Source organism: Electrona antarctica (assembly GCF_951216825.1).
Source record: "Electrona antarctica genome assembly, contig: scaffold_41, whole genome shotgun sequence".
Classification (NCBI taxonomy): Eukaryota; Metazoa; Chordata; class Actinopteri; order Myctophiformes; family Myctophidae; genus Electrona; species Electrona antarctica.
In genome coordinates, this window is record NW_027638439.1 from 428,464 (window position 1) to 489,411 (window position 60,948).

Below are 60,948 nucleotides of genomic sequence, written 5' to 3' on the forward strand. Positions count from 1 at the left end.
CATTTTAGGCTTACTGTAAATTATGGTCTGTTTTGGTCTATGTGACAATTGTCCAAAGTAAAATATATTAGTCAATGTATTTTTTTTTTCAACTTACAAAGGTAAATCAGCAAAGAGCACAATTCCATGACCGCTTTGCCTTTTGAAACATTGCTGTGGTCATGTTAAGGCAGCGTTTATGGAACCACCTTTCGCAGCTCTCGCACTCGATCTGAAAAGTAATTAACAAATTCCACAATGACATAATATAATTACTATTTTAAGGTCCTTCAAAATAATCTAATCTGACAGGAGCCACATTGTTAATTTCAGACAGTATTACATTTTGTATAATGCAACCATACCATCACCAATTCTGTGATTCACTTGTGAACCTACTTTCTGATTTCTGTCTTTAAATGCATGCTTGTGTGAGTGTGAAGGGGGATCTTAAATTGCTGATGTGTTGGTAACATCACCAAGGGAGTGAGACATCCCATAATCACTATCTTTTGACAAGATAGTGATACAAGATTTAAATGTATGGCATGTCATCAATATGACATACGGACATCATGTACTAAGGTCCACACAGTGTGCTCTGACAATGTGTACAACGAGTATGCGGAAATAAGTACAGTGGGTAATGCATGACCAGGTGGGTCATGCATTCACAACATTAATTGTTCCCAAGTAAATTTCTCAATTCATTTTAATTTATTGTTACATTCTTAACACTGACCCAGTCTACCCAGAATGTTCCATCTCCAGGGGGTTTGTCCTGTGCACATGTGGCGAGGTGGAAATAGTAAAATATGGAGAATGTAGCCAACTACGCCACCTGGAGGCCAATAGAGCCCAGGAACTCTAATAAACACTTTTAGTTGCAACAGGTTCGTTTACCAAGGTTGAGCAGAGTAAAACTGGAGAGACAGGGTGCAATAATAGATTTATTGCTATGAAAATAATTAAACATATAAATAGTACTGTATCCGGTTATGGGAGACAATGTTCATTTCGTTTTCTCCTGGGGTAGGGAACAGTCCATTCAGTCCATATATTCCTTAATAGTAGCCTTCTGTCCTTCGTTCTTCTGGGGGGGTCCTTATAAGGGTCAAACAACAAACAACCTGCGTCAGTGGGTTTGGTCTAATATTGCCTATAGGTCTCAGTGCAAAACACAGTGCAAAACACAGCACACCAAACAATAAGAACTAAATAAAAGTTAAAATATAAAAACATGCAAACGACCAGGCCAATAAAATAATCCAAACAGTGAGTAGTTGTCTCAGTGGCTGACAAACAGGAGATAAAACTATAACTAAAATCGTCCGTTTAAAACAATACTCCAGTAGCACATTACACACGCTGTCAGGTCATAGAGGGGGTACTTAACTCGAAGAGGGGCTAGTCGAGACTCGGCCCCTCTGTTGCGTTGAACTGGCGTCCCCTCTTTCACAGCCTGCCGCCTCGGTGGAGAAAACGTGCACGCCGACACCGCCGATCCACAACCTGGACGTCCAAACTTGCTGCTCCGTGGCACGTAATGGTTGTTCGGCTGTCTGCTGTTTCTCCGTAATTCCCCGGCGTTCCAATCCGTATACTGTAGCTGTAGCCTGTAGCGTTCTCGTGTTGCGTCTCTCCGCTTGTTTGACGTTTGTCTTACTCGGGCACCTCTCTCCACAGCCGCCGCTGGTTTGTAATAATGTCTCCGTGATTGTATGATCCGCCCTCGTTGCCATGGGAACTGTTCTTGGGGCAGTAACAGAGCATACATTGCACACGCAACTACTGTCACACCAATACAAACAAATAACACATCTAACTTGTAAAATAAATGATAACACATACAGTGGCAAAACTGACCCCACCACACACACATGGAGCATTGGTGTTTCTTATCAAAGGCTACAAAAAAAAATCTAAAACTAAATAATGTAATTAGTTTGATATTATTGTTGATTGTTGATAATATTTAAACCTATACTGTAGTCTACCCACTTGAGCTTTCCATAATTGTGCAAGCAATTTCCTTTCGCTTTAGTGCCATTGCTTTCTTCGATGGGTCTATGTCCATGGTTTGGGGGACATTGGGGTGGTTTGCCAACACCAGAACTGCCATCTGAACCATCAGACAAAACATTTCAGTATTGCATTAAAACTGTATTATGAAATAACAAGGAAATGACATTTGACACTACAAACATGTTATTATGTACTCACCTGCATAACAAATACACCACAGCTGAAAGAGTCCTTCTGTTTGGTGTGTTTTATCACCCCTCCTCTCCATTTCTGGTCAACCCAGTCTGTTTTGCCATGCCTTGTCCTTCTCATCTTGAAGAACTCCCTTTAAGCATAACATAAGTTAACATTAAAAGGCTTTAATTTTGCGTTTTCAAACCATTTAAATTGTATTTGCTGTGTATAGTTGGGGGGAAGGGAGGCTGCATATTGTTGTTTTAAATATTATGACTTATTATACCTATGAATCACATTAGCATTAGTTTAAGTGTGTTACAAATAAAATCGATGATTAATAAGTTATGATGTTTGTGTGAGATTCCAACAAATACTAGACAGATAATCTACTTGAATAAAATTATTATTTCACCGTGTTTCTGGCAACTACTAATTACTGCAATCAATTACTTTATTTATAGTGCTTTTGATTGAATGTAATTGTAAGGCAGTAAAATGTAATAATTCATTAGGGCATTACAAAGGTAACCACACGATTAGTTGATAGCCCGGTATTGCTTATACCTTTTTTTATTATCAGTCACATGTTGCCTCATAAACCTAAACCTAAATTTTAAAATATAACCTTAACAAAATTCCATAATCTTTCAGGCACTTTGAAAAACACAAAAATGCTAAAACACCACAATATTTATTTTCACCTGAATCTGGCTGCAGCACTGTCAAGAGTCCGATTTGTCTTTGTTTCCAGCTGCAAGATCCACAAGAAATACCTGCTCTGTTGCTTTGTGCATAAACTGTTTGGGCGAAAGATGTTGCTTAATACACAAAAACTGTCATTGAATCATTAGATTGTCTCACCTATTGATATTTTCCTCAAAAACATAATTCAATACTTACCAGAAATGTCCAGTGGTTGTTGTTGCAGTTTACAAAAGTAATCACTGCACTGTAGTCCTCGAAGTTGACCTAAAAATGGATTATTACTTAGTAATAAATCTAAATAAACTATCACATTCTTAAGCCTAAGCAACACTTTAATTTAAACTTACCCTTGAAAGACTGTGTTTATGAAATGATGACCTTTCACCATGCAAAATCACACTAGCTATAAAGTGGTTTAGCATGTAGACACTCTGTCCATGTCCACTGTTAGCCAGAGCTGTGTGGAAGAAGCATTCAATAGCCTAAAAGAAGAGCATACAACATCACAAACGATGGTTACAATTGTGACACATTGTATGCATGAGCCTAAGATGCAATAGAACATTGTAGGAAAAATGAAAATAGTAATTAATGAATTGCACACACACACACACACACACAAAATTGGTGGATATTATATTTACCTCTCCGACAAGCCACTAGTGTGGCTGGATTGATTGTAACTCAGAATGGTGTAAAATGTAGTTGTTGCCCTTTTTGTTAGCTGAATTAATGACAGCAACCACCACCTCTGTCATCTTCCTTTTTTTCCACAGCGCTTGTATCTGCAAAGATATGTGCAAATTATTACATTTACAGTATGTCCCCAACCACAAAGCATATTTACACTCAACAGAATGATCATGATCAACATAAAATGCAGTACCTCTGCTATATCCGCAGAAGGGTTGTGATCCATAGGACCTGCTGCTTTAGAGGCGCCACTCTCTTCCACAGCCACAGGTTCTCTTGTCTGCCCTTCAGAAAGACCTGCTCCTTCTGTAGGAGGACCTACTACTTCTGTAGGAGGACCTGCTCCTTCTGTAGGATCTTCTCCTTCCACAGCCACTGCCACAGGCTCTGTCACATGCTCTGTCTCACTCTCTCTTTCCTGTCCTTTACATATTTGTTCTGCAGGACACTCTCTTACTCTCTTTGTGGGACTGGCCTTTTTTTCCCCTTTTAGACTGCTTTGCCTTGGGAATCTTTTCTGGGGGTGGGGGATCAAAGTATTTGGTTTTCTTTTTGGCTTTATTTTGGTGTTTCTCTCTCTTTGCCCATTGTTCTTCGGCCTGGTCCAAATCATTTAGAATTGGGAGAGGATCTGTTAGCAGATCATGTGACAATTTGTGTTTCATGATATGCTCTTTGTACCGGCCCAGCTGCAAAGAGCCATACATCTGCCGAATGAAATGGGCAGGCCGGAGGAATTTCTGTTTGAGGAGTATAGTTTGTTTTACAATCCAGAACCACAGCTCCATGTGGCAGTTGGTCTCACGGGTCTTTGTAATTGCACTTTCATTGCTGTCATGCAGGTCTCTGGCATATCTTGACAGATTGCCAAGCAGTACCCCACTCCAAAGTGGAAATATCCCCAGGTAATTATGAAACAGCATGTCAAGAAGTTCTGGACATGAGTAGATGTTCTCCACACCAGTGCCTTCCTCCATCCGGATGTCAGACTGTGCCTGGTGACGAACTGCCAAGAAGTCGGCTGTGAATGGAGATTGCCCCATCACAGTTGAAGTTTGAGTTGTTTGGAGGTGTTCCTCGTTCCTGGTTTGTTGAACATCCTCAAATTCGATGTCTTTGACAGACGTTATGAGCAGGTCCAGGGTGTGCTTGGCGTCTGTGACCAGAGGGCTTTCTTCTCGCGATGTGCTTCTGCCATGCTGGTGCAGTTGAGAAGTGCAGCAAAGCAAAATGTGGCATATTCTCTGAGGCCTTTGTCCTTGGTTTTTTTTGGCAAATCCTTTGGAGACTGCTTTCAGGATGTGGGCTGAACAGAGATGCAGCACTTTGAAGGCGAGAAGCTCTGACTTGCTCATCTGTTTTTGCATTGCAGTGTGGGCTCTAATTAAATATGTAGGAATACTCTCCTTATTGAAAGCGAGTAATACACTGTTCATTAGAGCCCAACTGTAATCTGTCTCCACCTGCCTGACTCTGCGTGAGGTACATTTGGATATCTTTCTGACTGTTTCCATCAACCAAAATGAAAGGGTTGGTATGGAGTGCTCATTGGACCGCAGCTCAGAGTTGGAAGAGGTGGTTTGTCCTTTCCACTTCCTGGCAGTACAAGGGCATAGTAGAGGACTCTTTTGGGTTGGTTTGGTATTTTGGATACAACCCCACCAGTAGCATCTATGTAACCGGTGGACCTTTTCTTAGGTGCTCTACCAAAATCCGAAGACCAGCGTCCATGTACATATGGACTCCGAATGGGTCCACCTGCAGGTGCTGGATGTAACCCCCATTCGTGATGTTGGTACTGATACCCAACTCCCTCATGATGTTCTGGGTTAGCATCAGCTCCAGCATGATATCATCATGGAATCGTGTGCTTTTCTTCACTTCAGAGGAGATCTTCTTTAGCACATCTTTGGTAAGACTCCTGGTGATATTTCCTGCGATCAGCTCTAATTTTGGCGTTTCCCCAAGCAGCTGATAATGGATGTTGCTCACTCCTTTTTGAATAGATCTGGAAATTTGTCCCCTTCTTCTGTAGCTTGCTTGCCGAAATTTCTGTTATTTTTTGCTATGGGTGACATCTCCATACCGGACCACTTTGATGGTTATTTATTTGTGTGTGTTTTGAGGTCTTTGTCTTACTGTGAACATGTACTGTGCTTTGCATGTTTTAAATGTACACACCGCACAAGCACGTAGGAAGGGGGAGAAGGTTTTTTGGCTGTGATCTTGCTTCACATGCTGGTATTTAAATGCAAGCGTGCAGCAAGGGTTCGTTTGGATAAACTGTTTGTACAGTACCTGTGTCCTTGGTGTCTTAAGTCTCGTTTCTGCTGACACTGGCATAATTTTTTCCCAGTCCTTCATTTTTATTGCAATGTTAAAAACGTTAGGACCAGGTTCTGTAGCTCTAAGCGCCTCCTCTTCCTCATCATCACCAGAGGGTTTTTCTTTCTCTCCCTCCTCTTCCTCATCATCTTCAGAGGGTTTTTCTTTCTCTCCCTCCTCTTCCTCATCATCTTCAGAGGGTTTTTCTTTCTCTCCCTCCTCTCCCTCATCATCATCTTCATCAGAGGGCTTTTCTTCCTCCTCTCCCTCATTGTCATCTTCATCAGAGGGCTTTTCTTCCTCCTCTCCCTCATTATCAGGATGTTCTCTCTCTTCCTCATCTTCCTCCTCTAGGACATTATCAACATCATCACGATTTTCTCCCTCTTCCTCCTCTAGGACATTATCAACATCATCACGATTTTCTCCCTCTTCCTCCTCTAGGACATTATCAACATCATCACGATTTTCTCCCTCTTCCTCCTCTAGGACATTATTATCATCATCATCATCATCATCATCATCATCATCATCAGGATTTTCTCCCTCTTCCTCATCTTCCTCCTCTAGGACATTATCATCATCATCAGGATTTTCTCCCTCTTCCTCCTCTAGGACATTATTATCATCATCATCATCATCATCATCATCATCATCATCATCATCAGGATTTTCTCCCTCTTCCTCATCTTCCTCCTCTAGGACATTATCATCATCATCACGATTTTCTCCCTCTTCCTCCCCTAGGACATTATCATCATCATCATCATCATCAGGATTTCTCTCTCTTCCTCATCTTCCTCCTCTAGGACATTATCATCATCATCACGATTTTCTCCCTCTTCCTCCTCTAGGACATTATCATCATCATCATCATCATCATCAGGATTTCTCTCTCTTCCTCATCTTCCTCCTCTAGGACATTATCAGCATCATCATCATCAGGATTTTCTCTCTTCCTCATCTTCCTCCTCTAGGACATTATCATCATCATCATCATCAGGATTTTCTCTCTCTTCCTCATCTTCCTCCTCTAGGACATTATCATCATCATCATCAGGATTTTCTCTCTCTTCCTCATCTTCCTCCTCTAGGACATTATCATCATCATCAGGATTTTCTCTCTCTTCCTCATCTTCCTCCTCTAGGACATCATCATCATCATCAGGATTTTCTCTCTCTTCCTCATCTTCCTCCTCTAGGACATCATCATCATCATCAGGATTTTCTCTCTCTTCCTCATCTTCCTTCTCTAGGACATTATCATCATCATGATTTTCTCTCTCTTCCTCGTCTACCTCCTCTAGGGCATTATCATCATCAGGATTTTCTCTCTCTTCCTCCTCTTCCCTTTCTCTCTCATATTTATTAAATACCTTTTCTCTGATCTGTCTCCTGTAACCATTTACACAATTTTGGTGAATCGTTGTTAAAAATGTGGAGAGCTAAAGTGGTCCATGTTCCTGGGTTTTTTGGTTTTTGTCTTTCTCCAAAGCCGTTTTCAAAAAAGGCCAGAATAACTAGATCAATCCCACCAGCTTCGTCCCAGAGAGATGGGTTTGGTTTCCCTTTCTTTTTTCCCATGATCTGTAGAAGAAATAACCCTAAATCCATTTAGCATCATCATCATCATCGTATTCTTCTATTAACTAATGCACTTTTAAATATATGTGCCTAAACAACATTTTAATATTAATGGATAAGACATATGTTTGACATGGTTTAGATATGTCAAAATAAATAAAGACTTTTGATAGGTTAAAAAGAAAACAGTGAAAATAGCACATCTACAAGGTCACAACACATAACCAAAGAAATGACGACAATGTAAACAAGCCACCAGGACCTTTTGGTGTTATCCTTTTAGCCTTAATGTGTTACTGTTCCACATGCCGTTTACATTTCTGACTAATTATCAAACAAGCAATCACGATGTGAAGTGTTGTGAGATTTTTGAAATATTTCTACAATTGAAGTGGACTCCAAAGTACAATATTTCACTTTGAAATGTAGTGGAGTGTATCCACAAATTACAAATAACCATGTAAAGTACAGAATCTCACAAAATACTTCAGTTTCAAACATGCTTGGGGTCATTTTAACATCTACTCAGGTTTGTGTGAACACCCCAGACAGTTTTTAAGTTCCTTGATTCTGTATTTAGATAATAGATATTCATGTTACCTTCTACCTTTATACAAACCCATTGTAAAGTCAAACTCAATTTAAACATGCTAGATTTATCAAAAACACATCTCCTTGTTTCTGGTGACTGATGTGTCCTTCTAATATGTGAGGGTGTAGTGTAATACAATTTATTTTAAGTTTTCTTTTCCCCACCAAAAAGTATAAAAACTAAATGGAAAAAAGTAGGCCTGTAAGAAATATGTTTGAAGATAAAATGGGTTTGGATAGAAAGGAGGCGTTTCTGATTAATTTGTGAATAAAGCAATTTAATAACTGGGGTGCTCACAAGAGCTAGATGAGACTTAAAATGACACCAAACATTGGTGAATCGTTGTTAAAAATGTGGAGAGCTAAAGTGGTCCATGTTCCTGGGTTTTTTGGTTTTTGTCTTTCTCCAAAGCCGTTTTCAAAAAAGGCCAGAATAACTAGATCAATCCCACCAGCTTCGTCCCAGAGAGATGGGTTTGGTTTCCCTTTCTTTTTTCCCATGATCTGTAGAAGAAATAACCCTAAATCCATTTAGCATCATCATCATCATCGTATTCTTCTATTAACTAATGCACTTTTAAATATATGTGCCTAAACAACATTTTAATATTAATGGATAAGACATATGTTTGACATGGTTTAGATATATGTCAAAATAAATAAAGACTTTTGATAGGTTAAAAAGAAAACAGTGAAAATAGCACATCTACAAGGTCACAACACATAACCAAAGAAATGGCGACAATGTAAACAAGCCACCAGGACCTTTTGGTGTTATCCTTTTAGCCTTAATGTGTTACTGTTCCACATGCCGTTTACATTTCTGACTAATTATCAAACAAGCAATCACGATGTGAAGTGTTGTGAGCTTTTTGAAATATTTCTACAATTGAAGTGGACTCCAAAGTACAATATTTCACTTTGAAATGTAGTGGAGTGTATCCACAAATTACAAATAACCATGTAAAGTACAGAATCCCACAAAATACTTCAGTTTCAAACATGCTTGGGGTCATTTTAACATCTACTCAGGTTTGTGTGAACACCCCAGACAGTTTTTAAGTTCCTTGATTCTGTATTTAGATAATAGATATTCATGTTACCTTCTACCTTTATACAAACCCATTGTAAAGTCAAACTCAATTTAAACATGCTAGATTTATCAAAAACACATCTCCTTGTTTCTGGTGACTGATGTGTCCTTCTAATATGTGAGGGTGTAGTGTAATACAATTTATTTTAAGTTTTCTTTTCCCCACCAAAAAGTATAAAAACTAAATGGAAAAAAGTAGGCCTGTAAGAAATATGTTTGAAGATAAAATGGGTTTGGATAGAAAGGAGGCGTTTCTAATTAATTTGTGAATAAAGCAATTTAATAACTGGGGTGCTCACAAGAGCCAGATGAGACTTAAAATGACACCAAACATTGGTGAATCGTTGTTAAAAATGTGGGGAGCTAAAGTGGTCCATGTTCCTGGGTTTTTTGGTTTTTGTCTTTCTCCAAAGCCGTTTTCAAAAAAGGCCAGAATAACTAGATCAATCCCACCAGCTTCGTCCCAGAGAGATGGGTTTGGTTTCCCTTTCTTTTTTCCCATGATCTGTAGAAGAAATAACCCTAAATCCATTTAGCATCATCATCATCATCGTATTCTTCTATTAACTAATGCACTTTTAAATATATGTGCCTAAACAACATTTTAATATTAATGGATAAGACATATGTTTGACATGGTTTAGATATATGTCAAAATAAATAAAGACTTTTGATAGGTTAAAAAGAAAACAGTGAAAATAGCACATCTACAAGGTCACAACACATAACCAAAGAAATGACGACAATGTAAACAAGCCACCAGGACCTTTTGGTGTTATCCTTTTAGCCTTAATGTGTTACTGTTCCACATGCCGTTTACATTTCTGACTAATTATCAAACAAGCAATCACGATGTGAAGTGTTGTGAGCTTTTTGAAATATTTCTACAATTGAAGTGGACTCCAAAGTACAATATTTCACTTTGAAATGTAGTGGAGTGTATCCACAAATTACAAATAACCATGTAAAGTACAGAATCCCACAAAATACTTCAGTTTCAAACATGCTTGGGGTCATTTTAACATCTACTCAGGTTTGTGTGAACACCCCAGACAGTTTTTAAGTTCCTTGATTCTGTATTTAGATAATAGATATTCATGTTACCTTCTACCTTTATACAAACCCATTGTAAAGTCAAACTCAATTTAAACATGCTAGATTTATCAAAAACACATCTCCTTGTTTCTGGTGACTGATGTGTCCTTCTAATATGTGAGGGTGTAGTGTAATACAATTTATTTTAAGTTTTCTTTTCCCCACCAAAAAGTATAAAAACTAAATGGAAAAAAGTAGGCCTGTAAGAAATATGTTTGAAGATAAAATGCGTTTGGATAGAAAGGAGGCGTTTCTGATTAATTTGTGAATAAAGCAATTTAATAACTGGGGTGCTCACAAGAGCCAGATGAGACTTAAAATGACACCAAACATGTTTAAAGTGAAATATCCCTGTACTCAAGTAAATGTACAGTAGGTTTACATTCCACCACTGGAGGAACAATAATACATCTGAAAACCTAATCAGCAATATGAACAGCACATGTGGAATAATGAATACAATGGTGTCTGTGGTGCTGATTCACCAGCAACATGGGCAGTAGTAATATGCTGTCCGTGGTGCTGATTCACCGATTTTGCATGAAGCCATTTTCAGCCTTTCTATTAATGTAACATTGATTAATGTAAAACAACAGTAGGTACCAACGCGGGTACCAACTAGCAACATACCAACATGTACCAAACGGAAGACGTGTGACACACTTAAAAATAACTACCCATAGCCTTTCTTTGAGCAGTGGAATCTATGGTAAATAGATATTAACAAAAGCATTACACTTGTTTTGCAAACTGTCAATCAATCAATCAATCAATCAATCAATCAATCAATCAATCAATCAATCAAGCCTGGCAACAAGTATACCTCTACATTTCTAAAGAGCTTTACTTAATTTCAGAAGTGACAAAAAAATGCCCAGAATCACAGCCCATATATTAAATACATTCAATGATTATCTCAGTACTAAACAGTTATATTTACGAGTTTAATTTATTAATAGTTGCGTAGCGTGGATCAAATGATTGACTAGGCAAATTAGCAGGGGGGGGGGGGGGGGGGGGGGGGGGTAGCGCATCTCCGGCCGATAGGTGTGAACGATTTTGCCAACGTGCTAATGTCGGGGACCATTTAAAACATGCTGTAGTTTGCTACTAAACAGACATTTGCATGCACAAGGGCTGCCAGAGTACTAAAGTAGGCTATCTTTTGTTGTTTTTGATAGACTGGGCCAGCTCTAAACTGACTGGCCCACGTGGCCCAATGGACCCTAGAAAACTGTCTGTCTAAGATTCTATTAAGCTCCACAACTCCTATTTTGCACTTATTGACACCTTTCGACCACGCACAATACATATTGCATCAAAACTCTCAACCCCTGAGAGATTATTTTGTTGTTACATCTGCCACAGAAAACCGTATCTCTAAGATTCTATTAATCTCCACAACTCCTCTAGTTTGCACTAATTGACACTTTTCGACCACGCACTGACGCACAATACATATTGTATCAAAAGGAAAAGCAAACTCGACCCCTGGTAGATTATTTTGTTGTTACATCTCATGTGAGAGACCTTAATAAAATGATTGGATGGATGAATGCATATCACGATATTAACAAAGTATACTTACTGTGTATAAGATGCTTGTATAATTATTATCACGATAAAATAATATGGCGACGTTAGAATGAAACACCAATGATCGATCGCGGGTAATGTAGCTGCCCAGGGTATATCCAGCACCATTGCGTCGCCATCATCCTACATTTAGTACATTACCCATTCTAACGTCGCCATATTATTTTATCGTGATACTAATTATACAAGCATCTATTTGTAGCGATCATGCCACGACTCGGCCCACAAAGACACGGCACAATAAATTAATTTGATCAGATGTCCTCAGGACGGTGGGGAGACAAAGAAAAAACCTTGGCAGTTGGCACACGTGTAATCCGCAAGGGTGGATGTTGCAGGAGACAGCAGCCGGCTGGGGAGCGACAGGCTGGGAGATCTGGCTCACGGTGGTCCCCCGTGGCCAGTGGCCGGGCTGGTGCCCCCACCACTGGACACGGATGGATCATTACTATTACTCGCTACTCACTAAAACTCACTCAAATATATTATTGTTTTTGCTGAGGCGCGGGGACTGCAAAACTGGCTGAACAGACCCTTCCTCCGGCTAGGAGGGGGGTGGGCGTGTGTCACGTGTGTCACGTGACACGGGAATTCTGGGTAATGGAGTTCGAAATAAAGGTCAGGAATATAAACAGCGCTACGGAGCATATTAATGTAAACATATTAATAAAAAACGAGAAACACGCCACAGGTCGTCGTTGGCATCACTCAGAATTTAATTACATGACGATGATTGGCGTGGTTGCTCTTCTAAGGGTTAAGGGACCAAGAAGTCCCGAAGTCCAGAACTCAAATTCACTTAACTCAAATCAGGCAGCAGAGCAAACTAAATCATATTAATCGTTTGCCCGCCAGGAACATAGGAATATTAACACGTAGAATCTTGTAGCCTGCCACAAACGGAAAAGCCGTTTTAACAGCGATGTATTCATTAATGCATGTTTTAATACGATCGTATCGAAATCTACCGTCCGTTAGCTTTGTTATGCTTCTGACCCAATGGGCGCGGCCATTTTGAAAATGCACGCGCATCCACTTACATTGCCGGCTCTGTTTTCAGACGGCTTTATCTCACAGAAGCGACATTGCAGGGGTCGCTTTGTCCCAGACAAGCGTTTTCAACGGCCTGTAGCAGGCGCTGTGATACTCGCGGTCCACTTTTTCCACCACCGACCGAGAGAACAAGCACCAGCTTCGTCAACACTCATAGTAAAATGCGATTACGGATATTTGGCTCTTCAAAGTAAATGTCACGCGCGATAAAACCCTGGCAGGAGGCAACGGAGGGATTAAATAATGGTAGCGGTAAATGGGTTTAACTGAACATAACAAAATGCGGCCGGTTGGGAGCTGAGGAGGACAGGTCTGTCTCCCTGCTCCTCTCTTATATAGAGAATGGCCAACATCATTAGCCACTCTGAATGGCTGTGGGACTCAGGACCGTTCCCCACCAATCGCTGGCTGCCCGTAAGTCTCCCCTCCAATGGATGGCTGGCCGGAAGTCTCCCCTCCAATGGATGGCTGGCCACCTGTTCTGCATCCATTCCCAGTCACACCCATGCTCACGGTGTCATCTGGCACGTTGCACACGCACACCACTTCCTTCCAGGACCCAAAATCATATCACAGAATACGACCCCAGTCGTAACAGTTCCTTATTGTTTTTGTCTTTTTTTCTTCTTCTTCTTCTGCCAAAAATAGCAGTTCTGCAGGCTGAACCGTTCAGTCGGTTTTCGCGGGAATCTGGTAGAGGGCCATGCCAAACGGTGACTATGTGAAGCCCATGACCATTGGCCAAAGGGTGGCGCTATAGCACTCAATTGAAAAGGAGCACTCAATTTGAACGTGCATAGCTCAGCAATGAAACTTTGATACACATATGTCTCCTCATGCCGAAAAACTTTCGTGCTCTGACTTTTGACCTCTGACCTTTAGATCACTCACCATTTTGAATTATAATGAAAAACAGTAAAAATCTATCTCTCCCGGGATTTTTGATCAAAATACACAAAATGTTCTACACAAAAACTTTGGACCTATGCGGACCAAAAATCAGTCAGTCTTCTTTTTCTCAAGTGCAGTCTTTTTTCTATGGCTTATTCTTTGGCTTATTGTGCATATTGTTATTTTATTTTTTATTTTTTTATGATTTTGTAACCCATGTTTCACCCCTGTGTCAATTATCTAATGTGATCCTGGGCTCTACACACCCTCCGCCAACCTAGTCCCCATATAGGGACATGGGGAGAGCAACGGACTTGAACTCATGCTTCCTTCATGCCTGAGTGTCCAAGTTGCTCCTTTAAACCTGCATATTGTTCTTAATGCTTATTGTCTCCACCAGGCCGAAGGCATGGGGAGAGAGTATGTTTTGCACTCCGTCCGTCCGTCCGTGTGTCCGTCCGTGTGTCCGTCCGTCCGTGTGTCTGTCTGTCTGTGAACAGCTAATCTCCGGCACCGTTAACCCGGTCAATGCCAAATTTTGCACACACACTCCCTGGATGCCAACGATGAACCTCTGCCCCAAAAGTTCCAGAACGGCCTGTTATAGCGCCACCAGGAGGCCGCTGTGTGCAAAACAAGTTTTTGGACAGTACACCTACAGATTTTGTCCAAACATCACGCAAATTGGTACACAGTCTCTCTAGAGCCATTCAACAAAACGTGTATTTCAGATTTCTCAGACTCCATCCTGATTGGCTAAGATTGGCTTCCAAAGTTTGCAGAAGTGCTCAGTTTCAAACAAAATGCTGCAAATCATGAACACATCGTGTGATTTCCGTGAAATTGTGCACGCACATTCCCACTAGGCCGAGGAAGAAATGCCACACAACATTTTCAACTCAGCCTCATGGTGGCGCTATAACTGGCCGAAAAGTGTTTTTACCTCTAACTGCACGGATCTGTGGATAACTTTGTATGCCAACTCCCTAGAGGCCAAGGAAAAACCTTTGCCTGGAATTTTTCACATCTGCTCTTTATAGCGCCACCAGGAGGCCGACATATGTAAAACCCATTTTCGAATATTACTCCTTCAGATTTTATCCAAATTTCACGCAAAACGGTAGACATGCTCTTCATAGTCATGTGATCAAGACGGGTTTGTTTGATTTTTCATAATTGGCCAAGATTGGCTTCTAAACTTTTCAGGAGTAGCCCGCTTTGTACCCGTTTTGTACAAATCGCCACAACTACTCAACGCAGCGTCCGATTGTGGTGAAACTGTGCATGCATATTCCCACTAGGCTTTGGAAGAAATGCCACTTGACCGTTTTCAAATCAGCCTCATGGTGGCGCTACTACAGGCCAAGCCGCGACACACACACACACACACACACACACACACACACACACACACACACACACACACACACACACACACACACACACACGTTTATATTGCTCCTAAACATTTTGCCAAACATCACACACACACACTCCTATCCTCCTGGTGGAGACCTGTGCCCAGAAGGGCACTTTTTCTAGTTGCCTACTGTTTTGGTCCCGCCATATTTTCAAAATAAAGGGTGTAGGAATTGTGACCAAAAGGTTATCAATTTATATCATTCAATTTCTTAGATAAATAATACCTTTTGAGGAAAGATTTCAAAATAAAGGGTGTGCATCATGTAGGCATAACTGACAGACAATATGAACAATGATTTTATTGAAACGGTCATGTGAGCAAAAAGTTATTCAATTTCATGTTTTTCATATATCCAGTTGCTTGGAAAGTGCAAACTTGGCAACCTGGCTGAGTGGCCCTATTGTTTGTTTTGCTTCTAAAAGCAAGCATGGCAATATACCAAGTTGCTTGGATGTCGTAAATGTGGCAACCTAGCGGGAATAGTATACTGTACTCCTCTGTACTGTACTGTAGTCCTCTGCACTGTCCTGTGCTGCGCTGTACTACACTGTACTGTGCTGTGCTCCACTGTACTGTCCTGTACTCCACTGTACTGCACTCCACTGTGCTGTACTCCTCTGTTCTGCTCTCCTCTTCTCTACTGTACTGTACTGTACTGTACTGTACTGTACTGTACTGTACTGTACTGTACTTTTTTCTGCTCTCTTCTCGTCTGTACTGTACTGTACTACACTGTGCTGTACTCCACTGTACTGTACTGTACTCCACTGTACTGTGCTGTACTCCACTGTACTGAACTCCACTGTACTTTACTGTACTGTACTCTGTTCTGCTCTCTTCTCTTCTGTACTGTACTCCACTGTACTGCACTCCACTGTACTCCACTGTACTGTACTGTACTGTACTGTACTGTACTGCACTGTACTGTACTGTACTGTACTGTACTGTACTGTACTGTACTGTGTTCTGCTCTCTTCTTACTGTACTGTACTGTACTGTATATATATAAATACATATTTATTTATTTATTTTTTAAGAGTAAAGAGAGCCTACTGTCAGCTGTCCAGCAGTCCAATGTGCATACAATACAATAACTTTTTGCTCACATGACCGTTTCAATATTGTTTTTTGGCTTTTCTGCCTTCATTGATAGTATCAAGTGGAGATTGACAGGAAAGAGGGAGAGAGAAGGGGAGAGACATGCAGCAAGGGTCTCGAACACGCGGCTTTGGACCACTTGGCCAGCTTGATTTGACTTTTGAGTACACAATTGTAATCAGTCCAGTCATTAATATTGGATTAATTTACCTCATTTACTGGGATTTTTTTTAATGCAACATTCTTGTATTTCAAGATGTGTATTAAAAGCTCATTGCGTAAAAATTTAAGTCAAGAATGATTTACTGGCAAGTCTGTGAAGATATATTGTTCCATGTAGACATTTAGGGTGATATCTAAAAAAAATAATGCTTATTGTACTAACGATACAATAAGAAGAATCATAGAAGTGCATTATACTAATACATACGTTACTTATATTTGTTTCAGATCATGTGGCAAAATCTCATATTCATACTTTGTCAACTGCCATCATTTGTGGGAGCAAGGATTCCCATCTTTTTCCCTTGTGATGGTGATGTTAACTTGACTACAGTAGACTGCTCGCACCGTCCTCTCATTTACATTCCTCACATAAGGTCTAACACTGTCGTGTCATTGGACTTAAGTCAGGCCATGATCACGAAAGTTGGTCAGAATGCTTTCACAGGTGTCCCAAACCTTGAAACCCTGAAAATAATGTGGAACTGCTTGCCAGTGCAAGCTTCGGACAGAAGACCTTGCACAATGGACATCCACCGCGATGCCTTCAAGGGCCTGGACAAGCTTGAGTCTCTCAACCTGTCAGGAAACAGCCTCAAATCTCTACCCTGGCTGCCTGAAAGCCTCAGAACTTTGGATCTGGAGAAGAACCACATCTTCAATATAGAACTCCCTTTAAACACTCCACATCTGCAGCATCTCTTTCTTACCATGAACTGCTTTTATGGAAACCCTTGCAATCAGTCTTTTCACATCCACGAGGATGTTTTTCGGGAGCTTACTGAACTCCAAACTCTTACTCTAGGGTACAACAATTTGACATCGGTCCCTAAAGGGCTACCACCATCACTGGAGAGACTGGATTTACGAGAGAATACCATCACTGAGATCGTGGAATATGCGTTTGCCAACCTCACCCGTCTCGAAAGTCTAATTTTAGAATGGAATTGCCAGCGTTGTGACCATGCAGCTAGGAGGTGCATTCCCTGCCCGAACAATGCCGCCCTCAAACTCAACAGAAACTCTCTCAATATTCCACAGCATATTAACGGCTCTATTGAATTCCTAAGTTTGAGAGGAAACTCACTGAAAACATTTCCAGAGGGCCTCTTCGAACCTTTGAAAAGGTTAAACAGATTAGACCTCTCTGACAACTTCCTAAGTGATGCCATCGGAAATGGCACATTCTTCTCTGAGCTCAAGAACCTGACTTGGATTAGCCTTATCTACAACTACAAACCATTTAAAACACTACCAGAACTAACATTATCACAACATCTTGGAAACGTCTCTAAGCTTAGAACTCTCCTCCTCAGTGGGAACTTTTTCCTCACACTTTCAAGTCAAAGCCTGGAAGTTCTGTCCAAGCTTCAACACCTAAAGTCACTGGAGTTGCGAATGAACTTCATCAAGTCCATTAACACGGCTGCCTGCCCTTACCAAAGTTGATGTCTCCCAGAACATACTGACCTTCCTCCCGCGTAATTCCTGTCCATCCTCTAAATGTCCGTCACAGCAGAGCTCTCAAAATCAGAATCTGCATACGTTCCATGACTTCACTGACCCTCCCCTAATTGTTTTAGATAGAAAGGACGCCTCAAGTGACATGTGGGAACTGACTGAAACTAATGCACAGTGTAACAGTGACAGTGTGTTAAATAAAACAATATGGGACTTCAAATATTGTTTCTGCTATAATGTGACATATTATGACCTCTCTCAAAATGACATTATGTCCCTTAACAAAGCTGTATTTGTGGGTATGGAAAATGCTGTTTGTTTAGATCTGTCCTACAATTACATGAGCCAAGCGTTGCGGAACGGATCATTTAGTAACATGAAAAACTTGGTGTATCTTAATATGGCCTATAATAGAATCGACCTTTACTACCCTGATGCTTTCACTGAGCTTCAAAGTACTCTGAAAGTACTGGACCTCAGTAACAATGACTTCCATTTCCAATTGAAGGGCATGGGTCACAGCTTTGAGTTCCTCAAAAATCTCTCTCACTTGGAAGTCCTAAGCCTGGCAAACAATGGCATTGGAATAAGAATAAGTCCACATTTAAGCAGCGACTCTCTTAAGTACCTCTACTTCTCCGGTAATCAGCTCAACCTCATGTTTCTCCCTGACAACAAGGATTACATTCATTTTTTCCAAAACCTTGTTAGCTTAATCTACCTGGACATCTCTCAGAATGAGATTAGCTCCATCTCAGAGGTGTTCTGTAACCTACCGAAAAGCATTCAGACACTCAGCATTAGTGACAACAAATTGAGCAATTTCCCCTGGCGGCACAAATGCCTGAGATTACTGAGCAACCTGCGCCACCTCAACCTCAGTGGAAACGACCTTGGTTATTTGCCAAATACGGCCATAGAATTTGGTAATCTTACTCTCCTGGACCTCAGTCACAATTATATTACCACTCTCCCCGATGACTTCTTCAGCCAGGCCAAAGCCCTGGATTCTCTCTACATCAGCCACAACCGTATCAAACAGCTGGACCAGCAGGTGCTTCCCACCTTGCTGAGGAACGGCAGTGCCCTTCACAAACTGGCCCTGCACGCCAACCCGTTTGTATGTAACTGTGACGCTTCCAGGTTGGCAGAATTCTTGTGGTCCAGTCCCGTGGACATTCCCTATCTCACTACGAAAGTCCTCTGCGAGTTCCCAGAATCCCTGCAGGGAAGCAGCATCCTGTCCACCGACCACCGCTCCTGCCAAGAGATATACGGCAGCATCGCCTTCCTCTTCACTTCCTTCTTGGCCACGGCATGTACGGTTTTCCCCCTGCTGAAGCACCTCTACGGCTGGGATCTGTGGTATAGCCTGCAGGTGCTGTGGGCGGGATATAAAGGCTACTCCCAGCTGCCCGGAAGTGACCTCCAGAAACAATACGACGCCTTCGTTGTGTTTGACATAGAGAACGCAGCTGTGAGGGACTGGGTTTATAACGAGCTAATCGTCCAAATGGAGACTGCAGGTCATAGGAGATTCTGCTTGTGTCTGGAAGAGAGGGACTGGATACCCGGGGTTTCCCGTATTGAGAACCTTCACAGTGCCGTGCATAGCAGCGCGAAGACGGTGTTTGTGCTTTCCAGAGGAGGGAGTAATGCGCATGGTGGCGGTGAAGCAGTTAATGGTGTGATACGCCAGGCTTTCTTCATGGTCCAGCAGAGGCTTCTGGACGAGAAGGTTTGTAAGAAAGGAACTTTGCCATTATTGTATTTCCGGTGGCTCTCAAAGTGTGGTCCCAGGGAACCCCATGGGCCATTGAAGGGCTTCCAGGGGGTCCCCCCAGCAAAATTATTTAAAGGGGCATTTCACTTTAAAACACTTCTGGATTCATTGTGATGTATATTATGGCTTTTGTGTGCACTCCATACAGTTTTTAAATTTCTTCATTCAATATTTAGATTTAGTTTATATTAAATAAACCCATTGAAAACCCTGCTTCTGGTGACTGACATTGTCCTTCTAATACGTGATATCATCCTCTTTATTTTATTTTTTTCATTAAATTCCAAAAAAATAAAAAAAATAAAAAAAAAAGTAATTTAAGACACACATTACAAGGATATCGGTCACCAGAACCAGGGACATGTGTTTTCAATTGATTCATATAGATGGAGGGCGTGGCTGATAAAATTGCTATTATTGTCTACACAAGTAGACATTAAAGTGATCCCAGAAGTTTTAAAGTGAAATAGGCCTACCCATTTTAATATAGCATTAAAATCACTTTAACCATTTATAGCCTATCTATAAGCTTACTTCATTGTGAGCTTGTTTCTTCTTGTCCCTAGCACAACATATGTTTTGAGGGTGCACACCGCGCCAATCACATGGCCGTGTCTGTCCCTATGTATGTTTGGGGTATGAACCCAGCTGCAATACTGCTGGGTGACCTAAAGTGGCACTGTTGAGCAGCCTAAAACACACACACACACACACACACACACACACACACACACACACACACACACACACACACACACACACACACACACACACACACACACACACGCACGCACGCACACACACACACACACACACACACACACACACACTCTGCACCGCCTAGTTAGCATGGGTGCAATTTTTTGAGTGGTGCAACCACTCCAAGGAACAGCATTGTCCCAACCTATGTCCCTATGTCTGTCCCTATGTCTGTCCCCATGTCCGTCCCACTCCGTTGCTTGGGACGGACACTTCAGACTGGTCTTATTTTATATATATATATATATATATATATATATATATATATATATATATAGTGACCAGATTTGACTGAGAGACTGCCATCGCGCAAATTCCAGCTTTTCACCAGAGGAGAAAAACTTTTTTTTTAAACTTTTTTTTTCCAAAATGACTTTATAGCACAGGCAGACTCTTCACATACTAGAGCATGTCTGAAATAAGTGTCAGAGCTGAAATCGACATGTAAATATGAAATAGATGCTTAAACATGTAGCTAGGTGTAATGTTAGAGTCCACAGAAGTGATCCTTTCAAGCCTGTTTTCTCAACTCGCTGTTTTCTGCAAGACATTACTCTATAAGCCATATCTCCAAAACTGGAGGGTCAAACTGAACACCAAATATGCCCAGGTATATGCCCAGGTACCCCCTGGGCAATATCTCACAACGGGTAAGTAAATATAAATATAAGGTCTGCAGCCAATTGCTAAATGCATATCAATTTAGGGGTCCTTAAGATGAAAATGGTTGAGAACCAGTGCTTTATTCATTAAATATTTCAGTAAATTCACCTTTGCTCAGTAAATTGACGGCCGCATATACTTCCCCACCCCCCTTGTTTTTTTTTAAACAAGATGGACGTGGCAGTGCTGGTTCTGCTGGACGAGACCTTTCCCAAGATGAAGTACCTTCAACTGAGGAAGCGGCTGTGCAGAAAGTCTGTGCTGTCCTGGCCCAGAAACCCCATGGCCCATCCTCTGTTCTGGACCAGGTTGAGAATGGCCCTGTCGCTAGATAACTGATTCTATGACAGCAAGATGAGTGAAAGTTTCATACATCCCTGACATCCAAAAGTGGACAATTTCCATTTATAGCGTCAAGCATCGGTGGATAGATGATTTTAAGATGAATCTAATTGTACTGTCTCTTTATGACAAATTTGGAATTCTGTCAAATATTTAATTTTAGTTTATTTTTTTTCCTTTTATATACCTGATTGTTTATGAGATTTCTATCTGGTTGTTTATGCCAAACTGTTACTTACAGTTACACAATATTCCCTGAATCCCTGTTTGTGACATCACAATATCATATCCTGTCCCCTAACCCCTCCTTTATCATACAACAACAGCTGTGGGTGCGGCTTCAGTTCAGCACCCACCAGGCAAACCAGGCATACTTAATGAACTATGTGGCCACATAAAAAACATAATTTTAACACTTTCTGTACACGTTTTTGAATAAAGTCTTTCTCCTAGTGTAATCAAAGTAGCTGATGATCATGTTTTAGTGTGGGGAGGGGGGGGGGGGGGTAATCACGGCAACCCATCTTTAATAAATAGATTAATACATTGACCCAAAAGTAACAACAAAACAAAGCATTTCCTTGCTTGTGATAATGAAAGTGTTCCATAAGCATTGCGCTGGCCATCCGCCCAACATGGTCACATCGGAAAGCAAGGAATTGTTGATGAAATAGAATCGATTTCCGTTCAGAAACGGCGCATGTTTCCACAAGGAACGATTCTTACCCTTTTCTAAACAATTAAATCAAAACGTGAACGGGCAGAAGAGGTTTACACTAATTCAAATTTAGCAACGTCCAAGAAAATCCAACTTTAAACAGTTACACGAGCGTCTAGCGGTTGTTTAGCATGTTTTTCAAGGAAGTTGAAAAGCTTTAGCGCATCCCCGGCGCTAACCTGACTCCGCCAGATGGGCCACAAAACGGCCTGGCCAATCAGCAGCAGCTAGAGGTGGGATAGCTGCTGCTGATTGGCCAGGCCGTTTGTCTGCCTGAGAGTTCCCAGATGGGAGCAGGAGGGGGGAACCCAGTGTACTCTCTGCTGCCCCATCTGGCGGAGTCAGGTTACCCCGGCGCCTCCCCTGGTCGAAAATGTCCAACTGACTTCAGTTCACTCGACATGCACGCGCACACGCACACGCACACGCACGAATCCCTTGATAAACATGGAAGCGGCTGACTAAACCAACCGCTGTAACGCTCGTAACCGTTTAAACTTGGATTTACTTGGACGTTGCTAAATTTGAATTAGTGTAAACCTCTTCTGCCCCTTCACGTTTTGATTTAATTGTTTAGAAAAGGGTAAGAATCGTTCCTTGTGGAAACATGTGCCGTTTCTGAACGGGGTGGGAGGGGCCCTGTGTGTGACCTCATCTCGGAGCTACAGAATGAGCGTAGGGAGAGGGCACATACAGGGCTAAGCTCAGAGGCTCATAGGACGGCGTTCTTTTCGCCTGGGTTGTAGTGATTGTCAAGAACTCTGTGACAAGTGATCACATTAGATAACTGACACAGGGGTCAAAAATGGGTTACAAAATCGTGGGATAAAAAAAAAGACTAATATTGACATTGTGGAAATCATTTTGCACATTTGTCTTTTTCCTATTATTATTTATTTAACTATACCTTTTCTTTTTCATTCCATCCATTCTTTGTTGAGGCCCAAAACCAAAATGCACAGGTTTTTTTTCTCCTATTTAAGTATTTTATTTTCATATTTATATTTTGATAATCTTAGTGAATGGTGTTTCACAAAAACCTTAATCGTAATAATTTGTGTATATGCAAATAAATACAATTTGTGAATTTACAGTAGGCCTATTGTGAGCCAGTGTTGTGAGTGAAATGGTCAATAAAGACAATCCTTCATGAAGAATAGTTAAATATTCATGAAGCCTCATTTCACTGGTAAGAATGGATTTGCTGGTACTGTACATATCCCAAAGGGAAACGTTGATATCTATTCTTAAGCGTTTTACCATATAAAAGAATCATAAAGGTCCACCAGTCATAATTAACTGATATCTACATTTCCAGTGGTCATAACATCATGGTGACGAGTGGTCATTGCATTTTAGATATCGTTGCTGTCGGACAGAAACCTATTATCTCCATATTCTAACTTTTTTAGTTTTTTCGTAAATTAACTACTTAATTAAAGGGGCATTCCACTCATTTTCAACATTTTACTATGTCATTAATATACCTTAGAGCTGCTGTGTGGAAATAATAAAAAAGTCCCCCCATTCTGTGTTTCCTAGAACTGTAAGTATGAAAAAAATCACACCCGTGTGAACTGAGTGGTGTAAGGTTGATTCAGCTGGAGTTTTTGTCCGATGTGAGGTATTATATAAGGTAAGGTATTATATAGCCTGATCAGCTCTGATCTGACGTAATGAAATCACACCCGGATGTGATTTCACAACTGGCTTTTTTTGTGCAGAAGAAATGACCACGGTTGCTACGGTCATCCAGTTCACCCGGGTGTGATTTAATTACGTCAGAAATTATTTTGAACATAGCAACCATGCTCATTTTTTTATGCACACAAAAGCCAGTTGTAGGAGTGGTTTACACCACTCAAAAAATCATTAACATGGTGAAACACATCTTGATGATGTCATCAAGATGCGTTTCACCATGTTAATGATTTTTTTCAGATCTCCAGTTCTAGGAAACACAGAATGGGGGGGACGTTTTTTATTATTTTCACACAACAGCTCTAAGGTATATTAATGACATTGTAAAATGTTGAAAATTAGTGGAATGCCCCAAGCATCAAAGATAGCAGATGTGCAAGCTCGAAACGAGGCTTGAATTTCGAAAGCGACCCATTTTGAGCTTGCAGATCTGCTACTTTTGATACTTTTGAATTTGAATCCAGAGATGAGGTTTCCACCCGACAGGTGAAAAAATACAGTTTTCTGAAAAGCTTCTGTTGCTATATCAGTGCTAACCCTCATGTTCATGTCAAGGACGCGTTATTATTTATCCCACCGCAGTTCTAGGAAAGCCCTGCTGTGATTGGCCAGTAGTCGTTGTGATTGACAGTTCTCGTTTTTGCGACCAGTCATTACTCCTACAACTACAATCTCAAACCCTCACCCTAAACCTAACCCCCCACGGGGCAGCACACCTAAACCTAACCTTAACCCATGTCTAACCAATGACTAGTCTAAACTAAGTATGCACCCCCCTAAACCTAACCCGAACGGCCTAACCTCAGTAAAACTATGCCTTCCCGGGAGCCAATCAGACACATGGTGAGGCGGGTCTACCCTAGAACGTTGGTGGGATTCATAATCACGCGTCAAGGACCCCCAAAAAAGCTTTTGGCTGTGCAGACAGATGCTCTCCCGGTTAAAGGTCACGGGACACAACTAGGATTCAGGATTTATCATCAACAAGAATTCCACTCATACACCTGCTAAACAATATGCTTAGCCAATTCTCTCCCAAGAGTATACTTGGCGGAGATGGGACATAATAAAATCCGTGGTCATGTTTCTCAGACTCTCAGTTTCACTACGTATGCAGTACGTTGTGCTTAGCGAGGCAGATGGAATGTACACTGTGTGATGATGCTGACCTCTGTTTTCGAGCGGGACTGCACAGAATGTACGCAGTGTGTCAATGTGTGACGATGACACTAACCTATCTGCTACTATAGGGCACAGCTTTTGTGGCCATTTTGTAGTCCCTCAGATAGAAAACCCCATTCATTTTTCATAGAGATTTCCAAAAATATTTATATGAATTATTTTAAGCATGGTGATTTTTGTAAAATATTAAATTGTATACTAAAATACCCTTTTTTGCGGTTTTCAAATATTTTTCGACACGGAATAAAATGATCATGATTTCCAAGGCTCGCCCTGGATGGCTTGTTTCCAGGCTTGAAACAATTAATAGCCTATGAATATTTTTGGACAAATGGGCTTTCGGTCTGTGGCACTTTACCACCACTGCTGTAGGTCCATCGAGACATGAGTGTGTGTTACAGAGAAACTGAGTCACACAACACATACAAACAGAATGTGCATTCCAAGCGATCAGCGATGACATCAGTACCATGATCTTATCAGTTCCAAATGAGGATGTTGTTTTCACAGTCAGAGACTCAGAGAAACCTTTGTATGTCACAACAGTAACACAACACAACGGTATGCTGACCCAAAACAATTCACTTTACAACGATGAATGATGCACAGTGCATGGGAAATCTATTGTGGTCAGACATTACAGTTGACAGCTGTCCAGTGAATATGAAACACTGAAGTGGTTAAGCCTGATTTACGTCATCCTACGGCAAAGCATAAATGAAGCATTATTGTTCCAAATTCATTGCATCCCTGTTCTTACCTTCTACCTTCGATCACAGCTGATAACTGGCCAAACCTCAGTGTTCAGCTTTCAAACAAAACCATCAATGACAACACATTGACCTGATAATTTGATATGTAGGTCAGTGTACCCGGCTCTTATAGTACTGCCATTGTCTAGTGATCACAACAACCGTATAATGGTCATGCTTATTCATTGAACCTATAAGTGTCAGCACTGGAGCAAGATAATGCACTGTTACCACCATGGACCCGTAACTGTCCATTTGGTTCCATTTGTACACTCAGAGTTACAGAACCGTAAAGGTCCATTTGGATCCCTGGTGATCCCTGAACCCAACGTTTGAAACAGCATTATAAGATTCAGTCTGGAGGCCTGTTTCAATATCTAATATGAGGCCCCCATATATAGTATACCTATGACATAATTATTCTGTTGATACAGGAGTATTGATACAAATAGTTTTGTCTGTTCAATATCGCGTTCAGCCATTACTCTCGACAATATGCAGCAACACCTCCCTTCACAATAAAGTGTCTCCCCTTTACCTCCCAATGCTACACATTTTACCCAGGTTATTAACATGGAATAGGTGTAACTTAACATCGTGGGAGTTGACTGACGCCTGGCGGTCAGTCGGAGCTCGGAGGTCCCCCTGAGGGTGGAGGCCTGTTTTTTTTTTTTTATAATATTTATTTTATTTGGAAAAAGCAGTACAATAACAGCATTTCTATGTATGCATAGGACACAAGTGCAGTTCCCAGTATTTCTTTGTACACCCCTCTTCCCTCCCCCCCTCCAAGTGACTCCATCTCCAGTGTCTCTAACATCCTTGCTTTCTTCAGGACTACATATGGCATCAAGTCAACACTTAACAGGGGCAAAGGGCAATATCGCTTCAGAGTGTACATTTCAGAAGGAGAAAAAGAAGAAAGAGTGGGCAGACAAAAGAAAAAGACAGACAAAAAAAACAACAACAACCAAGAAACTAAAGTATTTACAATATTGCTGAGGGGAACAAAAACAAAACAGCTTTGGACTTCGACCATGAGAAGAGGAAGGGTGTCTTAAACATTTTCTACAAAGATCATAAAGCAGGCTATTAGGACCAGTGAGATCACACAAAGTCAGCTCTCAGAGGGGCAATGTGGGAGGCCTATTTTTAATTGAAACTGGTGAAACATAGCAGGGCCTCCTGTGATGAGATTGTACCAAATTCAGGAATCAGGACACATGCACAGACTGCAGCGGCGCCTGAACAAAGTGGTGTTGTAGTCATGCATGGTGATGGTTTGTATTGTGTCTGATGTCAGCCCTGAACTTGCCTATTTAAATTGTGAAAACTTCATTTAGAAACAATTGTTTAAGGGTTTCAAAAAGAGTCAGCAAGGTCTTTCAAAGACCGAGTGAGTGAGTGAGTGAGTAAGTGAGTGAGAGAGAGAGGGAGTGAGTAAAAAATCACACCCGTCACCCGTGTGAATCATTATACATCATCATACATGTTGTACATGTACATCATCTCTCATGAACAACTGAATTTATGTGATTGATTAGCCGATTTGCTCGTCTACATATGACGTAAATTATCAATGGCATTTAATTGCCACAAATCTACGTCATATTTGAGGCACATAGGACCTAATTTCTCCTTTCATTGTCAATGGCAATGGCACATATGAGACGTGTGGGGACAAAAGCTGTATATGTGATTGTTAGCTGATTTGCTCGTATACATATAACGTAAATGTTCCCTTCATTGTCAATGGCATTTAGTGTTTGTGTTGCCACAAATGTACGTCATATTTGAGGCACATATGACCTTTCTCCTTTCATTGTCAATGGCAAATATGAGACGTGTGGGGACAAAAGCTGTATATAGGAGCGCCCCTCAAAAATAGGCTGAAAAACACCTAAACTCGATCCCATCGCAGTCCATAACAACCTATATGAGAATACACCACTGCTCCTGTAAGGTACAGTATGAGGTCTCCCCAGACTCCGGTCAGCTTTACTGAGCATCCATATGGCTACCTTCATGAATACGCAAAGACAGGCCGCCCGCAATGACCCGGACTGCCAAATGCAGAGCAAAGGCCAGATCCCAAATCACAGAATTTGTGATTTGGCCAGAATGAGATGATGTATAAATATAATGATGTATGATGATGTATGAACTATGATGATAAGAGCGCCCTCACTCTCCACCACATCTCAGAGGCAAATGTTATATACTTTGACTCCACTACAATTATTTGAAGCTAAACACTCATTGGTCCACTGGCCCTCAATGAGTGTTTATTTCTGTCTTCAAGCAAGACTATGACAGTTGACTGAAACTCTTTTTGTGAATCCAGACTACAGATCATTGTCAACAGTAGAGGGCGCCAAAGCTCACTGACTCACAAGGTACATTTTCCCTCCTCACAATGGAACGCAAAGTTATGGTTCAGAACTTGAGAAATCAACATCATGTTTAAATATTTAAGTCATTCTTTATTATATGTTTATGTTCCGGTGTGTGGTGTGGTTATGGTCTGAGAGGGCGTTTTTCTCATAATTTCTACTGACAATAAAGTACCCTAATTATTATGCACAGACTCAGCAGCAGCCACTAGTCTTTCAGCAACGTGGTTGCCATGTCTGCTTACTATAAGCGACTTTGGGGCTTGTTTCTAAAGTAGCCTCTGTTGCTTATTTTGGGCTTGCTTTATGTTGTTTAAAGGTACACAAACACACACACACACGGGTACTAACAAAGCCAGTTGTTGGAGTGGTTTGCACCACTCAAAAAACAGTGGTTCTCAAACATCTTCATGTCAAGGAAGGAAAATAATACTCTCCCCCCACCTGAAAAAAATCATGCCAGGGACAATATTTGTGTTGTTAAAATGTTTTTTAAAAAAATCCACAATTACTATTATTTATTTATTTTTGAAAATAGGCTTATTTTCATAGCCTGGGTTCCACGCTGCGTTCCGTGGATTTGTTTTGTCACTCGCTTATGGTTGCTTATTTATTTCTCTCGCAAAATCTGGCAACACTGCTAAACAGGAGAGTGGAGAAGGGATTGTTTATTTATTGTGTACTCACACCGTACCGTTACCGTACATAAACACAAATGACAAACGTCTGACCACGACCATGGACTCACATGTAAGTTAACGGCCAGATTTGAGACACCTCACACAATTATGACAATGCTGTGAACAAATTCAATCCAAGCTCTATTATTTATCGCCTTCTTTAGAAACTTCGCACAGTGAATGAATTGGCTTGTTATGGAACTAGCTTGGTTTGCTAGCCGTGTCAGCTGAGAGGAGGAACTTTGATTGATTTAATACTGTTTAATAACGGTTTGCATGGGGAAAAACACAGGAAAGTACAGTACGAGGTCTGCTGAGATGATTTGTAACCCAATAAAGCATATGGCTTGTTGTTTCCAACGGGGAATTTGGGGTCCTTGACTCCTTCCTATTCAATCTGTATGTATCTGTCTTGAGAGAGTTTTGTCTTCAAATCTGTATGCAAATGTCTTTCTTGAGTTTAAAATCTTAGCAGATCTTGAACTGTGCTTTTTCCCCCCTGCAAACTGTTAAAGAAGTCAGTCAGTCAAAAGAACATACAGATGCTGCAGTTCAGGACAGGTTGTAACAGAGTATTGATACTTTTACCTAGGTAAAACAACAACACCACTGCTTACTACCTCTAAATGTTTGGGCTACTTACTACCTATGGTTGCATGTCTCGCCCATGCAGTTAGGTAAGAAATGAACAGGTCATTGTTCGCAGTGAAGAGGCTTCTTGTGGTGTCATCACTGGTGAGTCGCAGCAGCAGTGTGAGTGACTGTGCTGTGCGTTGCTGCCACCTGCAGGTCATGACCACCAGGCCAGATGACATCTCCAAGCTGTACAGGGAGCTCAGCCTCTACCCCTCTCTGAGCAGGGCCGACGTGGGGCCTGTCATCACCTCTCAGTACGGGGGCAAATACAGCAACATCTACACAGGTATAGAGACTTGCCCCTTTCGGGACCCTCGGTTACCTTTTCTGAATTTTGGACGGTGGTAACCTAGGGTCCCTTCCTGGTTATTCGACTCTCCATAGGAATGATAGGACGCAACTTTACCACTGTCTGTTCACGGAGACCCGTGTGGTCGCTTGAGTGTTGATGAAATGTTTCAAAGATGCATAAAGTTGCAGTAGGAGACCGTGGGTGCGAAGCGGCGTTAGAAGTTTTGGCTTCTCTGAAATTCTCTCTTCGGACGTGAGGTACCATGTCCCGCCTCCCACGACACAACGGCATTAAAAACATCCAGCATGTACGCGGTTGGCCGATCAGAGTCAGTAAGTAGTGAAACATCGCATCAACACTCAAGCGACCACGCGGGTCTCCGTGAACAGACAGTGGTAAAGTTACGTCCTATCATTCCTATGGAGAGTGGAATTACCAGGAAGGGACCAATACCACCGTCCAAAATTCAGAAAAGGTAACCGAGGGTTCCAAAAGGGGCTAGTATAGAGGCGTGCGTGAGTGAGAGAGAAATGTACACAAAATATGTATAGAATGTAGCCTACAATCTGATTATCTAAAATGGAGACTATGATATGCAAATTGCAAACTAACCTGATTACCCGGGACTACCGTACTATGTCAACGCGCATACCCTCTATATCGGAACTTGTCCCTATATATCTGTTACCCTATCGTAAGTAGTATAACAATAACTAGCTGTTGCTAACATAAAGAATTGGTCTATGGAAGTTTTAATGACATTGATTTGATTTCCCCCAGAATGGAGCCAGCGTGACCTGGAGAGGAATGAGAATGTCAAGTTCTGCCGGCAGTACATCGTGTTCCACGACGACAAGTCGGTGGTCTACTCTGGACCGTCAGGAAACTGCACTGAGATCAAGGGAGAGTATGTTCACATTTTACCAGGTTAACCACTTAAACCCTGCATTCTTTCTTGACTGGGGACCCACTATGGGATGCATACTTAGTATAGACTAGTCATTGGTTAGACATAAGGGTTAGGTTAAGGTGTGCTGCCCCGTGGGAGGTGTGGGTTTGAGATAGGTTGTAGTTGTAGGACTAATGACTGGTCTAACCAATGACTAGTAGTACTGCACCCGATCCCTATACGTCAGTGGTTCCCAAACAGCAGGTCGGGACCCATTTGTGGGTCACGGACCAATGGCTAAAAATGCATTTTCGGCCTATTCGGTTTCGGCCCGAATAGGCAGAAAATATATCACATGCATTGCATGCAATGCATTCAAAAGAGCTGAATAAATGTTTTATGGACCCATAATAGTGATTATTATTTAAGTTAAGTTTTGCCATAACCATTTATTTTGCCATAAATCAGGTAGCTTTAAGGTACGGCCATGACAGCAATTGTAGGAAAAAAGATGTATAATATTAATCATATTTGGGTATTCGGCCAAATGTTTCCTATATTCGCTATTCGGTTTCGCCCAAGAATTTCCCTTTCGGTGCATCCCTAAAATAGATGGTTGCAGACGGTGATGAACTGCATACTGACTGAGAGATATTCTTTGTGCTTGTCTTTAATGTCCTCTCAGGTTGCTGAGTAGAGATTCCCCTTCCGGAGACATGAAGGCTGTCGTCAGAGAAGTCTCTGTCAAAGGGGAAGACAAGCAGTTTCTGGAGGTCAGTCCATTTATTTACAAGCTCTATTAAGTTTACTTTCATATCAGAATCAGATTGTTCCCTATGGAAAGCGTTCCGCTTTTGAGCCGATCCAAATAATTTAAAAAAAGCCTTATTGGCACCACTTTTTCTATCCCAAAACACTATAGGTGAACATGTCCTATACCCACTGTTATTCTACTCTACTAGGGGTGCAACAGTTAATTGGATTATAAATAATATTACATAATTTAATAAAATAACTGATTCTTATTTTGAGCATATGTCATAGGCAAAGTAAAAAAAAATAGAACATTTGTAAAAGAAATGGAAGATGGTCAAGCGATGCAACACGTGACCTTGTAGATCTGCTAAGGTTTTGCACTACGTCACCATTGTGAGACAATGTATTATCCATTAACCAATCGGTTAATGGATAAAGTACAAAAAAAACAACCCTGCACTACTTGATTAATCGAAAAAGGAATGGTTAGAATAATCGTTATGGAAAAGAATGGATAGTTGCAGCCTCTACTGTTTTCTAATTCTCTTGACAGATCAGCACCTCTTATAGCTGCAGTTTTAATAGGCAGTATGTTCATCAGTTTACATGAACACGTGCTAGTATTATTTGTTTTATGACGAGATACAGTGAGACACTTATGAAGCACTTCATTTGTTCTTACCTCCGTATACTGTTGCTCTATTAGTACAGTTGGGTGCCACCGATATTGTCCCTTATCATTTGACCCATTTAGGCCTGACCTCAAAATTTAAAAAAATCCTAAATCCTCCAGTTTTCTGAAATAAATATTTTCACGATTTAAAAAAAATAGCAGACCTACAAGCTCGTAGCGCTATGAGCTTGTAGATCTGCTATTTTTCAATAGCTAAATTATAACAATGTTTAAAACACCAAAAGGGGTTCCCGCCCCAAAATGGGTTAACTGTCCTTTTGCGCAGATCACGCAAACCTCAGCAAAAAGAAAAGGACAATATCGATGGCCTCCAACTGTATTTGCATGCCTTGTATCGCTGCACACAACAGTACTTTTTCATTTTCGTACTCAACTGCTTTGCTGCTCCTCTGGGCCACTGAATTTCCCCTGTGGGATAATGCAGGTATCTTATCTTATCCATCCTGCAGATCTGGAGTAAGAACCTAAAGGAGAAGAGCATAAACCTGTCTGCCTTGAAGAAGCACGGCAAGGTCTATGAAGATGGTGAGAGACGCGGCTTGTCTTCATGTGTAATCATTTTCATTCCCATAACTAGAAGCTTCGATCACGTAGAAAATGTACTTAAAAAAAAAAAAAAGAAGGTGGGGAAAAAACGTTAACGCAGAAACCTGTGGCCTGTAGAATGATGTTACCATAGGTGCGTGTCGCTAGAGTGGTCCTAATCATAGATATTATAAGAAATAGATGCCTCATTTGCCGCTGCAGTTCATTGGAGCGACGTGTATCCCAATGAAGGCGGAAGTGCAGTGCTGAAGTTTTTTTTTTCTTTTTTTTAACAAATCTTTATAACAGTCATGACAATATACATTACAATACAAAACAAGACAAACAAACAAACAACAAAGTTATTAACAATACAACATCAGAGCCAGGGGGGATTAGATTACTAACAGAAAACATTAAAGAGTGAACACAAAGCAACAGTTCTCCGCAGCTTTCTTATTTAGAAGTGCTGAAGGCATTTGCTGAAGGCGACTGCGTCACTGCCCAAGTGACGTCACTCATGTGACTCCTCCATGTCTCTCGCTGTCACTCAAGTGACTACTGGCCAATCACAGCGCGTCTTTTCCGGGACTTATGTTACGCACGCGGAAGCTTGACAAGCTTCCGCTATGCTGCCGCTAATGCTTTGCAAGGAATGTCGGGAAAATTGTGCCTTCAATGGTGACACGCGCCTCAGAGCCGGAAAGGGCTCGTATATATGTATATATGTATGTATTTTAGTTGGTAAAGGCGTAGCTGTTTCTGTTAAAACATCCCATCCCTTTATGTGTGTTGCAGTAGAAAGGTTTGGCTAGAGCCAGACCGGTATATTGGTTAGGTCGATATACTGTATCGGCCATTGTTTGACTTTTATGACAATGTAGACATTTGCAATGAATGCAGTCGTGCTGAACGACCGAGGATGTTTATGAATACCATAAATGATGTTGCTATGTTCACGCTACAGTATGGAAACTAATACTGGAATGGCTTGAGATGTTGAGTTGAGATGTTTTTTCCTTTTGTAAGTCTAAAATGAAAATGAACAAAAGACAAAATGGCACAAGTATCGTACAGCCTTGTGGGGCTATACATCAAGTAATCGTTCACATTTTTTCATCCACTAGAGGGCAGCATTACTGTGTACTACTGTACAAATGTTCATGGTCTATGGTACTGTACTGAAAAAGGGGATCTGTGTGTTTGCAATGAAATGCAAGGGGTGGAAAGTACAGTATAACTAAAGTAATAATTGTAGGTACTTTTACTTTACTCTGGTATTTCCTTTTCTACTCTACTTCATCTCAGATGCAAATATTGTACTTTTTACTCCACTACAAGTATTTCAACTGTTAGTTACTTTGTGGATTTTGATTATTATTACATAACATGCATGAACCACTTCAGCCCTGTTTAAACGTTGGCTGATGTACAAGCTTCCAACGTGCCGCGATGCGTTGTGAGCTATTTTCAAAAGACACACGATTTAATATCTAAAAAGAGCTTTTAGTGTTACGTTTCTCTTTAAATGTCCTACTGTCCCACATTTCTGTGTTGTTCTGTTGTCACCAGACCAGTTTGGCTGTCTGGTGTGGTCCCACTCTGAGACACATCTCCTGTACATTACTGTGTTGTTTGTCTCTAGACCAGTTTGGCTGTCTGGTGTGGTCCCACTCTGAGACACATCTCCTGTACATTACTGTGTTGTTCTGTTGTCTCTAGACCAGTTTGGCTGTCTGGTGTGGTCCCACTCTGAGACACATCTCCTGTACATTACTGTGTTTGTCTCTAGACCAGTTTGGCTGTCTGGTGTGGTCCCACTCTGAGACACATCTCTGTACATTACTGTGTTTGTCTCTAGACCAGTTTGGCTGTCTGGTGTGGTCCAACTCTGAGACACATCTCTGTACATTACTGTGTTTGTCTCTAGACCAGTTTGGCTGTCTGGTGTGGTCCCACTCTGAGACACATCTCCTGTACATTACTGTGTTTGTCTCTAGACCAGTTTGGCTGTCTGGTGTGGTCCCACTCTGAGACACATCTCCTGTACATTACTGTGTTGTTTGTCTCTAGACCAGTTTGGATGTCTGGTGTGGTCCCACTCTGAGACACATCTCCTCTACATTACTGTGTTGTCTCTAGACCAGTTTGGCTGTCTGGTGTGGTCCCACTCTGAGACACATCTCCTCTACATTACTGTGTTTGTCTCTAGACCAGTTTGGCTGTCTGGTGTGGTCCCACTCTGAGACACATCTCCTCTACATTACTGTGTTTGTCTCTAGACCAGTTTGGCTGTCTGGTGTGGTCCCACTCTGAGACACATCTCCTGTACATTACTGTGTTTGTCTCTAGACCAGTTTGGCTGTCTGGTGTGGTCCCAGTCTGAGACACATCTCCTGTACGTGGCAGAACGGAAAAGACCAAAGGCTGAGTCCTTCTTCCAGGTGACTATCACATGTCATGCACTCGCTTTCCATACACTGACACCACGCTAGACAGGAACGCCCAAAAACGTCACATCCGGTTTTAGCCTGGGGTAAGAATTTTCTATGGCTGCCAATGCAACTTGGTCCAATCCTTAATCACATACGGACAAACATCTATGCCGATGCTATCTAACTTGCGGAGGTAGCGTGCCTTGTCCACGGGCAACAGATCTTTCAACGTATGGCATTGCAAATACGTTTGATAATCGCTACTCTGCTCAATATTGTTTTGAAAATGCCGCAAATTGCATTGCAGTGAACGAGCGCAAAACACAACTTCCCCCGGTGGTGGGCGGAGTCACAGTTTGTTTTTAGCTCTCAAGAGCTAAATTATTGTTAAACGTGCATTATTTAGTATAAGTTTATACAATTCGAGAATGTAGAAGAATTGTTATTTTGATCAATGTTTGCCAACATCAAGAAAACAAAGGTTTTGCGTCTGAGAGGCTAAATCTCATCAAATGGTGGTTTCGGCTCAAATGGCAAATTAATAATGGACCTTGATTATAAAAAGAGTTATACCTCTCCACTACATGTCGGCGGCAAATATGGTACTTTTCACTCGACCAAGTGAAATGACGACCACGCATTAGTAATTAATTTAATTTTCTGTTTTTAGACGGAGTCACCAGAGTCGTCCTCCACTGGAGATGAGGAGGACACTCTGAAAATGGGGAAGAAAGAAGAAGCCACAAAGGTCTGTATTTTTAACCCATTTTGACCTGAGATCAGATTCTAAAAATGTCTTCTACATCCTGACAGTTTTCTGAAAGAGCTATGTTTCTATGTCAGTCGTTCTTAGATTTTTCAAAAATAGCAGACCTACAAGCTATGAGCTTGTAGATCTGCTATTTTTCAATAGCTAAAGCATAATGCTAACACCAAAAGGGGTTAAGATCACATCTAACGGTTTGCTTATGGTATGTGTTTACCATTGTGCTCCAACAGGGGGAGCAGTTTGTCTTCTACGAGGACTGGGGAGAGGCTCTGGTCAGTAAGAGCTGCCCGGTGCTCTGCGTGCTGGACATTGAGGGCAGCAATGTCTCCGTGCTGGAGGGAATACCTGAGGACATTTCCCCTGGACAGGTCAGGCGAGACGGGTCATATAGGACCCAATCTACTTTGGTGCTCTAGTGCAGTGGTTTTCAACCAGTGGTCCTTGAGGGCGTTGAAGGTGGTCTTCAGTTAAATGATGGAGAGTTACCAAATGGACCCTTATAGATCTTCAAATGAAACCAAATGGACCTGTACGGGTCCATTTGGTTTAATTTTAAACTCCCAACATGGAACAGCGTGGAATTGTTGAAAAATGTTGTCCAAAGACAACAAAATATTCTAAGTTTTGGGTCTGCGAGGCAAAATCTTATGAAATGGTGGTCCGTGCCTCAAATGCAGAATAAATGTGGGCCTCCCTTGATATGAAGAGGGATGAAAGCCACTGCTCTATTGTTATTCACTATGATCCTGATCCATGGATCAGTTTGCACTGTGTACATTAACCAACGTTGGAGGCAGACAAATGATAGTAAACACTAAAAATATGGATATAAGAGGTTTCTGGTCGACAACAGCGCTATGCTAGATTGTTGTGTATTTGTACTTACTAAGTTCTCTCTTTCTCTTTCTCTCTCTCTCTCTGTGTGTCGGCAGGCGTTTTGGGCTCCTGGTGACACAGGCGTGGTTTTTGTGGGCTGGTGGCACGAGCCGTTCAGACTGGGCCTCAAGTACTGCCCCAACAGGAGGTGAGCCATGTGGAGAGAGGAGTAAAAAAGAGAAGAGTACTGTTAAAAAAAAAAAAAAAAAAAAAAAAGCCCAAACTACACTGGTAGGGACTCCTTGGGACAAAACCGTTTTAAGGTCAACCACACCAATGCAACTCAATGAGTTGCTTTGATGTAGTTGACCTTAACACATTGAGTGCCACCTGGTGGCCGGAAGTGGTGGTGCTTGGGTGCCACCGGATCAGAATCTGTTTTAGTCGGTTTTGGCTTCCATCTTGGATGCTAAATTATTAGCGTTAATGCTAGCAAGCTAAAATAGGCCAATGTTCCAATCGCGATCACCGAGAAAAGAGCGTGCAAAGGCCGCGGCTAATGCAGAAGCTAATGGCTATGGAGAAAGAGAAGCGGTGCTGGCGAGGCCTTAGCAAGCCGCCATAGCAACCGGAGCGATTCCAAAGATGAAACGCAGCGGGGCTTTCTTATAGCGATATCAAACACGATATCAAGGACGAGTATACCCGTCCTTATGATCCAATGTGTTAAAAAAAACATCTCGTCCCGTCTCGACACTTTGGTGTGGTTTGGGCTTTAGGCAAGGGGTGTCTAGCTCAGTGGTTCCCAAAGCGTGTGTGTGTGTGTGTGTGTGTGTGTGTGTGTGTGTGTGTGTGTGTGTGTGTGTGTGTGTGTGTGTGTGTGTGTGTGTGTGTGTGTGTGTGTGTGTGTGTGTGTGTGTGTGTGTGTGTGTGTGTGTGTGTGGTACTGAAAGTGGCAGATATTCGAGCTCACAACACGTCGTAAAATAATGTCTCTTTTGGGTCTAGAGCTAAAAGAGTTTGGTGTCCAATCTGGGCTGGCAATGATGTGTGGTAACGGAAAAATAAGTAAAAAAAATGTGAATTGACAAAAAGATATTTGATTTAAATCTTCAGCCGCTCTCAATCAATCACCTTTCAGTTACAGTAATGGCATAGCTAGTGGACATCTAACCATGGAGATTATGACAGGTGTGTGAACACCTCGCATGTGGAAAGTCATCTGACTCTCTGAATCTCCTCCAAGGGAGGAATTGAAACATTCTGTGGTGAGAATCGTTTAGCTTGAAATCCCCGATCTTCCCCTTTTCTTTCCCCCTGCATGTGATGTGCGTCAACAGGTCGTCTCTGTTCTATGTGGATCTTACAGGAGGGAAATGTGGTAAGTATACAGTACTCTGTTCTGTTTTAAACCCATGTCAGACCTGTGACCTGTGTCGCCTTAGCTTTTAACCACTTTAAACATTATTTAAAACTTTAGCTGTTGAAAAATGGCAGATCTACAAGCTCAGCGTGGCACCGAGTGCCACGATACGAGCTTGTAGATCTGCTATTTTTGAAAGATCGTGAAAATGTGTGCAAATCTTTGAATATATATTCTTTCACGTTTTTCGGAACGTTTTTAACTCAAATATTTGCTTCTAGTCCTTGGAACAACGTATTTTCAGATGGGGGTCGGCGGCCAATTACATATAATTTTTGGGGTCCTTAGAGTGTAGTTAGTGAACCACTGATATATGAACATAGGTTTTTCAGAAAACTATGTCAGAACTTAAGTCTCAGGTCTTAATAGGTGATGCTTGCCATCGAGCATCTAAGTTCTATAATCTCATACAGTTGGAGGCCATCGATATTGTCCTTTTCTTTTTGCTGAGTTTTGCGTGATCTGCGCAAAAGGACAGTTAACACATTTTGGTGTTTTAATTTTTTAAACATTATGTTATAATTTAGCTATTGAAAAATAGCAGATCTACAAGCTCATAGCGCGCCACCGAGTGGCGCGCTACGAGCTTGTAGGTCTGCTATTTTTAAAAAATCGTGAAAATATTTATTTCAGAAAACTGGAGGATTTAGAAGGATTTTTTTAAAATGTTGAGGTCAGGCCTAAATGGGTCAAATGATAAGGGACAATATCGGTGGCACCCAACTGTACTGACATTATCTCTGTCGTGTCCTTTTTAGAACAGCTGTCGTCGGGCACCAGTGCGGTGTGCTCCCCGAGGCTCAGTCCAGACCTGTGTAGAATCGTCTACCTGGAGTGTGCCGTCTATGGTCCACACAGGCAGTGCAGCAAGCTCTGTATGGTAAGACCAGATGAACGCCTGTGTTCTGAAAAAGCACATGACGCCACACATTGCATGGAGGATACATAATGGGTGTTAAATCGTTAGTCCCAACAAACGCTCGACGCATTAACAGTTCACCATCAAATTCGGGGCTCCCGAGTCGATTTTGTCATTTTTGAGTGGTGTAAACCACTCCTACAACTGGCTTTTTTGTGCAGAAAAAATGAGCATGGTTGCTATGTTCAAAATAATTTCTGACGTAATTAAATCACACCCGGGTGAACTGGATGACCGTAGCAACCATGCTCATTTTTTCTGCACAAAAAAAGCCAGTTGTGAAATCACATCCGGGTGTGATTTCATTACGTCAGATCAGAGCTGATCAGGCTATATAATACCTTACCTTATATAATACCTCACATCGGACAAAAACTCCAGCTGAATCAACTTCATGGTCACATGAAGTTCAGCTGATCATGCTATATAAAACCTTACACCACTCAGTTCACACGGGTGTGATTTTTGTTTTGTAATCGACTAAATTGATTATCGGTATTCTGATTTACCTCCCTGTATTACACAGTACTTTATTGTACAATGGTGGCATACAACATTATAAAAAAATAGCATAACGGTGAGCTGGTAGATTTTCACTAATCACACATTTATCATAATCGAGGTGAAAGGTTGAATAAATTGTGACACTGATTTGAACTCCTATCGCCTAGCCGTAGTAGTAGCCTTTCGATCGATAAGACATGGCTGGCCACCTCTGGTGTAAAAGATGGATAATGGATTAAAGAAGAATGTGGAAATTGATCATCTTTCACACTTCTTTTAAGATATATTTCTTTGTGGCTTTCGCCTTTATTTTCTTTTTTATAGAGGGCTATATATACAGTAGGCTATAGGGGGGGGGGGGGGGGGGTGACATGCAGTAAAGGCCGTCGGGATCGGGAGTCGAACCCGCGGCACACTGCCAGACTGGATTACCAGCCAAGGTGCCCAGACGGCTACGCCAGCCGCCCGGGCCATCTTTCACACTTCTGCTGCAGGACTTTAACCGGACTGGGCATTGTAAAGATGGCTGTAGACTTTTATTAGCTGGTTTATTATTAAGACAAATAAAATGTGTCATGGCCAGGTTTTATTAACACATGTACAATTATAGATTTTGAACTAAATGTAACTGCCACGATGCAATAACTAATGAAAAGCTAGAAAGGGTAAAATATTTGTGAGTACTTTGTGAAGAGGATTGTTTTTAATTTTGTTCCCAGTATGACTGGTACACTAAGAAGACCTCAGTGGTTGTAGATGTGGTGGCAAGACCTGGGCCAGGTATGTTTTTCTTTTAATTGATTTAAAATATTATTGGCAAAAGTGCATATTATGCATCAACCTATTATTTATTTTTTACATAACTTTCCAAAGGATAAAACAGTGGTCCGGGTGACCACCTGTGGTCTTTGAGAGGTTCCCTGGAGGTCCCCAGCTAGATGATGGAGAGTTGGTAACCAAATGGACCATTATTGGATCTTGATGGTGTAAAATTGTTTTTCATTTTACGCTCTCAAGAGTGAAATTATTGTTAAACATCTGCATTACTTAATTTGGATTAAAATGACTTAAGTCTACATAATTGGAGAATGTAGAAGAATTGTTATTTTGATCGTTTGCCTGTTATCTCTCCTATGGTACCACATCAATACAGCATGTAATTGTGGACAATATCTTATCCAACCAACAAAAACAAAATATTCTACGTTTTGGTTCTGAGAGGCTAAAATCTGTTCAAATGGTGGTCCGTGGTTCAAATGCAGAATAAATATTGGACCTTGATATGAAAAGGGTTGAAAACCACTGGTCTATATACGAACACAATTGAGAGAAGCCGGGCGGGGAGGGTGACATTTGTCACTGCACGACGTAATCCTACGGGCTGGGGCGGCACCATGTCAGCAGGGAACCGAACCTCACCCACCTCACCCCAGCCCACTTAGACATGCTGGAATGGCTTAGGGTCGACGACAAAGTACAGCATCTTGCAATGGGTCTGGTCCACACGCCCTACCAACAGTCATTAAGACATGCGAATCCCTTGACTCCTTCAAAACCGCTCTCAAAGGGCAATTCGAAACTGGCCCCTGTAAAATCTGAAGACGGCTGATTTTTGGATTCCACAGAAGCCAGCGTGTCTTCTATGGAAGCGTGTTTCGCTTGTAGATCGGCTGTTTTCGATTATTAATTCAGGATTAGAGCATTTGAAGTTGTTAAACTAGCAAAATGTTCAAAAAGCATCTTCCATTAAAGCGTAATAGTCCCGGATATTTCATATGAACGCAAAGGTTAAAGCCTCAATCTGTGATTCCTTCACCTGGTTAGCAGTACAGTATGTACAGTAGAACATAACAATTTAATTTAGCATATTGTGTTAATTGTTTTGGAAATCAATCAGTCCTAGGGTGTGTGAGTCGGGGGGTTCCTTTCACACACTGCACATTTAGGACTTGGTCATACAAACTGTGTGTGCGTGTGCGTGTGTGTGTGTGTGTGTGTGTGTCCGCCCGCCCGCCCATGCGTGTCCGCAGATGGTTTCGCTGGTATCTACAGCTCTCAGTTGTCCCCTCAGTGCTGGTCTGCAGACAGCCAACGTGTCCTCATCGCCTGTCCCCAGCGCGGCCGCAAGGTACAGTGGTGTAAAGCAGTGGTTCCCAAAGTGGGGTCCTTGAGGGAGTTCCAGGGTGTCCCCAGCTAAATGATAGTTAGGAACCGAATGGACCCTTATGGGTCTGTAACCCTAACGGGTCCATTTGTACACTATCTGAGTTAAATTAACTTTGATTTTACACTGATTTTACACTTGAATATACACTGGGGTCCCAGAGATAGAAACTGTTAGAACCGTAAAAATCTTCTTTTATGGGCGGTCTTTTCTAATGGGGGTCTGCTTGCTAATGAGTGTCAATTTGGGGGTCCTTGACATGACAAAGTTTGGGAACCACTGGCGTAAAGTACTGTACTTAAGCACAATGTTGTACTTATTACAGTATTTCCAATTACTTTTACTTCTACTACATCTTGGATCCAAATATTGTACTTTTAGTTTTACTCTTTATTTTTTACTATTATTTGAAAACTTTAGTTACTTTGTAGATTTGTATTATTCCAAAACATGCAGTAACCACTTCAGCCCTATATACATTTTGCAATTTGAAAATTGCTGATCTAGAAGCTCACTGCCATTTTCAAAAGATGTTTTTGTATTGAAAGCTTGTGTGAAATGGTACATTCTTTGCACAATGTGAAATGGTACATTCTTTGCACAATGTGAAATGGTACATTCTTTGCACAATGAGTGCTTTCTACTTTTCGTACTTTAAGTACATTTTGAAGCAAATACTTTTACTCCAAGTACATATTGCATTCCGGACATTTACCTGTAAAAGAGTATTTTATAGTATAGTATATTGCAGTATTAATACTTTTACTTAAGTAAAAAATATGAGTGTACCTTTTCCCACCAGCGCCAACATTACAACAGTTACCAGGGAAACCAGCCTGTTACCGTGGCTTAAGCCTCTGGAACTCTTCTCTGTTGCTGCATGTTCTCCCTTGCTTGCTTTGTTATAATTGCTGACGTACGTCTTTAGTCAGTCTGTGTTTTTTCATCTTCTCTTTCCTTGGTCTTTTTATAGGACCTGCTGCTGATAGATACGACCACGGGGACCGCCACCTCTCTCACTTCCAGTGAGTCAATGACACTGCATCAGCCTTCTTTTCTTGCACCACACTGAACACCCCGTCTAGACCACTGATTCCCAAAAACTGGGTCGGGACCCATTTGTTGGTCGCGGACACATTATTTGTTATGGGTCCCTTTATTTTTATTTTTGTTTCCTACATTTTTTTTTATTATTATTTAAAAACATTTAAAAAAAAAACATTCCCAAAAAAGCAAACATTTTCATGAATTAACTCAATTCGCTCCAGCATTAATTAATCCCTCGCGTACTGCCAAGGTTTTATCGCGCGTAACATTTACTTTGAAGAGCCAAATATCCGTAACCGAATATTACAATGACAAACTGCTGTGTGTGGATGTTGCCCGGATGTTGTTGTGTCGGTCGGTGGTTGAAAAAGGCGACCGCGAGTGTCAGCCCGCCTGCTACAGCCCGTTGAAAACCCTTGTATTCACCAGAAACGGCCCCCTCAATGTCGTTTCTGAGATACAGAGCTGTGAATGGTGGGCTTAGACTGGAAGTGGATGCGCGCGCATGTTCAAAATGGCCGCGGCCAGAGAATCTCGGGTTTGGCGGGCTAGGGTTCCTCGTTTTTGGCAGACAAAATTAAATTATGTTTTTCAGTAATTTCACGAAAGAAAAGAGCACACTGTCTTCACTTATAGAGCAGCAGTTTTTTCAGCTGAGTGACAACGTTTCGGTCTAAACGACCTTCATCATCATCACAGAGAATTTTGATTTATTTATTAGATCTCCCCATTAGCTTACTGTGAGTCACAGCAGCTATTCTTCCTGGGGTCTTAAATATATCATCATTAAAACATTTCTTCCATATTATTACATACATACAATATTCACATACAACATTCATCCAACACAACAGTACAACACACAACAACTCATGATCCGTCTACTACATTTGATAGCTAGCTCCACAGTACAATCAAATCTTCAACATTGATAATAAAGTAAATATACATTATAATGGTAGATATATAGCTCATATGCATCTCCTTCACATCTCTTGGGTGAACAAAAACAACTCCAGCTTCTTCTTAAAACTCATAAACAAAAAACATAGGTAAAGAGTTCCATGCCACCATTGCTCTGTAATGGACTGTTCTTTGTTTAACATTTGTTCTACATGAAGGCAGCAGGAAATGACCCTCTGATGACTGCCGAGTAAAATAATGATGTGTATCTGAGAACAATGATAAATTATTATAAACTAGAAAAAGTGCCCTTCCGGGCACAGGTCTCCACCAGTGTGTGTGATGTTTGGCAAAATGTGTAGGAGTAATATATAAACGTGTGTGTGTGTGTGTGTGTGTGTGTGTGTGTGTGTGTGTGTGTGTGTGTGTGTGTGTGTGTGTGTGTGTGTGTGTGTGTGTGTGTGTGTGTGTGTGTGTGTGTGTGTGTGTGTGAGAGAGACGCGGCTTGGCCTGTTGTAGCGCCACCATGAGGCTGATTCGAAAACTGTCAAGTGGCATTTCTTCCTCAGCCTAGTGGGAATGCATGCACAGTTTCACCGCAATCGGACGCTGCGTTGAGTAGTTGTGGCGATTTGTACAAAACGGGTACAAAGCAGGCTACTCCTGAAAAGTTTAGAAGCCAATCGTAGCCAATGAGGGTGGATTATGATAAATCAAACAAACCCGTCTTGATCACATGACTATGGAGAACATGTGTACTGATTTGCGTGAAATTTGGATAAAATCTGAAGGAGTAATATTAGAAAATGTGTTTTACATATGTCGGCCTCCTGGTGGCGCTATAAAGAGCAGATGTGAAAAATTCCAGGCAAAGGTTTTTCCTTGGCCTCTAGGGAGTTGGCATACAAAGTTATCCACAGATCCATGCAGTTAGAGGTAAAAACACTTTTCGGCCAGTTATAGCGCCACCATGAGGCTGAGTTGAAAATGTTCATGTGGCATTTCTTCCTCGGCCTAGTGGGAATGTGTGTGCACAATTTCACGGAAATCACATGATGTGTTCATGATTTGCAGCATTTTGTTTGAAACTGAGCACTCCTGCGAACTTTGGAAGCCAATCTTAGCCAATCAGGATGGAGTCTGAGAAATCTGAAAGACCTGTTTCGTTGAATGGCTCTAGAGAGACTGTGTACCAATTTGTGTGATGTTTGGACAAAATCTGTAGGTGTACTGTCCAAAAACTTGTTTTGCACAAAGCGGCCTCCTGGTGGCGCTATAACAGGCCGTTCTGGAAAATGTGGGGCAGAGGTTCATCGTTGGCATCCAGGGAGTGTGTGTGCAAAGTTTGGCATCGACGGGGTTAACGGTGCCGGAGATTAGCTGGTAACAGACGGACGGAAGGACACACACACGGACACACACACACACACACGGACGGAGTGCAAAACATACTCTCTCCCCATGCCTTCGGCCTGGTGGAGACAATTATTGCTGGGGTTTTAGTTGTGGTGATGTTTTTCACACTTTTTACACTTCACCACACTAGATCACTGTTCATTGTCTCCACCAGGCCGAAGGCATGGGGAGAGAGTATGTTTTGCACTCCGTCCGTGTGTGTGTGTGTGTGTGTGTGTCCGTGTGTGTGTCCGTGTGTGTGTGTGTCCTTCCGTCCGTCTGTTACCAGCTAATCTCCGGCACCGTTAACCCGGTCGATGCCAAACTTTGCACACACACTCCCTGGATGCCAACGATGAACCTCTGCCCCACATTTTCCAGAACGGCCTGTTATAGCGCCACCAGGAGGCCGCTTTGTGCAAAACAAGTTTTTGGACAGTACACCTACAGATTTTGTCCAAACATCACACAAATTGGTACACAGTCTCTCTAGAGCCATTCAACGAAACAGGTCTTTCAGATTTCTCAGACTCCATCCTGATTGGCTAAGATTGGCTTCCAAAGTTCGCAGGAGTGCTCAGTTTCAAACAAAATGCTGCAAATCAACAGAAATCAAAACACATCGTGTGATTTCCGTGAAATTGTGCACGCACATTCCCACAAGGCCGAGGAAGAAATGCCACATGAACGTTTTCAACTCAGCCTCATGGTGGCGCTATAACTGGCCGAAAAGTGTTTTTACCTCTAACTGCATGGATCTGTGGATAACTTTGTATGCCAACTCCCTAGAGGCCAAGGAAAAACCTTTGCCTGGAATTTTTCACATCTGCTCTTTATAGCGCCAACAGGAGGCCGACATATGTAAAACACATTTTCTAATATTACTCCTTCAGATTTTATCCAAATTTCCGCAAATCAGTACACATGTTCTCCATAGTCATGTGATCAAGACGGGTTTGTTTGATTTCTCATAATCCACCCTCATTGGCTACGATTGGCTTCTAAACTTTTCAGGAGTAGCCCGCTTTGTACCCGTTTTGTACAAATCGCCACAACTACTCAACGCAGCGTCCGATTGCGGTGAAACTGTGCATGCATATTCCCACTAGGCTGAGAAAGAAATGCCACTTGACAGTTTTCGAATCAGCCTCATGGTGGCGCTACAACAGGCCAAGCCGCGTCTCACACACACACACACACACACACACACGTTAATATATTACTCCTACACATTTTGCCAAACATCACACACACTGGTGGAGACCTGTGCCCGGAAGGGCACTTTCTCTAGTTGTACTTACTCTTGTTCGATATGGGCATTGAAGCACTATACGAGCTGCTTTGTTTTGGGCCACCTGTAATCTGTTCAAGTTACTTTCTTTTGTATTGGACCAAATCACTGCACAGTAATCTAAATGGGATAACACTAATGCTTGTGCTAATTGTTTGGTTAAGTATTTAGGCAAGTATTTCCTACAATGTTTTATAGCACTGCCCATTTTTTTCACCATTTGATTATTCCAGGACATTTTATTATCGACAGTAATACCTAACAGTTTTACTTAACTTCGGTTACTTGTTCAATATTTGTATCCCCTATGGTTACGTGTAAAGTTGGTGCAACTTTTAATGAGTGATTTGAACCCAATACTGTACATTTTGTCTTTTCTTTATTCAGAACCAGTTTATTTATTCTCATCCATTTCTCTATTTGTTTTAATTCATAATTTAAAACTCTTGTAAATTCACTAGATGTGTTAGAGGACGTATATATTGTAGAGTCGTCCGCGTACATCGCAACGGTGGCATGTTTTAAAATGAAAGGCAGATCATTCACAAAAATAGAAAATAAAAGCGGACCCAAAGAACTTCCCTGAGGCACACCACAACTCACTGGCTTCAACCCAGAATAACTTTCAGTAAAGTATACAGTATATTTCCTGTCAATGAGATAACTTTCAATCCACGCCGTAGCAAGTGCTTCGAATCCATAACATCTCAATTTATTCAGTAAAAGCGTGTGATCTAGAACATCAAATGCTGCACTTAAATCTAACAGTACAGCACCGACTAATTTATTTATCATCTATTTCAGTCATCCAATCGTCTGCCATCTGAGTTAATGCCGTCGTTGTGGAGTGCCCCTTCCTATATGCATGCTGGTATACTGTATTTAGATCATTTTTACAGAAGTATTCTTGAATTTGTTCATACACTATTCTCTCCATTATTTTACTCAAGGCTGGTAATAGACTTATTGGTCTGCTATTTTTACCTAAGAAAGGTTCTTTACTGTTCTTTGGCAATGGAATAATCTTTGCTATTTTCCATTCTTCAGGACATAATGCCTTTGTTTAAACTCAAATATCTGATGAAGGTTCGTTTAGACCAAAATGTTGTCACTCGGCTGAATAAACTGCTGCTCTATAAGTGAAGGACCTCTTTTTATCTCATTCGCATTTGTTTGCAGGCTCTGACACACCTGTCCCTGTAGGTTTGCACAAGGACTTTCATGAAGAAATGAATGAAAAATGAGAAAACAAATATTTAAGAACATTTCTCTTTTCAGTCGTGGGCTAAATCGTTTGGGAACCACTCGTCTAGAGCAGGGGTTCTCAACCCGTGGGTCGCGACCCCTTGAGGGGGTCGCCCGAGACGTTGCCAAAGCATTTTCGGGGGTCCCCGGCCAAAAAGGTTGAGAACCAGTGGTCTAGAGGACAGCGGTCTAAAGAGAACTGCAAAGGGAAATATCAGATGTGCCTTCCTTCCGCAGAGCCCCGCCTGTCACAATTATTACATAATCATCATAATCGCAATTGTTTTGTCATAATCGTCAATCGTTTCCATGTCATAATGTTCAATCATAATGTTCAATGCCATAAACACAATTAAATCATTAATCACAATTTGTGTGACAATTAGTCGTCAACTTAAAATTGTAATCGTGACAGCCCTGCCACCCACACCTCCATCCCCTGCAGCAAATCGAACCCTGTTATGTTCACGCTGGCATTTATCTGATTCTATCAGTGCAAACTGTGTGGTGTTGTGAGCAGATGGAGAGTCTAATGATGTCCTTGTTGTTTTGCCGACAGAGTCTGACATTGGAAACTGGTGCCTGCTGAACATCCAGAGAGACTTGATGGTGATCAGCTGCTCTTCTCCAAACTGCCCACCCAGCCTGGTGAGGAGCCTTTAGAGTTAAACACACAGCCCACCCAACCATGGTGAGGAGCCTTTAGAGTTAAACACACGGCCCACCCAGCCTGGTGAGGAGCCTTTAGAGTTAAACACACGGCCCACCCAGCCTGGTGAGGAGCCTTTAGAGTTAAACACATGGCCCACCCAGCCTGGTGAGGAGCCTTTAGAGTTAAACACACGGCCCACCCAGCCTGGTGAGGGGCCTTTAGAGTTAAACACATGGCCCACCCAGCCTGGTGAGGGGCCTTTAGAGTTAAACACATGGCCCACCCAGCCTGGTGAGGGGCCTTTAGAGTTAAACACATGGCCCACCCAGCCTGGTGAGGGGCCTTTAGAGTTAAACACATGGCCCACCCAGCCTGGTGAGGAGCCTTTAGAGTTAAACACATGGCCCACCCAGCCTGGTGAGGGGCCTTTAGAGTTAAACACACGGCCCACCCAGCCTGTTGAGGAGCCTTTAGAGTTAAACACAGCCCACCCAGCCTGGTGAGGAGCCTTTAGAGTTAAACACAGCCCACCCAGCCTGGTGAGGAGCCTTTAGAGTTAAACACATGGCCCACCCAGCCTGGTGAGGGGCCTTTAGAGTTAAACACACGGCCCACCCAGCCTGGTGAGGGGCCTTTAGAGTTAAACACAGCCCACCCAGCCTGGTGAGGAGCCTTTAGAGTTTAACCACACACTTTATCTGTTGCAATGTCACTTCCTGTTGCCCAGAGGGTGGGCTTCCTGCCACAGAGGTGTCCCCCAGAGGAAGTGGACTGGGTCACGCTGGAGGAGTCTCAGAGCCAATCAGATATCAGCTGGCAGATCCTGACCTTTGACCCTCCCCCAGACCAAGACAACAGCCAATACCGTAAGACATGCACACGTGCTCATTGACCAATACCGTAAGACCAACCGTAGACATGCACACGTGCTCATTGCTGTCTAGTGAGATAAGGTGCTAGAAAACACAATTTAACCCAGTAAGTGACCTATAACATTACTACGTGTCTGGCATTTGTAACAAACCAAATGTGTGAAAAACACGTGGAATTCAGTGAGTTAGAATGTTTTTTTAAATTGTGGAGAGACCTCCTGCTTCCATGGACATGTGGCCACGCTCCAATGAACACCTGTGGCCAATGAGGTATATTGCATGTGGATAATGATACTCTTGTAACCTTCAATGGGGCGTGTGTGTGTGTGTGTGTGTGTGTGTGTGTGTTCATTCTCTAGCTGGTCTGGGTTTTGAAGCCTTGCTGGTCAAACCGACCGAGGTGAAGGATGGAGTGAAGCTGCCTCTCATCGTCACCCCTCATGGTGGGTTTCTGTCATATTGTGTCTTTAGTATAATAATAGGAGATAGTAGTGTAATAATAGGGCATAGTAGGCCATTTTGTGGTGCCCCATTTTATGGTCATCATTCACCAGGAGTCTGGATGACTTGGTCCCAGGCTTACATCCATCCATCTTCAACCGCTTATCTGTAGTTTGGTCGCAGGGGCAACGGCTCCACCAGAGAGCTCCAGACTTCCCTCTCCAGAGCAACATTAGTGACTTCCTCTTGGGGGATTCCGAGACGTTCGAAGGCCAGTGAGTCGATGTGTTTCCTCCAACTGCGCCTTGGTCTGCCCCGGGGTCTCCTCCCAGTGGGACGTGCCGCGAGAACCTCCCTAGGGAGACGCCCGAGAGGCATCCTAACCAAATGCCCGAACCACCTAAGCTGGCTCCTTTCCAGGCGAAGAAGCAGCGACTCTACTCCGAGTCTCTCTCGCGTGACTGAACTTCTCACTCTATCTCTAAGGGAGATGCCAGCCACCCGTCGAAGAAAACTCATTTTGTCCGCTTGTATTCGCGACCTTATTCTTTCGGTCATGACCCACACTTCATGACCATAGGTGACAGTAGGAACGAAGATTGCTCGGTAGACGTAGAGCTCTGCCTTCTGGCTCAACTCTCTTTTCGTCAAAACAGTGCGGTACAGCAACTGCAATACCGCCCCTTGCCGCTCCGATTCTTTGGCTGATCTCCTTCTCCGACCTCCCCTCACTCGTGAACAAGACCCAGAGAATCTTAAACTAAATTAGATATTTTTGGAAATCTCTATGGGAAATCAAATTAATGGGTTTTCTATCTGTGTCACCACAAAATGGCTGCCACCACTATGCAATTAATGTTACTTGATGAATTAAGACATTTATTATTTTGTAAAATGTCATGTGTGTTAACGTTTTTTGTGGTTCGATGATTATGAAAGACGTAGAATTATTATTATTTTTTGCAGATTTCATACAGTATGTAAGGCTTAGGGGGGGGGGAAATAATATTCTGTATGTTTTAATTACCTGCAATGATTTACGTGTTGTATCCTGTAAGTCCATGTGGGCTGGGCACCTTTGGTGCATGACACAGAAATAAATAATCCATCTATCTATCTGTATCGTAGGTGGTCCCCATTCTGTGATCGTAGCAGGCTGGATCCTGTCCTCCTCTGTGCTGTGTAGGATGGGCTTCGCTGTATTAATGGGTGAGTAATAGGCATGTCACAAATAGCTCTAGAAAATGAAGAAAAAGCCTGCACACTCATAGCCACGTTGCAGAAAATGTATTAAAAAGTTGAAACCAACGTTTCGACCTGTAAGGTCTTCTTCAGGGAGAGAAGACCATTCCCTGAAGAAGACCTTACAGGTCGAAATGTTCGTTTCATTTCTTCATTGCTTTGTTCGTTTCATTGCTTTGGGCCGCCCAAGGCGGCCCAAAGCACCTCACCAATACTGGTGTGCGCCCTTCTCCTGTTTGTCTACAAATATCATCTCTGTAATATGTCCCAAAACTGCTACTTTACTAGGGCATTACTTTACGAAAAAACACAAGTTTAGAATATGGATATAAAAGATATCTGCCCGGCAGCAATGATATACCTCTATTACATGTTCAATGTCATCAACACAATTTATCGTCAACTAAAATGTCATGATCACGACAGTCCTAAAGGCCAATACGTAGCCCCTTCCGAACTAGTTGGAAGAGTCAGGGCATTGGTGGTGCACGACTTCCGATGTAAAATATCTGAGACAGCATTTCCGAAGCTCGGAAGAATTACGTCAATTTGTAGTTCACCTCCTTTTCTGAAGAAAAGTTCGGACTTCAGAAGGAGTACGCATTGCTCAGATACAGTGATGTATATAAATATATATTGTATATCTCTGAAGGAGTATATACTGTAAGTTGAAGATTCCTTGTAAGCTGCTTGCCAGGTGTGAAAGCTGGCCTCTCGGACACCCGGGGGACTTTCATCCATTGACATACAGAGTACAGACACCGTACCGTAATAGGATCAGATTGTGTTTAAGTGGATGAGCAAGGCTCACACTCTCTGTCTGCAGTGAGCTGTGGCACTAAGATGTTGGAGGAGTGAACCTGCTGCTGCTGCTGCTGTTGTTGTGCTGCTGTTTGCTTCCAGCTGAACCCATTCAACCATTTTGGGCGGGAACCCCTTTTGGTGTTAGCATTATGTTATGCTTTAGCTATTGAAAAATCACACCCGTGTGAACTGAGTGGTGCAACTGTTCACACACTACGTCACACACTAACCATAGCAACCATGCGCATCTGTACGTGGCCCCACGTACAGGTACACACATACACAGGTACATACAGACAAAGCTGGTTATTGGAGTGGTTTGCACCACTCAAAAATAGCAGATCTACAAGCTCATAGCGCGCCACTCGGTGGCGCGCTATGAGCTTGTAGGTCTGCTATTTTTGAAAAATTGAAGAACCACTGACATAGAAACATAGCTTTTTCAGAAAACTGTCAGGATGTAGTAGACATTTTTAGAATCTGATCTCAGGTCAAAATGGGTTAAGACGAATGATATTATTTTTATCATATATTGCATTGCGAAGACACTAGGAGCAGATGGCAGTGGCATCCAAACCTTAGTCATGATCTTTTGATAAAAGAGGCTTTAGGGGGCGTGGTGGCGTTTGAGAAAGAATCTATTGACCTATTGAAAAGGCAGCAGTTTTCCATTGTGTTGGGTTCGGGGCTCCATCGGTTATGACTGTACTGTATGTGTCGTTTCAGTGAACTATCGGGGCTCCATCGGTTATGGTCAGGACAGCATCCTCTCCCTTCCTGGCAACGTGGGCACACAGGATGTCCAGGATGTTCAGGTGACAACATGACGAATGCATTACACTGACATGATTATGATCATAGCCTTATTTATGCCAGGTCAGTGTTATTTGGTTTTTCTAAAAAAATAAAATCGATAATGAATTTTGCTAAATCTGATGTGTATTTACAATAGAATTATATCTATCAAGTTTCATTCAATGAAGTATACTATACATTTACAGATTATACTGTGTGTGATCATAATAATATATAGGACCGGGAAAGTCCTTTTTAGATTTTAGCGTTGGCTATTCAAAAATGGTAGATGTATACAAGCTCACAGCAACTTCATCTGCCATAATTTTGTATACCTTTTTTATTTTTTTAAAGAATTTTGAGAACTACTGATTTGGAAGGTGGCCTCAGGTCATATTAATAGGCTAATATCCTTTCTTGCTTGCTTGCTTCCTTCCTCGTGTCACCAGTTTGCCGTAGAGAGTGTTCTGAGAGGTGGGGGATTTGACGAGCAGAAGGTCGCAGTGTCTGGGGGTTCCCACGGTGGTTTCCTGGCCTGTCATCTGATTGGCCAGTACCCAGGCTTCTATAAGGCATGTGTGTCGCGCAACCCTGTCACCAACCTGGCCTCCATGATCGGCAGCACAGACATCCCAGACTGGTACGCTGTGTGTGTGTGTGTGTGTGTGTGTGTGTGTGTGTGTGTGTGTGTGTGTGTGTGTGTGTGTGTGTGTGTGTGTGTGTGTGTGTGTGTGTGTGTGTGTGTGTGTGTGTGTGTGTGTGTGTGTGTGTGTGTGTGTGTGTGTGTGTGTGTGTGTGTGTGTGTGTACGCACATATACTCGGGCCTCATACACGCATATCAAATGAACATTCTGTGTTTCATGGCCGCCTAAATGCTTTTCCAATGGAAGTCGCATGGTTTGACCAAACATTTGTGTTTGATTGCCCCCCCTCCCCCCATCAAACACAAGTGTTTGGTCAAACCACGTGACCTCCATCTAAGTAGTGAAAATGGCAGATCTATTCATGTAATAGCAGCGTGAAGATCTGCTGTTTTCACTAGTTTGGGTTCCAGACAAACGTCCAATTTCCCTTTTTTTTGGAGCAAAAAGGTTTGGGAACCACTGCTTGTGAGGACATCAACAATTTAGGATATAATCACACACATTTTATGAATATCACACATAACATTTTGCCTAATGCCTAATCTTAACTCTAACCCCAACCAGAATATTTCCCTAACATTAAGGCTACCTCCCCAAACCTTTTTCTAAGCAGGAAAATTGTCCTCATGTCTGTTAATCAAAAGATGCTATAGATTTGGTCCTCACAACTATAGTAATACAAGTAACACACACACACACACGCACGCACTCACATACCCACTTCCCCATGACTTCATAACCTCATATTGGTATGTTTAAAGGGCTGACATTCTCCTCTGATGGGAGAATGGTGGGTGGGTGAAGGGCAACTAGAAGATGGCTTTCTGCTTCCCTGTAGGTAGGGGAATCGGCTCTTCAATAATGCACACGTTGGGCACATGGCACAAACGGACGCTTTGTGCGCAAAAGTCAGAGCCATTCATCACTTAACCTTTCTGTGCACGGTAGGGACGTGCAGAGAATGTTGGAGAGACGGGGGCTGAAATTCCCTCAAAGGGCACTTTTGGCAAGAAGAAAAAAACCAGCGGATCTACAAGCTCACAACGCGTTAAAGGCTTGCAGATCAGCTATTTTCATTTTGGGGGCGTGACCCTGCACTCGAATCTATCTATAAATGCACCAAGTCTCTGTACGCCTGTACGTCTGTAACCCACATAACTCGAGAATCGTTCGCCCCCACCCCACAGGGAGTGCAGTGGACCCACGGTTGTCCAGAACCGCCACAAAAGCCCTCTGCCCGGGCTCTGGACTCTGGCTCTGGCCCCTGCCCAGGCTCCATATATGGAGCTGGCCTGTTTGACATCACAAAACTCTATATTTGGGCATGCCTGACACAGAACTCCATATATAGGAATAAAGGGACACAGGTAGACGGATACACCAATCTCCATATATGGGCATAAAAGGGACACAGACAGCTGGGTGGAGTGCCGGGAGTGAGTACTCTGACACGGGTACAACGGGTATTGCATAGCTAGGTGGGGCATGGATCTCCAACTTCCATCGTTACCGACTCGGTGCTCTACAGCCGGGCACCAGTCTAGTAATGAGGTAACTGTAGGCTTTATACACAGCCTCTCAAGAATGTCATTCATAGAATACTGTGTTACTTCCAGTACTCCAGTACACATCCCCGTATGCGGGAATGTGTTGGTGTGCAGGCTAAACCATTGCACTGTGTAGCTGTGCAGATTACACCACTACCTTTTTGACTGTGTTTTGTCCAGGTGTATGGTGGAAGCTGGGTATGAATACACCACCGACTGCCTTCCTCAGCCTGCCGTTTGGGAACAGATGCTGCACAAATCTCCCATTAGACACGTCACGCAGGTTTGTGTGGATTCATGTTCACGACGTCCGTCTTTGAACGCAAGCATCCATGCTGATATACAGTATGTCCGTCAGTAAGGGGTGCATACTTAGACTAGTCATTGGTTAGACATGGGTTAAGGTTAGGTGTGCTGCCTCGTGGGAGGTTAGGTTTAGGGTGAGGGTTTGAGATAGGTTGTAGTTGTAGGACTAATGACTGGTCTAACCAATGACCAGTCTAAACCAAAAACTGTCTAAACTAAGTACTGCACCCGTCCGTCAGTAGCAATATCTCTCTCTCTCTCAATCTCCGTTTCCCAGGTGAAGACTCCAGTGCTGCTCATGTTGGGGGAAGATGACAAGCGGTGCCCAAACAAGCAGGGCATCGAGTACTACAGAGCTCTGAAAGCACTGCAGGTGACCGTCCGGTGAGTGGCAAATTGGCTGTGTTGTGTATAGGTCAGTAGCCTCTGGGACCGCAGGCGCTTTGTTTTCAAACAGGGGGAAAAAAAAGCGTGAAAGCAAGTGAATCTTGTATTTCGTTAAAATAGTGCAGAGGGGCGTCGCGCCAAATGTGGTGACGTCCGTGTTCTTCGCTGTGGGGTGGACCTTCAAAACATTACCGCAGGGGGTGGCGAGCCAGACCGAATCAGCCGTTGGCAAAAAAAGAATTGCCTGCCGGCGGATTACGGTCTGGAGAGGCTCAATTGTACGCCCATTTCCTACACCAGAGAACTGGTGTGGCCAATCGGGACACGGTATGCAATATGGGCGGGCTTTGGTACAGTGACGTTCAATGCTTGAGACCTTTGACTGACAGTAGCTCTGACCAATTGCGTCAAAGAGAAAATGTTTGAACCCGCCCCCCGGGAAATAAGATCCATACACAGTATCTCCAGACTCAAATACCACACGACAGTGTGATTTGAGTCTGGCTTATTAGCCAGGCTATGGCGAGGCGGCCACATAGGTTGGTGAACCAATAGGAAGTCGGCGTCGGTTTCCAGCGCTAGCTGGATCCGCCCCTCTATGCCCAGAAAAGCACAGGGCTCTTTCAGGCTAATGGGTCAGTGGTTCTCAAAAAGTTAGGATTTATATTTTGAATTGACTATATCATAAATGATATTATTACCTAACTGAGAAATGCAGAGGAAAATTCCTCTGCATGTAGATTGTATTTTCACTGTAAATACAGGTGTGATTTAAGATTTAGGGTGTGTTCATAAAAAATGCGCACAGAGGGAAAAAAAGTACTGCCGAAGCAGACAACCCGCAGCACTCCAACAAAATCCTTCTAGGTGCAAGGCTCGAAAAAACAGGATGAAATTAAGAAAATGCCAGCACCCATTATATGTCCTTTTCACATGATTTTATTTACCTCTGAGAATGGACAACGTACGCGTTTCGGCCAGTTTGGCCTTCCTCAGCGTTGTGAACTTGTGACAAGACAACAGGAAGTGTGGTATTTATGTATGAGATACAATCAAATATAATTGAACACAGGTGTTGACTGTTCATCATTTTACACAGTATCAATAAGAAAACTATTTATGGTACCAAGACGGGATAACAATCATGTGAGCACAAATATATAAGTAAATAGTAAAATATGAATACATCACAATGAGCTATCGTACTGAATATGGGGCCGTAAAAAATGCACTCGCGTATTAGTTTGTTTTGCACAGTGCTATATCCGAACGCACCCTTAGACTGGCTTTGGGCACAGACATGTGGGTGGGCACAACCACTGTTGTAGATTGTGTAATGCAGGGATTCTCAAAAGTAGGTTCTGGGGACGCCCCCCTGGGTCCTTGAGGTGGTTCTAGGGATTTTCCCAGGACATTTTTTACACAAATCGTCTCTTCAATCAAGCATCCCTGGCACAAAATCTTTTCAAACGGGGCTCCGTGGCCAAATATGTATCAATTTCCTGCGTCCTTGACGTGAAAATGTTTGAGAACCACTGGATGGTAACTGGGCCTTTCTCCTTGTTGTTTTTGTGTTTCCTTATGCCCTTGTTTTTGTGTTTCCTTATGCCCATGTGCGGTGCTGTGCAGGCTGCTGTGGTACCCAGGGAACAACCACTCCCTGTCCAAGGTGGATGCCGAGTCAGATGGCTTCATGAACATCGCCCTGTGGATGACTCAGCACCTGTGTCACCCCGCTACATGCTAGCGTGCTAAAGCAGCCCGTTGATATAGCGGGGTTGCTATGTGAGAGACCTATTGTTTGCCGTTCAAGCCAAAGCCACAAAGTTAATCACAAATGCACTTCCTGTTCAAACCTGTTTGAACGAATATACTTCTTTCTTTCCTACGAAATAGTTTTTCTATACTTGCCTTCATTATTACCCTGACAGTAATGGACAAGGTATTGGTTTCAATACAATTCATTGAATAAACTACTGTATGTTCTACTAAAGTACCAGTGTCATGTTTGGCCATACTCCCCGCCATGTTCTCTATTCATTCATTTTGCGTGAGTGAGTAGCACACAAATAACATTGGTTTTCAAAATGCATCATTAAAACAGTTTCAATGAGTTTAGTGCTGTGTAGTGAGAGATATTGATTTGGTATATAAAGTATATACAGTACATGTCTAAAACTCTTTTTTAAAAGCACGTCGTGATGGGGTCAAGGGTGCAAGCACAAGATTTTAAACCAGTTACCACTTTTCTAAGAATGTCTGTACCACCCAGAGTGCAATGGACTAAAGTTCAGCAATGTGCAGGAGTCCACTAAGACCTCTGAGGGCCCCTGGGCACTGAAGCTCGAAGGGCCCCCCTTCACTCGCGCACAACATTTTTTCTGTTTCGGAGCCGTTTTGGGGCAGTTTTATGCCGTTATATTGGCCTATTTCCGGTCGCCTACCCCCCCCAGAGTGACAGCCAATCTAGCGCATTGTTGCTGCTTTACACACAATTGCACTTTTCTGCTGCCCTTCTCACCAACAATAAAACACTAATCTTTTTAGACACCATTTATTTAATTCGGATTAGCAGGGACATTTTCTGTGAGCTAAAAAATAAATAAAAAAAATAACGTTTTCTTTTTTTTTTCGGGGCCCCTGGTGCCCAAGGGCCCCTGGGCACGTGCCCAAAGTGCCCATATGGTAGATCCGGCCCTGCCACTGAGAATTTGTGTTTTGTTTACTGACCTTGTTTGGGTTATGCTCATTCGTATGGTGGTAATCTTATCCCTGAAGTATGCTGAAAATTCATTGCATTTGGTCTGCTAACACATTTCTAGGACTTGCGGGATAGGGATTTATCAGGGTGTCAATTGTGGATTGTCATGATTTTTCTGAATGTCAGAGAATTGAGCTTTTCTGGTCTCTCTGATGGCCATTAGATTGTTGTTCTTTTAACATCTCATAGTGAACTTGTGGTTTTGATTTTCTCCCATCTGCATTCTGCTTTCCGTTTTAGTCTGGCAGGTGCATTGGAGTCTAGAGTTGATCTTAGTTTGTTATTAAAGCTAATTACATGTTCATCAACAGAAGAGAGTCTTCTCATCAGGAGTAAGGTAACGCTCATTCGTTTTGGCATAGAGACACTAGTAAGCACTAAGCACACTGAATTCAGATGATCAGTGCAACATTCATAACTGATAAAATATTAATGTTAAGCCCCTGTGTTATAACCAGGTCTAATGTATGGGCATGGGTTGGGCCACTAACATGTTGAGTGAAACCCAAATCGGTCAGCAAGAAAATAAAATATTTTGCCCTTCTGTCAGCATTATGGCTAAAAGTACTGAATATTATTCTGTAAAAACGCTTGGGCATAATTGGTGGATTATTGTTCAAACAAGAGAATGGTAGTTCAATATGGGTCAAACGGCCTAAACCTCAGGTCAAATGCTTGGCTGCGGTGTGTAGTACCAGCATTCAAATCCGAGGGGGGTAAAAAATGTCTGGCCTTTTTTGGCCCCTGGTCGTGGAATGATCTACAGTCCAGACTAAAATTGGCTTTGAAAGTTCCCTTCAGAAGTTTCAAAAGGATCATCTTTGATGTACAGTCCAACACCTGCACATGTTTGGATATGTACTAGCCTATGTTCATGCCTATTTATTTATTTATTGGTTCAGATCGTGTAGATTGTGTATATGGTATATTTTGCCCTGCTACTAAATAGTAGGACTGGGGACTTTTTGTATTTATTCATAGGTACTGTAAGATGTATTCTGGATGTTGTATTTGCTGGTCCAAAATGTAACATTGACGATGTGGTATTGAAGTGTAATTTTATTTCTGCCTCTTGGCCAGTTCCCACTTGTAAATGTGTTTTTACTGGTTAAATAAAGGTAAAATAAAAAATATAGAAAAATTATATTCAAAAGTCAAAATCATCAAAAAGAGATAGTGTTGAGTATGGAGGCTGTCCCCCCACCCCTCTTCCCCTAGTGTCTGATAGAGTTGCTAAAGTCATAGTTCATCATGGGGGATGCTTCAATAAGAGCTGCAGGTAAACAAGAGGAACTAACCAGGTGCTCAATGGAGGTAGCAGGACGTGATAATGACACAGATCAAAAAACGGGATCAACACATGATAAAAAGAGAAGGATTAAGGTTACAAAATGAGGAACGCCTTTATTGAATGCCACCAGTTGCCTTTTAATTCAATAAAGGCGTTCCTCATTTTTTAACCTTGTGTGCACATCTGCAGATGCTTCTCTCTTTTTATCAAGAGCTGCAGGTGCGTTGGTTTTTAACCAGGTTGGAGCGGTTGGACCACATTCCCCGGTGGATGTGTATCATTATCCTATGGCAGAGGCCCCATAGAGCAAAGCTCGAAGGCTAATATAGGACAGTGTTCTTTTCGCCTGGGTTGTAGTGATTGTCGAGAACTTGTGACAAGCTTGTCATTCTGACTGAGCTCAGATTTCAACTGAGAGATGATGTCCTTCAGCTTCGAAAAGGTATGGTTGCAAGAATCGGTTGCAAGAAAACAGGTGCTATATAGCCTAAGGATTTAAAGCAGTGGTCTGGGGACTGCCAGTGGTCCTTGAGGGGGTTCCAGGTGGTAGTCCCCAGCTAAATGATGGAGTTGGTAACCAAATGGACTCTTATAGATCTGTAACTTAAATGATCACATGTAATGGCTTGTGAAACTTCTACAGAACTGAGTTTCATTAGTAATCACACGACCATGGCATCTGTGTATGCCAGTGTATGATGTGATAGTTTCACTTCTCCAAGGCCCACGCCTTTTAGTTATTCAGCAGACTAGAATCTGACTGCTTAACACAGTCTGCCCTCAACTGGATTACTGCAACGTTTCTGCTGGCTCCTCAATACGGTTCTGGAAGATAAGTCCAACCTCATAAAGTAAGCACAATAGTATGGCATTCTATCTTATGTCGTCTCTTGCACTGGGTGAAAGAATGATGAATGGGCACATATGGGTGTGTTCCTGTCGGAAGAAAGCTACTGAGAAAGGTGTATCTACATTTTGAAATACAGTGATTTTCTGCACTGTCCTGTGCTGCGCTGTACTCCACTGTACTGTGCTGTACTCCACTGTACTCCACTGTGCTGTACTCCTCTGTTCTGCTCTCTTCTCTACTGTACTGTACTGTACTTTTTTCTGCTCTCTTCTATACTGTACTCCACTGTGCTGTACTCCACTGTACTGTACTCCACTGTACTGTACTCTGTTCTCTTCTCTACTGTACTCCACTGTACTGTACTGTGTTCTGCTCTCTTCTTACTGTACTGTATATATAAATACATATTTATTTTTTAAGAGTAAAGAGAGCCTACTGTCAGCTGTCCAGCAGTCCAAATATTATTAAATTAAATTTGTGCGTGGCACATCTATGTACGAAATGTCTATGTTCACAGGCTTCTGTGTGCGGCCTAGAGGAGCATCTGAGCATGTGCAGCACTACAAGTCTTACACCATATGCGTTTTTAGGAAAACTTTCAAAATAAAGGGTGTGCATGTGTGACGTGTGGCCGTTTATGTCACAAGAACTTTATGAGAAACAGTGTA

General features: G+C 42.2%; 2 protein-coding genes across 3 annotated transcripts; both read left to right on the forward strand.

The window, feature by feature from the left end:
* Nucleotides 1–16,964: 16,964 nt before the first annotated feature.
* Nucleotides 16,965–21,555, forward strand: LOC306918076 (toll-like receptor 7; the record flags this gene model as incomplete). The annotated part of the gene is made up of 3 exons (XM_079530964.1): nt 16,965–17,994; nt 18,134–19,749; nt 21,388–21,555. The coding sequence occupies 3 exons, from the start codon at nt 16,965–16,967 to the stop codon at nt 21,553–21,555; spliced, it is 2,814 nt and encodes a 937-aa protein (XP_079387090.1).
* Nucleotides 21,556–28,957: 7,402 nt separating this feature from the next.
* On the forward strand, nt 28,958–57,310 carry LOC306918084 (acylamino-acid-releasing enzyme-like). 2 transcript variants are annotated; one of them, XM_079530972.1, is made up of 23 exons: nt 28,958–29,054; nt 29,774–29,906; nt 30,693–30,819; nt 31,487–31,574; nt 32,701–32,776; nt 35,129–35,220; nt 35,882–35,959; nt 36,211–36,348; nt 36,913–37,004; nt 38,137–38,177; nt 38,978–39,099; nt 40,362–40,422; nt 41,673–41,770; nt 42,780–42,831; nt 48,247–48,335; nt 49,067–49,205; nt 49,571–49,654; nt 50,781–50,861; nt 52,425–52,513; nt 52,943–53,133; nt 54,866–54,968; nt 55,269–55,375; nt 57,008–57,308. In XM_079530972.1, exons 1-23 carry the CDS (start codon nt 29,043–29,045, stop codon nt 57,123–57,125), a joined length of 2,211 nt encoding a protein of 736 aa, XP_079387098.1. In that variant the 5' UTR covers nt 28,958–29,042; the 3' UTR covers nt 57,126–57,308. The 2 variants fall into 2 exon arrangements, with proteins under 2 accessions (XP_079387098.1, XP_079387097.1); XM_079530971.1 differs by having other exon boundaries at nt 28,963–29,054; nt 29,658–29,906; nt 57,008–57,310.
* The last annotated feature ends 3,638 nt before the right edge of the window (nt 57,311–60,948 follow it).

Coding starts and splice junctions, on each gene's coding strand:
- LOC306918084 (XM_079530971.1), top strand. CDS start 29,669: ATGAACAGGTCATTGTTCGCAGTGAAGAGGCTTCTTGTGGTGTCATCA. Junction 32,777..35,128: donor CGGCAAGGTCTATGAAGATG/GTGAGAGACGCG, acceptor GTTTGTCTCTAG/ACCAGTTTGGCTGTCTGGTG. Junction 37,005..38,136: donor AAGTACTGCCCCAACAGGAG/GTGAGCCATGTG, acceptor GTGCGTCAACAG/GTCGTCTCTGTTCTATGTGG.